This window comes from Ammodytes marinus (genome assembly GCF_949987685.1).
Source record: "Ammodytes marinus genome assembly, chromosome: 6".
Lineage (NCBI taxonomy): Eukaryota > Metazoa > Chordata > Actinopteri > Uranoscopiformes > Ammodytidae > Ammodytes > Ammodytes marinus.
In genome coordinates, this window is record NC_137235.1 from 33,975,891 (window position 1) to 34,047,979 (window position 72,089).

General features: G+C 41.5%; 2 protein-coding genes across 3 annotated transcripts; both read left to right on the plus strand.

Moving 5' to 3' along the window:
* The first annotated feature begins 3,252 nt into the window (after positions 1–3,252).
* On the plus strand, positions 3,253–39,153 carry colgalt1b (collagen beta(1-O)galactosyltransferase 1b). Of its 2 annotated transcripts, XM_080029452.1 has the most exons (13): positions 3,253–3,490; positions 15,662–15,772; positions 15,856–15,973; positions 20,724–20,858; positions 24,496–24,700; positions 24,818–24,937; positions 25,552–25,578; positions 25,823–25,899; positions 26,015–26,121; positions 26,665–26,797; positions 28,052–28,179; positions 37,939–38,145; positions 38,783–39,153. In XM_080029452.1, the coding sequence occupies exons 1-13, from the start codon at positions 3,273–3,275 to the stop codon at positions 39,051–39,053; spliced, it is 1,857 nt and encodes a 618-aa protein (XP_079885578.1). In that variant the 5' UTR covers positions 3,253–3,272; the 3' UTR covers positions 39,054–39,153. The 2 variants fall into 2 exon arrangements, with proteins under 2 accessions (XP_079885578.1, XP_079885579.1); XM_080029453.1 differs by lacking the exon at positions 25,552–25,578.
* Positions 39,154–63,649: 24,496 nt separating this feature from the next.
* nxnl1 (nucleoredoxin like 1) lies at positions 63,650–64,645 on the plus strand (the record flags this gene model as incomplete). The annotated part of the gene is made up of 3 exons (XM_080030167.1): positions 63,650–63,888; positions 63,978–64,067; positions 64,270–64,645. Exons 1-3 carry the CDS (start codon positions 63,653–63,655, stop codon positions 64,643–64,645), a joined length of 702 nt encoding a protein of 233 aa, XP_079886293.1. The 5' UTR covers positions 63,650–63,652.
* Between the last annotated feature and the right edge of the window lie 7,444 nt (positions 64,646–72,089).

Genomic DNA, 72,089 nt, shown 5'->3' on the forward strand with positions numbered 1-72,089 from the left:
ATGCGTTGCGTCCTAAAAATAGAAAAAAGTTTAACGAAGAATCGATTGATCCTCGAGGAATGCAAGCGATCACACGAGTAGCGAAAACACTCGTGCCCATCCCTAATAGCTACTATTGCACAAAATGGTAACACTTACGTACATTATGCAAATATGCAACTTGTTTGTTGAAATGTGGGAGCTTCCTCAAGCAGCCATCTCTTTCCCGACAATCCCCTCTGTGCACGAACTCTTACATATGGTAATTAAACATTATAACACCTGCGGCTTATTGTCCAGTGCGGCATATAGTACGGAAAGTACGGTAGATGCAACAAAACTGATTGGAAGATAATGATCCAAAAAAACTGCAAAAACAACAAAGGAGTTCATCAGGGGCAAGAAATGGAAGGTTTTAGACTGGCCAACTCAATCTCCAGACTTTAACCCTATAGAGCATGCATTTTACCTGCTAAAGAGGAGACTGAAGGGAGTAACCCCCCAAAACAAACAGCAACTGAATGAGGCTGCGGTGAAAGCCTGGAAAAGCATCACAAAAGAAGAATGCAAAAGTTTGGTGATGTCAATGGGTCACAGGCTTGATGCAGTTATTGCAAGCAAAGGATTTGTGACAAAATATTAAGTCTTATTAATTTTAATTTATTTTATGTCTATCTGTTCCAATACTTTTGCTCACCTAAAAATGTGGTATTCCTTTACAAAAAAAGCTATCTTCTCAGTTGTGAATCAGATTCAGATGTAAATACCTGGAATTGAAAGCTGAAATGTTGATCTATTGTCTCATATTCATATTTTGGTGTCAAACCCAAATGTTTCCAGTCTACAGCAAAAATAAAGGAATTGGCCTCACCGTTCCAATACTTTTGTAGGGGACTGTATATCTTATTTAATGGTACCTTTTTTTTATATAAAAGGTCATAAGATTCAGCTCACATCTGTTTCTCCCTGCGGTGAAGAGGTTCTACCTATCGGTGCCAGCTAGAGATTATCTGTGCCTGTGGCCGCAAATTGCTGTCTCCTGGCAACTGCAGAAGTCTTCTGCCAAACCTCTGAAGTCTCTACCTCACAACCTGAAACACTCACACAAAGCACCATGTCAAGCACGTCCGAGCCTACTACTTTTTTTCTTTTCTTTTTACATCATAGAGAAATTAATAAATTTTCATTTTGAACAGGCACAACTAAATAAATACTGTACTACTGTATGTGTTTGTAAATATAAAGTAAGCCTATTTAAATTAATATGATGTTTAATTGTAAGACCCATTGTCTTTCACAAAAGCTCACAGTAGCCTTATTGCATGCTTGGTTTGAGCTACATCGCTGTGTTTTAACAAACAGCTTTTACTATGTTATATACTATCTTTATATAGGCTAGGCTTGACATTTGTGTCACAAAATGATCAAAGGGACCCATCTTGCTGTTTTTTGCCTAGGTGTGTGAAGTAGGCCTACTGCAGACTTTAAACACCAGGGCCTCTAAAAAACTGAACACGAAACAACCTTCTAAGAATACAAAACATTTTTTTTGGTTGAACTGGGCAAAGCTCTCCAGTTTGTGAGTAACTTCAATAATCTGATATCAGGCTGCAAATTGAGGTATGTCAGGCCCAGGCCCCTGCAGCATGTTAAACATATATGCCGTATCCCATTCGAGGGGCCGCATCCTTCTAAGGACGCGGTCTATGAAGGCCATAGCCTGTGAAGGCCGATTCGAAGGCCGAACGAGCGTTGTTAATTGAGACGGTCTCCGCAGGTCTCGGTTTCAGGCCCCCAGGACTCTGCCTTCTCCGATAATCCAGCAGTGCCAGGTGGCCACGCCTGGTATTACACGCTATGACTGTCTGGAACGGGTCCGTAAAACAAAATGGAGATCATAAGAGCCCATCCCCATTCATTCCCAAACAAGAATGTATCTACGCAAACATTTTCTGGATTTCAATCAAAGGCTCATACTTTTCTTTAGACCATGTACTAATAGAATGGAAGTTTTCGCTTTTCAAAACGCCACCGAAAGGTTTATTTTCAGTTTTAGCCGTTAGGCGTGGAGCCGCTAAAAGGAGTCATAGTGAAACAACCGTTGCTTCGGCCGGCCCGGCCTCCGATGGCGGGAGGAATCTTCGTTTATTACAATATTACTTTACAACGACGGGGTGTAATTTAAAGATTACATATAAAAATCATCGGGGATTAGTAATTTATACTTCCATGGTCGATAAACAATGCAACTGTGCCCGTCCCGCTTAGCTTAATGCACGGACATATTATAACGTTACACTGCTCGAGAATGAGTAACGTCAGTGAAACGTACCCTGCGCGTCATGCTTTAGGGGCGTGCCAGGCTCCCATGAAAGCAGTATGGACGCTTCCTTGTTGCTTCTCTGCGCCAATGTGCAGCTTTCACAGGAATGAATGGGCGCCATGTTTCAATTCGGTGTCCATTTCTTTATATGTCCATGCTCGGTTTACGAGCATTTCCTTGCGTGACGACTCGCCGCTCCTGTGTTGCCTAGCAACCCTGATTGATGCCAATGGAAACAGCCTTGTCAACGGAGGAAAAAAGAAAAAGAAGTTGCCTACCAGACGAAAAGAAAAAAAAGTACAAGAAAAAAAGAAAGGAAGATAAAAGTTAAGAAGATGGAGCAACACGTTGCTGTTTTGTTATTTTTTAATTTTGTTTCATGCTATCTCTGAAAAAAACGCAATGAATCTTGGGATATGTTGGGCCGCGAAGGATACACCTGTTGGACCCTTCAAAACTGTGAAACGAAGGCTGCATTTCTCAGCCGCATATGAAGGAGCCTTCCAAATGGGACAAGCCTTTGCGCGCCGCTATGATGCAATCGGTCTTCAAATGCAGCCTTCGTAGGCTGCGGCCCCTCGAATGGGATACGGCTATAGACACGCGCATACTGCTGCAGAGGAGGACTACAGCTGGATCTGCCCTTAAAGGGGAGGGCAGCACATTAAAAAGGGACTTGGCCTTGTAAGATAAACGGACTATTTGTATTTGTAAAATAGGCTATAACCTAACCCCAAACCTGGCAGGATACGCTACGATATGATTTTTTTTTTTTTACAATTTACACCACAGGCATAGCGAGTTCAGTTTAACCAGTCCAGACATGCCCTTTAATTCAGCCAGCTCCTCCAACCTCCGCCATGTATTCACTGTCGGCATAACACAACAGCGGGACCCTCAGCTTCCACATCCTCTCGTGCCCTTCTCCTCTGTCCGCCTTATTACCACTAGCTAGTTTCTCTTCCCTGCCATGCCCCGTGTCGCCTCGCTGCTGTCTGCCCTGCTGTTCGTTCTCCTGCCGGGCCCGAGCCGGGGGTATTTCCCCGAGGAGCGCTGGAGCCCCGAGTCTCCTCTCCTCGCTCCCCGGGTCGTCATCGCGCTGGTCTGCCGCAACTCAGCGCACTCTCTGCCGCTGTTCCTCGGAGCTCTCGAGCGACTCGACTACCCGAAGGACCGCATTGCGCTGTGGTGAGTATTGTCGCTGTAAACTCTCAAACATAATAACTGTGACAGCCTGAGCCTACTATTCTTCCAGGCTATTAAAAATATCATGTCAGAACTTTATAAAGTAGCCTAGCCTTTATTTTAGTAGGCTAATATTTATTTAATTATAGCCTACGGCAAAGTGGGATTCTATTAGGCAATTTAATAGGGATGGTACCAGAGACACGTCAGGTTATGTAGACACAGCCTATTATAGAGGAAAACTCTGCGTGCGTTTGCGCGTGCGCTTGTGATTTCTGACCAGGTGGGGCCGCTGTGTTATTATCGAGATTTCTAGAAAAGAGGAGCACTTTCCTTCCTAACCTCCTAACGGCTCAAACGGCAATGTAGTGGAAGTGAAAGCACCCTTGGATGGGCAGTACAGGTGCCGGGGTATTGTAGGGAGTTGCTCCCGGCAGAGGAGCACGCAGGGTGCGCTAGCAAAGTCGTCCCCATTAAAAAGTTCCATTCAGTCACGGATCTTCTCTCTCATCGCCCCTCTGTGGTTTGTTTTTTTCCCCCTCTAGTAGCCTACCCCTCCCATTTTCCTCCCCCTCCCCTTTCCACCTCCACAGCTCCGTCTTGCAGGCTCCACTGGAAACAACACCACTGCTGCTGTAAATAAATATTTTACATTTGCATAGACGTCGATTACGGGGGGGATGGGGGGTACATGTACCCCCCACTTTTCGTCAAGACTCATTTTGTCCCCCCCACTTTTTAAGCCGGACATGGAGTGCGTCCAGCCGTATTAAAACACAGCGTTAAGGTCTCTCTCTCTCTCTCTCTCTCTCTCTCTCTCTCTCTCTCTCTATCTCTCTCTCTCTCTCTCTCTCTCTCTCTCACACACACACACACTAGTTTGCACACCAGAGAAAACATGCTCCGAAGTCTCCGCTAGTTTGCACACCAGAGAAGACTGATGCATTTCAATCAGCAGCAGAGAGACAATGGCGAGTGGCTTTAAGTGTCCCGTTGTGAAGTGTAAACTGTAGGGATTACCATCCTCTATGCCCACTAATGACTGTTAATGTAATGTAACAGCAGCTTGTGTCGCGGCACATGGATACTGACGATGTTGTTTACAGTGACGTGCGCGCCGTGTGCAAAAAAATTAAAATAAAATATTTTTTTTATTTAATAAACTTATATTTGTATTATTACTGTTACTGTTAATTATTTCGATCTTTACATGTAATCCGCGATTACTTTAAAAAAGTGTAGACGTTTTGATTCGAAACGTGGCAGTTAGTAAGTTATGCCAAAAAAATATTGTGCCTTTGCTGTTTCCCATTCATTGTGTACGGCAAAGAATCAGTGCCTTTGCGCCTATTCATTGTGGACGGCAAGAAAAAAAAAGTTTTCGCGCATGCGCACTTGATTCTGTATTATTTAACATGTACGCAAATAAGCATAATTCTTTGTGCCTTTTTTACGTAAATGGTATGCCACATAAGCCTTTACATTACATATCATTCATGGACCAATTAAAATCGAGATATTACTAGACATTTACGCAGCTTAGGCCAACGTCATTACGTTGGCTATGCTCATTCACGTCGCATTACCCCCGCGGATTTTTAAGTCAACATTGCAGCTGCCGTGTCCGTGCATGCAGATATTTCAGACTGGAGGAATTTTAACAAATTGGATTATAATTTAAAAAGGAACAGAATGAATAGCAAGAGAAAGGCCTGCGCCAGCCTTGGACGGTGTACAGCAGCAACAGGGACAAACAATGTTCGAGCATTTCAAACGGACAGGTAGCCTACATGAACGGAAGGATGCTAGCTAGCTGTGCTGTCAGTCAGACTGTCACTGGATTACTATCGTCTTGCTTATTTCTACAGCCAGGGAGTCAGATTGGTGAGTCAGAAACTGTTTTGGGGTTTATTTAATAATAAAGTTGGATGAATTGATACCGAGTGCAATCCATTCTGCATTTTATATTCAATTGAGCAGTTGTGTTTTCATTGTTACTGACGAACAAACCTAAGCTCTGCAATGTGGATAAATGGTTACATTCTGATGCTGGACAGGTCCATGGGGCATATGCTAGTGGTACTTTATCTATTAAGATAAAGTTTATGGAGTGGAGTTGCCATCAGTTATGCTGTAGTCCTACATAATGATGAATGCTGTCTTTTATTTTTAAGTTGAATAGAAGTAGTACCGGTAGTTTGAATCGGCGAAGGTTTGACTTGTTGCCTTACGTTTTTTCGGCCCTCGGTGTGAGGGACGGGTCCGTTAAGTCGATGGATGCGATGTTTAATCATTTAGACCAAACTACAGTAGGCTACGGGCAAACCTGAAGTCACCGTCGTGACATTTCATATACGTCCCGTCTGTGTGTGTGTGTGAGTGAGTGAGTGAGTGAGAGAGAGAGAGAAAGAAAGGGAGGAACTTATTTGAAATCGGCCGTGCGTGCCTGTTTGTTGTTTATTGTTTTTGATTTAACAATATATAGGTTTAGAGAAATCTGGCTTTCAGAACTCAGTGCCTACCCACTCACTGACCTCACCGCACGTCACTGGTTGTTTATCAAGAAGTAATTGAAGCTGATCATGGCTATGCTACTAGCTAGGTTGCCATGGAGACCGAGGCGGAGTAATATTGTTGTGCGACAGTCCAGCCGTGCTTCGGCTCGATGTGCTCAGTCGGAACTACCTTCCCAAGCTCCTTTTGTTTACGTCATGTTTGGTTGGGCTACAGGGAGCAGCTAGTGGCTCATATGTCCGCTGCTTTTTGAAAATGCTTTTTTCATCAAATGTGTCAGACATCAGTGTTTTGTATACATTTTATTCATTAGTGAGCGGGTATGCCGTCTTTCAGAACCGTTCATTACCTGCACTAAAGAGAAAAAAAGATGTTTCCTCATTGTCCCCCCCACTTTTGAAAATGCACTCCAGAATGCCTGTTTGTCCCCCCCACTTGTTTAGCCAAATCGACGTCCATGTACATTTGTGAACCGGAGATGTCAAAAACTTGCACAACCAACTTGCACTTTACACAACAACACAAAACGGTGCATACGCGAAAATATTTTCGCGGTTGCACTATATCATTTACATGAAAACAGCAAACGCAAGCATGAAACCCAAGTTTTTGAGATCTATGGAGGATTTTTTGGAAAACACAACCATTTTCCCTGGTAACGCTGACGTCACGGCTCCACTTCACGTATGCGTAGTCTGTAACATTTGCTGTCAAAATACCCACACGCGAGTTATAAAGTTAGAAGACAACATAACATGAAAGGTGTCTCCGCGGCACCATCACTGTGATCAGCGGAGAGTGTCGTGCAGGGCTCAAATATAACACTCGCCAATTTAGTCTAAGCGATTATTAAGTTATTGAGACCACCAGCCACTTTTTCTGGGGAAAGATTTGTGCTCTGCCGGTTTTTCTAGCAAAATAAACGTGTGTAGCTTCTATATGCCAGGGACACGGCTCTCTCTACATTAAAAAACACTATCCATAGTTCAGCGGTTAAGTTACTGTTCAGCAAAATGAGCATTAAGGCTACGGCTTCACAGTAAAAGCATTTCACTGGCTAAACATTAATAGCATTTCTCTGGACAAACGTGAGTCGACTTTTATTTTGAAGTACGCCTAGCAGGAAAAGTAGCCGCTCACAAAGCCCCTTCACTATCAGCATGTCTTCTGTTTTCACAAGTTCAATGCGGTGAAATAAGAGGACAGAAAGCTTGTAATTTACAATACTTGTAACCCCAAGCTTACACCAACCGCTTTATGAACGTTAATGGCATTAATTTTCGGTTACAGTAAGGTTTTATGCATCAAATTGGAAGAGGCTAAGTGTCACCACTGACTATTGGCTTGGCATGCCCACTACACTGCTATTACAGCGATCTCGTCCCGTTTCCTCTGAAAACACGTGTACGAGTGAAGATGTCTGATAAATTGTGTCTGAACAGGTTTTTTTTTTAAAACAAAAACCGGAAAACTGTCACGTTTTCACCTTGTAAAGTGCCCCCAACTGTGTCTGTGAAGATGTGTATTAAACGCCTCTGCAAGATTAAGCCCCCCCTTTAGCCTGTAGTTAGCCACCCAGCCCCTATACCTTCCTTCCAGACTATTCTCATCTCTGGCTCTGCTGCTCACTTCCTCTCTTCTCATTTTGATCCTCTGCCAATGCAGAGATGAAAAGATTGACTGAATCGTAAACAACAAATGTTGTTTACGATTCAGTCAATCTTTTCATCAGCTTTCAGACCAGACAGGTTAGATTATATTTCCTTTGGCAACCCAGTGGCTTAACAAAAAGACAAGTATGGGGCCCATAGCCTCCGGCAGATGAGTCATGTTTAATGAGACCGCGCGAGTTTTGATTCAGATTAAACATCACTCACTTCCTGTGAATTCATTGTTTAAATCCAACAGGATGTCGGTGCCGAGCGTTCCTCGTGTGGGACTGAATGTTAACTTGAACCTTCTTCACTGAGAGCTATAATGAAAGGGAGCGTTTAAAGGTGGAGTCAGCAATTCTGGAGAACGCTTTGTCAAATGATTGAATGTCTCCTCATGATCCTCTGTCTATACCATGTATCCCCCTAAACAAAATCTAGTATGTAAACAAAGGGGGCCAACTGTATAGCAAATGCCTTGTTTACAGAGCCTAGCTGTGTATTAACACTGGATTTTCTCTTTCAGCACATGCACAGTATGATTGTAAGGAGACATTCACTGATCTTGACAAAATCGTCTATGGAATCACTGACTCCACCTTTAAGTGTCTGCGTTTCTGGATGGTGAATGTTTTCTGCTATTATACTGTTCCCAGTCGTCTCTGAGTCTTAACTACGCCCATGTGGCAGGCTGCTGAGCACCGTTTCTCTGCACAGCTGCTTTGATCTACAACACGTTTTTTTCCTCAATGGCAGAACACATAAAAAGAGTTTTGAAAATGCAGCGTGAAAGACATAAACTGAGCTGCTACCGCGGCCACCTGTCGATACCTGCAGTTATGGGGCTGACAGGTTGAGGATGGAGTGCTTGGCAGGCGGCAGCACAGGCACACATGATGTGTTCAGACTGCCTCATTGTGTGTATGTTCTGCAGGGACATGCAGGATGGATTTTTATCAATCCATACATATCTTGCGTCTTGCTCTCTCTGCCTCTTTTCCTCAGCGCCCTCCTCTCCTTCAGGCTGGGCTCTATTGCTGGCATGCAAGCAATCCCCAAAAAGCTTTTCCCTGTATATTAAACCCCTTCTTTATTCACTTCCTCTGCTCATTTTAAACTTCACAGCAGCCAGAGAGGGAAAGTTAGGGGTATGGAGGGAGAGAGAGAGGATAACGTGAAAGCGCTAAGGCAGCACTGCAGTGCTAAAACGCCACAGACATATGGGAAACCAACACTTGCTGCACGCCGCCTGTCACTCACTACATGATGGGGCTTGGAGGAGTGAACCCGTTTCTCCCATATTTACACATTCTTTCCCTCGCTCGCTCGCTTTGTCCTTGTCTCTCTCGGCCCCCCTCGCTGACGAACACTGAGCTTTGTTATGATAACACAGACAGCAGACGAATACCGCCCCTTCCCTCCTCAGCGCGTAGTGTCTGTCTTTGTTCTTCTATTTTCAATGCTGGCCTGACATTAGGGACGTGCAACTCTGCTCCAATGACAACAAGACCCTCAGAGGATGACATGCCTAATGAAAGATAGATCAATATTAGAAATATAATTCAACGTTGTCTGCCTGGGATTCGGTTACATCCATATGTCTCTACATTGATCAGTATTTTTTTATAAAATAAATGGTTAATGACTGTTTCTAAGTAGGCAAATGTTTAACACAGTCTTAATTTATCACTTATAAGGTGATCATTTGTCAATATAGGGATTTCAACTCGTTGCGCTGCCCCCAAATACGGTCTCCAAATACTCTCTCCTGCCAGAAAACAAAAATAAAACTATTGCATCTGTAAGGCTGTGTGTTAGCTACAGTGTCTACGAGGAGCTTTCAGTTTTTGTTGATTTTAGCGTCACCTTTGGAGAAAAGTAGAGGTTTCACGACACCAGCATTCTTTCGGAAGTGAAAGAGAGACCGTAGGATGCATCATGATGAGGTTATGTTTTCATTTGTGACTGTGAGATTAATAATGGTAATTTACTAATGTGATGATGGTGAAGCAAAGTTAACTTGGATTCTAGTACAGTTCGGGAAACACAAGCGTTTCTGGTCTACTCGGCATAAATTGTTTTGTCTATATTCCCTGGAAATCAAACCCGAGCAAAGGCATAAATAATAACCATAAACAAATAGCGTTGTTTTCGCTGATGGGCTGGTTTGCTATTGCACGTCATGTATGAGCATGAGAGGAAAAATGAGAATATTTCATGAACATATAAACGTTCCTTGATGGAGGTTTAACTGTATCGTTTTCCGACCTAATTTAAAAACTGCATAGCCCAGTGCATGGGTCATGAGTAAATTGATTGGCCTCATTGTTTTTATGTGTAAGTTAACGTGAACATACAACTACTACGCAATCCAGGCCTTGACATTAAGCTTTTTCGGGGAAGTGGCTTTTATGTTTTCCTTGCCCAGTAATAAAACATACTTGCCCTAAATGGAAAATGAAGGCATATTAAAAAATAAATGAAACCAAGAGGTATTTCTTTAATGAGGGCATTAGCCTACTGCCTGGCAGCTAAAGTAGCCTACAGTGTTTGTGTATTTTTGCACTTCCCTTCCTTTATCTGCACGGGTCCGGGCCGGGGTCATGCCCCCCCAGAAAATGTTGTACCTTTTGAAGTTAAATGAAATAATCATGTATACTTTGAGAGGAAAATTACGATTTTTTTTCTCTATGTCTAATACAGGAGGTATTAGATTACTATTTCCTTGAATATTTTGGAAAGACTGGTTCACATGACCTGCAAGCTATTGTAGAAAAAACCTGGATTTTCAATTAAAAGAAATATCAAAATTAAATAGAACAAGGGCTAAAATCCATTTTAAAGAGGTGTGTCCTGTTTAGTACTATTTTCTGGAATCATTTGACACACATCACGTGGAAGCTATTGAACATTTTGACACAACAACATTTTGTTGTTCATCATTAAAGTATTTGTTAACATGTGTGAGAATCATAGAGAAGAACAACAAGGTTATCTTGACCTCCATGGAAAGACACATCAACTGTATTTAATCACTCAGGAGACCGTGAGAACTCTTGTTCGTGAGCTGTTTGTAATAATGCGTTTCACTGGTTTTACGCGCGACGGCGGAGAACAAACTCAAAACACACATAGAGACAATGCGGTCCGGCAAGACACAAACTTGTTAAACTAAAGACAGAATTAAAATAACTATCTCTGCATAGACAAAACATCATAGCCTACTTGGATCGCTTCAAGGTTTATTCTTGTTTAATGTGTATTTTCACATTTGTTTTTCACTTGCCCGAACGGGCAAATTCATGTCACATTTTGCTTGCCCGAACACAGAGTTCACCTGCCCAGGGAAAGCAGTCTCGACTTCCTTGCTGTTTCCACAACCAACCGACTCCAAAACATCTGCTGAAGTTGATTCAGTATCCGAATCTGAATCCCATCCTGAAGGAGTGAAGACCGACTCCTTTGTTCCATAGATTGAACATTTAGAAATGAGTTCATCCTGCAAGTAAACCATTTATTTCTATGAGTATTCCTGATGAAAAAACTGTTTATACGGACTGAAATAAATGATTACTATTACTACTCACTTTATAATCCTCCCCTGGATGAATAGAAGAGCCGTCGAGGGACACAGTTGCGTTGTTTCTTTCAATTTCCTTGCTGTTTCCACAACCAACCGACTCCAAAACTTCAGATTTTGTTGAATTCGGTTTTGAATCTGATTCAGAATCCGAATCAGAATCCCATCCTGAAGGAGTGTAGACCGACTCCTTGAGTCCACAGACTGAAGCTGTAGAAGTTATTTCACTCTCTTGGTTGTATAGCAATAGTTCTTCCTCAAAATCAAGTTCCTTCCTTGTTTTAGAATCCTGGAAGTAAACGTTTTTTCTATGAGTATTCCTGATGAAAAAACTGTTTATACGGACTGAAATAAATTATTACTACTCACTTTATCATCCTCCCCTGGGTGAATAGAAGAGCCGTCGAGGGACAAAGTTGCATCCACATTTTTGCAAACATTTTCGATTTCCTTGTCGTTTCCACAACCAACCGACTCCAAATCTTCTAATTTTGTTGAATTTGTTATTGAATCAGAATCTGAATCCCATCCTGAAGGAGTGTAGACCGACTCCTTTGTTCCATAGATTGAAAATGTAGAAATGAGTTCACCCTGGAAGTAAACCATTTATTTCTATGAGTATTCCTGATGAAAAAACTGTTTATACGGACTGAAATAAATGACTACTATTACTACTCACTTTATAATCCTCCCCTGGATAAATAGTAGAGCCGTCGAGGGACACAGTTGCGTCAATTTTTTCGATTTCCTTGCTGTTTCCACAACCAAACGACTCCAAAACTTCAGATTTTGTTGAATTCGGTTTTGAATCTGATTCAGAATCCGAATCCCATCCTGAAGGAGTGTAGACTGACTCCTTGAGTCCACAGATTGAAGCTGTAGACGTTATTTCACTCTCTTGGTTGTATAGCAATAGTTTTTCCTCAAAATCAAGTTCCGTCCCTGTTTTAGAATCCTGGAAGTAAATGTTTTTTATTCCTGATGAAAAAAACTGTTATACGGACTGAAATAAATCACGACTATTACCACTCACTTTATCATCCTCCCCTGGGTGAATAGAAGAGCCGTCGAGGGACAAAGTTGTGAGAACTTTTTCGGGAACTAATTCAATTTCCTCATCTTTACCACACATAACCGACTCCAAAATTTCGGCTTTGGTTGGAACCTTACTGATCCTCACTGAAACATCTGGGGACATCTCTGCAACACACGGAGAGACAAATATCGACAAAGTTTGGACCCAATGTTGTCCTACCTTTTCTCTCCGCTTGATATGAGCCTGGGCCGGTGTGTGTGCGACCCTGGGCATGACGCTGATCACAAGGGCCTTTGAGTCATTCCAGATAGAAGCGGTGACCGACTTCTTTGTTCCACAGCTTGCGGGTCTAGAGGTTAATTCACTCTCTTGATAGTAGAGAGAAAGTTCTTTCTCAAAATCAAGTTCCCCTGCTGTCTTAGAACCCTGGAAGTAAGCAATTTATTAAGATAAGATCAACTTTACAACATCACTACACTCCTGTGTGCTTGTTGGGACTTGTGTATTTACCACGTTGTTGCGATCTATATTTTTTGCACTGCAGATTTTTTTAAAATGGTCATTTGTTTTTGTCAGTAAACTCAATTTGTGAGAAATAACTAATAACCGTAGCTCTAAAATCAATGTAATGCAATAAAAACTACAATATTTCCCTCTTTCCCCTATTACTGTATTTTCCGCACTATAAGCCGCACTGGACTATAAACCGCAGGTGTTATAATGTTTAATTACCATATGTAAGAGTTTGTGCACAGAGGGGATTGTCGGGAAAGAGATGGCTGCTTGAAGAAGCTCCCATTTATTGACATTTCAACAAACAAGTTGCATATTTGCGTAACATAGCAAATATGTGCAAACAAGTGTTACCATTTAGTGCCATAGTAGCTACTAGGGATGGGCACGAGTGTTTTCGCTACTCGTGTGATTGCTTGCATTCCTAGAGGATCAATCGATTCCTCGTTAAACTTTTTTCTATTTTTAGAACGCAACGCATCTGTCTGCAGAACAACGATTCACCGCAATAAAGCGCTCAATGCTTATTGTCAAACAGTCACAGTTGCCATATGATATTAAGGATTTTTTTCCACAAGTTTAAAACACATTTTCCTCACTGAAAGTAATTAAATAGACGGGCCACAATTTAAACCGATCGAGTAGGTCTGCGGTGGGGAGAAAAAATGCATGGGCTGTAGTTGTAACAAAAAAAAATAGCCTAAGTCACCATTTAAAATAAGAAGGGCAGCAAATAATATAAAATGAGTGTCCTACAATTTAAATACATATAAATAACTCACCAAAGCAGATAGTTGTAGGCCTATATCCAACCGCGTAATGCTCACTCCGTGTCCGTGAATAATTACCGCGACTAATTTCTCGTTACACCGGTCGGTTTTTGAATCTTATCCCCATATTCCCTATTGAAGGCTTCTTAACTGTTGTTGGCTCGGAGCGAATGTGCCTGAAGTAAGCCTTGCTTCTTCTTTTCTTTCCAAGCGGAGAGCACCTTGCATGCTCACCTGGAGTCTACTCATTACTAACTGAGAGTAACAGGTGTCATCTCCCCTTTTTATAAACGTAACTTTATCATCTGCTTTGAAATAATTTGACAGTTATATTCCTGAAAATGTTCTGGAGAAAGGAGAGACCGTGTTCAGCTGCGCGGTGCCGTGGAGAACACAGGCTGCGCTGCTGTGGCACGGAGGTGGCAGTTATTTGCAGTTGCTGTTTGACACAACGCTCAGTTTATTGCACTTGCATCAAAATATTAAATTTTGTTAAACTTTATTTTATCCGTTTTGTGCCGTTTTGTACACGTATATAACATTTTTAAATGGGGGCGGCCCTCCCGGCCTAAAGGCTACAGACACTAAAAATAATAAAAAATTATTTTCCTCATCCACCAATTGAGTTAATTTGAAACGAGGAGTACTCAAGTACTCGATTACTAACGCCCATCCCTAGTAGCTACAGAACATATACTGTGCTGTGTAATAACAGGGTCGAAAAATGGGGAAAAAGTCGTGGCTTATAGTCCGAAAATTATGGTAAGTGGTCTAAAATGTATATATTGTAAATAGTCAATGTAAATATTCAAGTACAAGAACACAAATTTGTGAATACAGATTCCCCAATATTTTTAAATTAGTTTGAAACTATGAAAGAGTAATTAAGTTAAATAGGCTATATAGAATATAACTATATTGTCAGTCACATAATTTTCATTGCAGCCATTCAACATCGCTGTCTAAATGTTTGTCTAATCTTGAATCTTGATGTATTTTCTTTGTTTTTACTATCTCTTTAATGCAATGTTTAATGTCTAATCTTTATGTATTGTATGCCCCTGTAAAGCACTTTGAAGGCATTGTGTCTGAATTGTGCTATAGAAATAAACTTGCCATGCCTTGCGTTAAGTACAGCACTTGACACTAGTAAGTAAGTGTAGTTAGTAAGTTGAATAATACTGTACCTCCTGTGAGTTGAGACATCATCACCGGGTTATAGTTCTTCTTCAATATCTGTCTTTTTAATGACATATTTGTCTTCAGATATTCTGATATGTTTGGGAGCTAATATTTTCTTCTGCTCACCAGTTGACTGTCAAGTACTGAAATTACCTTTCTCCTCAAAATGATGACACCACAGAGTTCTACTTTTTAATCTCATGTTCTCTTTCATGTGTGGTCTTCTAGAATATTATGATGTAGATTTAGTTATGTTTTAAAATGGCTGTTCTCTTGAACAGCCATTCTAAATAAACATCTCTAAACAAACAAACACTCTAAACAAACATGGCTTCTTGTGAGGACCTTCATTACACATATAGCACCCCCTATAGCCCCTTCAATAAAGTACCTATCCCTTCTCTCTCTAATTGTGAGCATTTTTACTGCAGCAACGCAGGACCAGAAAACAGTGGATCTGCCTCTGTTTGAGTGACAGAATAATATTTGCTTGCTAGGTATGAATAAATAAGGCATAATCATGTAAATCGATCGCTGTGGTGGTGCTCAGAAGTCACTCAGTGTCTCAGTGCCGCTGAATAAAGGAGGAATCGCTGAATTTTAAACACAGATCCGAGGAACTGTTTTTATGATTCTCACCTTATTAAGGTTTAGAATCTGTACCAATATGCTTCCAGAATACCAGATTGGTGCATCCCTTATATATCAATTCCGCCATATGTGGTGTGACGTATAGTGATGAAAAATTGTGTCCATAAATCTACCCCCTAAGCCAAAGTAACACCAAGTCATCAAGAAGAATATCTTCCACGGTCGCTGGTTCTGCTGTTGATCAAGGTGAAACACATTCTCAAGGTCTCTCCCTCTCTCTTTCTCCCTCTCTCTCTTTCTCCCTCTCTCCCCCTCCCTCCTCCCCCTCTCTCACAGGGTGGCGACAGATCACAACGTAGATAACACTACAGCCATCCTCAGAGAATGGCTCGTCAATGTGGAGAATTATTACCACTATGTGGAGTGGAGACCTGAAGATGAACCCAGGTAATGTGTGTGTGTGTGTGTGTGTGAAAGAGAGTGAGTGTGATGAGCACATTACTTAATGGGTCCGTCTGTCCATGTCTCAGTGCCTTTGAAGACGAGGTGGGGCCAAAGCACTGGAATAATCTGCGTTATGAGCATATAATGAAACTCCGCCAGGCAGCACTGGAGACGGCCCGCGAGGTCTGGGCCGACTACCTGCTGGTATGTTATTGTCCACTCAACAGCTTCATCATCCTCTGCTTATCATGCACTCTCAATGACGCCGCTGACTCTGGGTCAGATGTGTGTGGAGATTATATTAAAGTAATTGTGCTGATTCATGGTGCTACTGTATGCACCCATCGTTTACACCTGCTCATACCTATGGGGGGTAACAGGGTGAAAATTAAAACAAATTTACATGAGAAAAGTAAATTATTTCACCTGATAAAAAACAAACAAACTTTAGGCTGCTTTGGTGACTAATTGACAATTTAAATCACTACTCACTTATGAACGTGTATTGAACTTAAGTATTTATTCAGTTTGAAAATCCACTGCGGAAACAGAAAGTGTTTTTTTGTAGGTAACAGCGATGGCACACTCCCAGAGTTTATCTCATGCCGTCACATGTAGAAAAGAAGGCGAAGAATTGCATATGCACTCATTTTGGGATTGTCAATATATTTTCCTCGAGCCTTGAAAAATATTTGGGCTGAAACATTCTCAATGGAAATGATAAGAAATACAAGATTTTGTGGGTATTAATTAATGATTAATTAGTAATATATTAATTCATTTATAAACATCTGATGATATACAGTGGAGGAAATAAGGATTTGATCCCTCAATGATTTTGTAAGTTTGCCCACTTACAATGAAATGAACGGTCTATCATTGTAATGCTAGGTTTATTTTAACAGTGATAGACAAAATATCAAAAGGAAAATCCAGAAAATCACATTAAAAAAGATAAAAATAATTTTGCATTTCATTGAGTGAAATAAGTATGTGATCCCCTATCAAAACATTGCTTAGTACTTGGTGGAGAAACCCTTGTTGGCGAGTACAGAGGTCAGACGTGTCTTGTAGTTGATGACCAGGTTTGCACACATCTCAGGAGGATATTTGGACCACTCCTCTTTGCAGATCCTCTCCTAATCTTCAAGGTTTCGAGGCTGTCGCTTGAGCGTCAGTTCCCTCCACAGATCTATTGGATTAAGGTCCGGAGACTGGCTATGCCACTCCATGACCTTAATGTGCGTCTTCTTGAGCCACTCCTTTGTTGCCTTTGCTGTATTTTTAGGGTCATTGGCGTGCTGGAAGACCCATCCACAACCCATGTTTACGGACCTGGCTGAGAGAAAGAGGTTGTCACCCAGTATTTCATGGTACATGGGGGCCATGTTTTATTGTCCCCTTAAGGCCAGGACACACCGGTCCGACTACCCGAAAATGGAGTCTGCCGTTTCAGGCAGCTCCAGTCTGCCCGTCGCGGCCAAAAATGTGCCATGAACACACCGAGCCGACTACTGACTTTCTGTACGCTCTGCGCTTGCGCAGGACGTAATGTCTCCATAACAGCAGGCGGCGCTAATCTGTATTGTGGCCCAAAAAAATACGGAATCCGGAAATGATGGGACAGCTGTCTAGTCCATAAACATAGATATAAATACGTATTTATATCTCTGGACCATAAAGAGCACCATTTTTAGCAGAGAGTGTCGAGCATGGTGTCGAGCAGTCAACAAGGGTTGATGCATGTGAGTACTCGCTGAACGAAACAAACAAACACATTAAAACAATGGGTAGCGATGCGATACTGTTGTTAGCCGTTTGTGCTACCCGCCTCACTTCCGGGCTTCACTGATTCGCTAGCCCTCCACCAATCAAATTGCTCCAACTGAAAGACTGCCCGCCGCCGATTGAACATGTTCGGCAATTATCGGCCTGGTGTGTCCTGGCCTTTAGAAGAGAAACACCCCCAAAGCATAATGCTTCAACCTCCATGCTTGACTGTGGGGATGGTGTTCTTGGGGTCATAGTCAGAATTCCTCTTCCTCCAAGCATGGCGAGTGACTATGATACCAAAGAACTTGATTTTGTTCTAATCTGACCACATCACCTTCTCCAAAGCATTCTCTGAGTCGTTCAGGTGTTCATTGGCAAACTTCAGACAGTTCTGTACATGTCCCTTCCTGAGCAGGGGGACCTCACGGGCACTACAGGATTTCAATCCATTACGGCATAGTGTGTTACCAATGGTTTTCTTGGTGACTGTGGTCCCAGCTGCCTTGGGATCATAAACAAGCTCCTCCTGTGTAGATCTGAGCTGATCTCTCACCTTTCTCATGATCATTGAGACCCCACAAGGTGAGATCTTGCATGGAGCCCCAGACTGAGGGAGATTGATGGTCATTTTGTGTTTCTTTAATTTTCGAATAATGGCACCAACAGTTGTCTCCTTCTCACCCAGCTTCTCGACAATGGTCTTGTAGTCTATTCCGGCCTTGTAGCCCATTCCGGCCTTGTGCAGGTCTACAATCTTGTCCCTGATGTCCTTAGATGGAGATGTTGGAGTTTGATGTATTGACTCTGTGGACAGGTGTATTTTATACAGGTAACAAGTTGAGACAGGTGTGTTTTATACAGAAAACTAGTTGAGATTAGGAATACTTTTTTAAAGCACGAGGACTAATCTGTGGGAGCCAGAATTCTTTATGGTTGGTAGGGGATCAAATACTTGTTTCACTCAATGAAGTGCAAAATAATTTGTATCTTTTTTTTAATGTGATTTTCTGGATTTTCTTTTTGATATTCTGTCTATCACTGTTAAAATAAACCTAGCTTTAAAATTATAGACTGCTCATTTCTTTGTAAGTGGGCAAACTTACAACATCGGTGAGGGATCAAATACTTATTTCCTTCACTGTAGTGCCTTTTTCTTAACAATCATAGCTATTCTAACCAAGACTATTTTATAAAGAGGCCAAAAGTTTCAGGATGTACAAGGAACGGTTAATTTTACAGTTCAAAAATACATTTGTCAGAGCTCACTGGTGACCAAATATCCAATGACGAAACTGTTTTTAAACTTTGTCATTTTTACATACTTAGTGCTCATAAAGTTCTCTGTACTTATTGGCCGACATAAAAGCAATATTGATGTATCTTGGATAAACTACTATCAGCTGATATATCAACCCAGCTATTTATTTTATTTTTTTTAATCTGATTTTATATCGGAGCTTTCAGTCCGATATCTGATCCGTAGATTTTGGCCATATCAGACCCGATACCGATACTGGATTGGATCGGCCCCATCCCTAGTTTTCAGAGGTGTGTGTGATTAGAGATCAACATAACGTTGGCTTCCTGGCACAAATGAACAGTTCCCTAGGACGTGGTCGTGCGTACAAACAAACAAACAAACAAACACACACCGCGGACTGTAATCAAGTTGTATTCAAGAATGCACAACCTATAAATTTGCCAAATAAATGCCATTATATAGCGTATATTTGCCCAAAGACATAGTAAAGAGACAGACCAATTGAATAATGGTGAGGTAGGTATATATTTTAGTTTGATTTAAATTTATTTTCAGTATTAAAACCATCATTTGGATTTTCAATTAATAAAAATACTAATTTTAAATGTACATATCCACCTTCTGTCATTTATGTTTCTGTTCATACAACAATATACAGAGAAAATTTGAATTTTTCGGGCATATTTCGAATGGTAAAATTAATCGTGATTAATCCACAGAATCCTGTGATTAATCTGATTAAAAATGTTAATCGTTTGACAGCCCTAATTTAAAAACATTGGCGAAGGACAATTTTAAAATGTCCATTTGAGAATGACCTCAGCTTTGGTAGTGCTAGTTCAAAAATGATGGGGTTTGTGAGGAGATGGGTCAGGAGGGTGTACTCTGTGATAAACCATTTTGCTGTGGCTCTATCAATCATTTAGTGGCGGCAGGCAGAGCCGGCCCGAGGCATAAGCGAAGTAAGCGGCCGCTTAGGGCCCCCGAATGCCTGGGGGGCCCCCTCCAAAAAAAAAAAAAAAAAAAAGTTTTTTTTTTTTTTTTAGTTTGTGTGTTTGATATTAACATCATATTACGCAAATGTGAGTTATACAAAAAAATAAATAAAATGTTTTGGTCTAGATAATTAATAGCCTAAAAATGTAATCAGTTCATCTGGGAGGAAATACAAAATTATCTGATCATGTCACGTTCACATCCATGCACAGTGTGTATTGAGTTTATTTAAAAACAATTGGAAATGGGGCTGCCCTCAGTTGCCCATGCACTGTGTATAGTCTATGGCCTATTTCAGCCTTGTCTGTGGAAAAAAAGATACAGTAGCTGGACAACAGAGTTCTTCTGCTTAGTTCCTCACACTGCATTTAAATGCATTCACTATGTTACAGAGAAATATGTCCCGTAAAAGAAAAAGAGCTCCAAGCCCAACCCAGAGGACCCTCCATAATATTTTATTTTATATTAATATTTTTATGGAAAATCCATGTGTCCTTCTTCAATAGCTTCTAATTCATCTGACCCAGTGTCTCCAAATAATTTGTTCACACAAAATTCCTCAGATTTAGCCTCTTAATTTTCCTCAAAGTGCACCAGATTCATGCATTTCACTTTAAAAAGGTTAAAAAAATCTCGCGGGGGGGCCCCCCTAGGAGGGTCTGAATCTCGGCTGTATAATATTTTCGCACAGCCGCACAGTGGAGGCACTAGCGGAAAACACTGGGTGTGTGAATGATATTTAACAAAGAACTATAGTTTCAGCAGCGCTAACATTGGAGAGGGGCCCCCTAATCATATTTCGCTTAGGGCCCCCTGAAGGCTTGGGCCGGCTCTGGCGGCAGGTGACATTTTGCGCTTGCTTGCAACGTGTGTGTGTGTGTGTGCAACAGTTGTCAATATTGTGCCTTTTCCTCCCACCTGCAGCTGGCTGACTGTGACAACCTGCTCACCAATCCCAACGTGTTGTGGAAACTGATGAGAGAGAACAAGACTATCGTAGCGCCCATGCTGGAGTCCAGAGCTGCGTACTCTAACTTCTGGTGCGGCATGACGTCACAGGTACTGCAGATGTTTAGTTTCCTCATGCCGATATTCACTCACACATGTATAACAGCTTAAGGTGCACCCCAGGGTCCTTCCTAGGGTTGCAAAGGGGTGGAAAGTTTCCGGTAAATTACCAGAAAGTTTCCAGAAACTTTCCACGGGAACTTTCGCTCGGGAATTTTGGGAATATTCAAAATTGGAAATTATAGGAATTAACAAAATGGCGGTAATTTAAATGATTTTTTTTCATATCCAAACATTAATCTAAACTTTTAAACACTATGTTTGGTCATAGGCAGACATCCATGCAAAATAATACAATCAAAAAACATTACATTTGAACAGATTTATTTGTAAGAAGAACTTTATCAAGTTTTGATTATTTTATGAACAATCAATAATTTCACTGAACAACAAAAAGATGAATGTTGAGTAAAATATAACTCATCTGTCTGACCCCACCCATTCAATAAATAAAGTCAAATGCCCCCCCACCATGTGATGGAGGAATGCACAGTGCATGTAGGCTGCAGTACCCCTGCAGTAGGATGTGTGCTATGTGCAATTTGCCAAGTGTACTTGCATAAAATCTGGTTGTTTTAGTCAAGATTATGCTAAAATATATTGTCCCCAACTATATTTAAAATCAAAGCTTAAGCCTCTGTAAACCTGGTCTAGTAAAAATCAATTTATGATATCAAGTTGGGTGTCTCAATAAACTTTAAAAAAAAATCTGATTTGAAATTAAACGTTCATAAATATATTAAAACTTAGTTGAAAAAACTGCTTTTTGCAGTCTAGAACGTTTGCCTGGACTGAAATAACATAGTTAGGAGAATTTAGTGCATTTGGTTTGCTTTAAATTGAGTAAATTCCCGTTTATTCCCGTTAATTCCCAAAATTCCCGTTAATTCCCATAAATTCCCGTTAATTCCCATGGAAAGTTTCCAACTTTGAAAATTCCCGGAATTTTGCAACCCTAGTCCTTCCACATCCTTTGCATCTGATTAGTGGTACGTTTGACCAATATACATTCAAACGTAATTCTTCAACTAGGTCCATTTTGGTGTCCTTGTCAGACAGCAAGAAAACAAAAGCTATTTTTTTTATTTTAAAATGTCTCACTTAATTTACACTAAAATTACTTTATAAGAAATAAATGGTAGATCAGGCAATATTTTTATCATATAAAAAGTTGCGTTTTATATGAAAAAACCTAAGGGCCACAGTGTTTTAGCGGAAAATTTTATTTGACGATGACATGCAGAGCGAGTGACTGAGAGATCGGCTTTATGAAACGTGCACACTATATAAGTGATCACTGTATGAATAAAGAGCGATTTAACACTTATATTAACATAAATAAATCGCTTACTTCAATTTTAAGGATGAACTGAATAGATTTTGGAGGTCAAGGTCACTGTGACCTCATGCCTCATGAACGAAATACTTCAAGAATGCTTTTCTGCAAATTTGGCACAAACACCATTGTGCCCAAACCTCCATTTTAGGGGTCAAATGTCAAGGTCACTGTGACATTGCCTATTGTGAACAAAATATCTCAAGCATACTTGAACTGATAGTATTTTGGAGGTCAAAGGTAACTGCAACCTTACATATTGTCAGTTGGCAGTGACCTTGTACCATATTGTAGCTACATAGGAGCTTGATTCACCGTTTGGAAATGGTATGCCTTGTGTAGACATACCGCTCCGGAAAAAAATAAGAGACCACTCCAAATGTTCAGTGTCTATTGTTTTACTCTTTAGAGGCATATGTTTGAGTAAAATGAACATTTTGATTGTATAATATAAACTGCTACGACATTTCTACCAAATTCACAATAAAGATATTGTCATTTAGAGCATTTTCAATAAGTAATGTAGAGATAAGGATTTAAGAAAAATCCAGACAGGTCTCTTAATTTTTTCCGGGGCTGTATAACCGCCAGGCGATTGTTCTAGTTATGTCATGAGGTAACAAGTTGGACATGTAGCACTGTAAATCCTTACAAGTAAGGGCTAGATTCTAGGTTCTAAGGAGCAGTATGTGACTGTTAACTAGTAATGACACACCAAGACTGAGAGGTAAGTTTGAACTTCAGTTCAGTTATGTAGCAAGAAAATGGTAAATCCATACGTCAATCAAAAATACACATTTCGGCATAACCATGAAACCAGAATAAATCAATGTCAAAAAAAAAAAAAAAAGTATTCCCCTTATTAGTTCGGGTTTTATTTAGACCTATTTAGGTAAATAAAATATTTCCAACTTGCACCTTTAAGTTGCTATTTGGTTTACTATTGTCTCTTTTAGTTCTTTGTTTCCTATTTAATTTCCTAATTTTAAGCTGTCATTTTATCTTATTGGTGCTTAGTTGAGATTTTTGTACTATTTTCTATTTACTTTAAACACCAAATATTCACATTTCACAAAAGTAAAACCCAATAAACAAAAATAAATGCAAATAAAATAAAGCACAGCTCAGTGCATCAAGTAAAAAAAGAAACTTCACCAGCATTATCTGGGATCAATATACACTTGAATTTCGAATCAGTCCTTTTGTTAAATCCTTTCCTTGAGTTGAAGCTTCACTGCATGTTGCAGCAACTTTTGGAAAGTTATTTTGTCCTACAAACTCAGTGTCCTTTATCCAAGAAACAGTAGCGTTGTCCTGCAGCGGGAAGTGCTACAGCTTGTAATATATCATCTTCCTAAGGGTAGCTCGCCATCTTCTTTCTTCGGTTCAGTTCCACCAAACGATCTCCTCCTCATAAGAAACCCGGCCTGTATTATAACAGGCAATATAAAAAAAATTCCTTTAGTTCACATGCATTATACCGAAATTAAGAACTGTGTAAAACATACATATTCAATACAAGTTACTCTGTAAACCACGGCGGCCCGCACTTAAAATGGCGGCGCCGTTAACTTTCATTTAACTTGACCATGCTTAGCCTCGTGTTGCTTACTGTAAACTAAAACACTCAGTAGCCTCTACAAATGAAAAGAATTACATTCCCATTGTTTAGCTAACAAGTACATAAATCATTAACACACTGGTATATCATTTTACACGGTTTAACTCACCGAGTCCTCCAACGAATAACAACACAAGAGTCCCGTGGCATAGAAAAAAAGTAACAGAATCCTCCAAAAGAACGATAAAAAAAAGAAATCCAAAATACTCCAAAAAGAAAGTGAAAAGTGAGGCTTAATTCTCTTAAAACCTTACTTTGTTTCGCTTTTATCTATTCTCTTTTAACTCTAATTTCTCCTCTTTTACTCCGTTTTCTGTCTATGTCTCGCTAGTATTTTTTCCGTAGCAACTGACTCGTTCTCTCTTCCGCTCACTCGCTCACTCACTAGTGACGCTACACTGTTCTGATTGGTTGTTCACGGCTGCACTCGCTAAAGGAGTATTACACCAATTATATTATCACAAAAGTATAACAATAAAGGTTTTTTACATTATAGTCATGTTTTTAGTTTTTAAATTGTATTTAACTTAATACGACTAAGCTATATTAGATTCACACAATACAGTTATTATTGTGTTTAACCTTTTATTTGTTTAGGTCAGTTAACCTGGGTTACAGACACATAAAAGAAAGTGTGCAGCCGTTGAATGTTTGTTTGCACTGCCCCACAGGGTTACTACAAGCGCACGCCGGCCTACATGCCCATCCGTAAGGGGGAGCGCCGTGGCTGTTTCCCCGTACCGATGGTCCACTCTACCTTCCTCTTGGACCTACAGAAAGAGGCCTCCCGTCAGCTGGCCTTTTATCCACCACACCCAGAGTACAGCTGGGCCCTGGATGATGTCATCGTCTTTGCCTACTCAGCACGCATGGCAGGTGAGACCAATGCAACAGAGGTAGAATTGTTACCTGAAGGGCTGGTTAAATGGCTTTCAAGGCATGTTTATAAATCCATTGGTAAGCATTGTGTATCTTCTCTTTTTGCCTTCTCAGAGGTGCAGATGTACGTGTGCAACAAAGAAATGTACGGGTATTTGCCAGTTCCCTTGCGATCCCATGCTACCTTGCAGGACGAGGAGGAGAGCTTCTTGCATACTCATCTTGAGGTCATGGGTAAGTCAAGAGGTCAAAGAGTGTTTTAGAAAGACCAGAAGGATTTCTTTGTGTCCCACAATCTTAGCATAAGGGTGTGAGTTTGCCTGTGATGATGTATTAGAACAGACACTAGGCTGTGACTAATACCTGATCATGTCTTTGTACATGGACATTTGTTGCTTTTTAAATGGACTGATCTGTTGTTACTCCAACTTTATCTTTCAATTGTGATGTCATGTTGTTCTAGTCTGCAGATGTAGCATCTAATGGATTTTGTAACATGTGTTACGCCAAACTGGATTTTTTTTTTTTTTTTGCTGTACCCATAATGCAACAGAAAGAGTTATATTTAGTTACAGAGCTTTTGCCATAGCAACGCAATATAGTGTATGCCTCTGCTTAACATGATTAATAGGACATTGACTCTGTTCCTCAGCCAGTTTGTAGTGTTTAAGACGTTGGCAGGAAACAGAATGCAAAAAAAATCAATTGCTGTTCATATCAAGGCCACTTAAAATAGAATACGTGGGATCAGAATGAAGGGAGCGTCCCACTGAGAATGTCATCTGTTTTAATATCACTAATCACACATATCACAATATTCTACTGTATATTCTATACTTTCTGTACAGCAAAGGCGAGGAAACACCAATATGATGGTATGTGAAACATACCGAATGAATGCTACTAATAATAGTATAGTAATTGTGTTTACTCATACGTTAGCCGTCTTGCTGAAATCCAAGCTCAAGCTAAACTATGGTTCAATTTATGGAGCTTCCTGGAAATCTCTTGAGGACCCCTGTGCATCCCATTGCGAATTTTTGGAAAAGCCCTGCTCCAACACATTACACATTCTCTTTGTAACCTCCCTCTCCCTTTATTTCATTTTCCATTTGAAAGTGAGAAATCCTCCATTGGAGCCCTCCAGCTTCCTGTCTCTTACTCCCAAGCAGCCAAACAAGATAGGCTTTGATGAGGTACACACACACACACACACACACACACACACACACACACACACACACACACAACAAAATACACACAATAAACTAAGCATGCCTGTGTGAACATTTTGCTTTTGTGTGCACCCAGATGTTTATGATTAATCTGGTGCGGAGAACTGACCGCCGTGATCGAATGCTAAGAGCTTTGTACGAGCAGGATCTCAGCTGTAAGGTTATGGCTGCCGTGGATGGCAAGTACGTTTCTCATCTTCTTCCTGATGCCAGATTGTAGCCCGGGGGCTAATTTCCATCTGTAGTCCATTAGGCAGGTTGATGTTACAATAAAAATGACAAAGATATACAATAGAAACATTTGCTGTAAACAAATACGGAGAAACAAAAAGAAAGAAAAGTAAAACAGGATAATTCAATAGTAGGATTAGTAGGTTAAACAAATATACAATTAATACACAACTAATAAGGTACAGCATATATTTAGAGGTGGTTGCACCTTTACTTGGCTCTTAAAGGTGGCCAGAGTGGGACGTTCCCTTATAGTTGGGGGTAGTGTGTTCCATAATGCACTACCTTTAATAGATGCATTTTGGCTGTAGAGTTGTAGCTCCTCTGTGGGGGAAAATGTATAAGTGTTGTGCTATGTTGTTACATATTTGTTTGCTTTTACTATAACCTGAAATTAAAATAATACGGTACATTAATAAAATAGAATGAATCTTCTGACACACATCAGATCCTTATAATTGCTTGTGTTTTTCACTTCCTTTCTCTTCCTCTCAGAGCTATGAACAAGACTGATATAGAGGCGATGGGCATTAAGATGCTGCCGGGATACAAAGACCCTTATCATGGCCGACCCCTCACCAAGGGTGAACTGGGTTGTTTCCTGTCTCATTTCAACATCTGGAAAGAGGTGAGACTCTCAGACAGGCCTCAAGGTGCGAACACACTAGGCACTTTACACGCGTACAGACGCGTATAAAATCGTCCGTTTTTCCATAGGGAACCATTGGTTTACTCGCGTACATGGCGCGTAGGTGCGCCACTCGCGCTAAAGCAACATTTTAGCCGCGTATATACGCACCTACGCAGCTACGCGAGGAGTTCAAAAAATTTAACTTTTTACGCTCCTACGCGTGACGATTAGCCGCGTTGGCCAATCAGCGTTGGGCTTGACCCGACGTCACATACATTGGCACGGTGGGAGAACAGTGTACTGTACACAGAGGCTGATGAGAGACACAGAGGAGGAAAATGTATTGCGGGCGGCCGGTGCTGTATGAAGCCGCTCGGGGTTAGAAGACGTGGGGAAAGTAAACCAGGAGAATGGACTTCCTGGTTAATTCAGTGAATATGTGTTAGTGCTTTAGCCGATAAAACAAGTTAGCGCCGTATAGCATTAGTTAACTCACCCGGTTGTGTGCGGGCGGCTAGCGCCTCATATTATGAACCCAAACATGACGACTATATCCGCGGGACTTTCACGACAAGTAGAGCGAAGCACCGGTGTTGATCTACGCCAGCCACGGTCCCCTGTCACAGCCAGCTAGGGTAATTTTGACTACTTGCCTTTATGTTGTGCCGCCGTGCACCGATGCTGCTGTAACTGTGTTTGTTATTTAGCGTATAACCATTTTTGACACAAAATGATCAAGCAACATTTTAGCTGCGTTACGCACGTAAATCTTACGCGTGTAAAGTGTCTAGTGTGTTCGCACCTTCAGACTTCAAGGGCGCATGCACAGAAGATTACACTTAGTACCGAAAAACAGAGTAACTGGGTGTAAAATTAGTCAAGAGATGGTTTCATCTACATTTATACAGTATGTATATCCTATATCTCTAATTTCAATGTAAGAGTATTTGTGAAATATTGTAATAATAATAATAATAATAATAATAATAATAATAATAATAATAATAATAATAAAAATAATAATAATAGTAATAGTATGTTTCTTGTTATAATAACAAAGGGCTACCTGTTATAATCTCAGTAAAGAAATTTAAGAAATCTTCCTCACAATAATGCTTCCACAGTGATTCTTATTACTGCTAAACATCATTCCAGCAGCATTGTATTGTAGTACACTACGTGTGTGTGTGTGTGTGTGTGTGTGTGTGTGTGTGTGTGTGTGTGTGTGTGTGTGTGTGTACATTTGTATAGATTGTGGATCGTGGTCTGCACACCTCCCTGGTCATAGAGGACGACCTCCGCTTTGAGGTGTTCTTCAGACGGCGTGTCATGGCGCTGCTGCAGGAGGTCACCACACACAAGCTGAACTGGGATCTAATGTGAGTGACGCTCCCATCAACCACCAAGAAAAGCTCCATGTAGGGAACAGAGAGGATTATCGCCCCGCTACAGTGAAACCCATGCATCTAACACTTGATATCACACACCGATCTGATGTAGAAAACAGGTATATACACTCACCGGCCACTTTATTAGGTACAACGGTTCAATGGCTTAAAAAAACAAATAGCTACTCAGCCAATCACATGGCAGCAACTCAATGCATTTAGGCATCTCAAACCAGTCTGCCCATCTTCCTCTGACCTCTGACATCAACAAGGCATTTTTTGCCTAAACAACTGCAGCTCACTGGATATTTTTCTTTTTCGGATCATTCTCTGTAAGCCCTAGAGATGGTTGGGAGCAGTTTCTGAAATACTCAGAACGGCCCTTCTGGCATCATCAACATTGCCGTGTTCGAAGTCACTTAAACCCCCTCTCTTCCCCATTCTGTTGCTCGGTTTGAACTTCTTTCCAAAGGTTTTTTTATTAAATCACAAAGTAGTATCAAGCAGCTGCAATACAATGGATTATTATTTTTTTCCCCTTTTTTCCCTCCCGAACATACCCCACCCATATCCCACCCAATCACAAACAGTCCTGCATTAAGAAATCAACACACAAAGCAATACACAACGTCAAAAAAAAGCAGAAATGAAACAGAAACACAACAAGAAACAAAAACAAACCAATATGAAAAAAAAAAAAACTCAAAGAAATAAAATTAAATCAAATAAAAGAGGGGAGGGGGTAGCTACTCCTCAACCATTGTGGTCGGTTTCTCATAATAGTCCAGGAAGGGGCGCCACATTCTATAAAATTTAGTCTCAGATCCATGGGCAGTGCAACGAATTTTCTCCAGATTCATACATGACATAATGTCTCTAATCCAATGTGAGTGGGAGGGAGGAGCAGGATCTTTCCATTTGAGCAAGATAGCCCTACGAGCAAGCAAAGAGGTGAAGGCCAATACCTTTAGCTTCACCTTAGGCAAGCCTGAATTGGGAGCGATGCCAAAAATTGCAGTGAAAGGGTTCGGCTCGATTTGATGCTGAAGTACTTCAGAAATTGTTTGAAAAACTGATGTCCAGAACCCAGTCAAGGTGGGACATAGCTAGTACATGTGAAAGAGTGATGCCGGTGCACTCTTACAGCTATCACAGGTCGGGTCTACATCGGGGAACATACACTCAACAAAAATATAAACGCAACACTTTTGTTTTTGCTCCCATTTTTCATGAGATGGACTTAAAGATCTAAAATTCATTCCAGATACACAATTGTACCATTTCTCTCAAACATTGTTCACAAATCTGTCTAAATGTGTGATAGTGAGCACTTCTGCTTTGCTGAGATAATCCATCCCACCTCACAGGTGTGCCACATCAAGATGCTGATCTGACATCATGATTAGTGCACAGGTGTGCCTTAGACTGTCCACAATAAAAGGCCACTCTGAAATGTGCAGTTTTGTCTCACAGCAAAATGCCACAGATGCCACAAGCATTGAGGGAGCGTAGAATGTATCTGATCCGGGACTGAATCCCACATGTGAAGGCAGAACCAAGGTCCTGCTCCCACAGCGTTCTTATAGCTGCTAATGAGGGGCTATGCAACTTCGAAATAAGGTTGAAAAACACAGAAATTGAGCCTTTTAATGTGGGGTTTACAGAAAAAATCGACATGATTGGCTAGCGGTTTGTGAGGGAATTGGGGAATTAACTTCTGTGTAAAATTCCTGATTTGCAGATATCGGAAAAAATTAGTCTTTTCTATACCAAAATTTTTTGTCAATTGAGAAAAACTAACAAATAGATCATTAATAAATAAATCACCGATGCATTTTAAGCCTTTTTTATGCCAGATCTTGAATGCACCATCCACAGTCGAGGGAGTAAACAAATGATTAGCTGCAATTGGACTGAAAAGTGAAAAATTCTGCATTCCAAAATTCTTCCTAAATTGGGTCCAAATTCGAAGGGAGTGCTTAATCACGGGACTACTGTTGGGAATCGCCGAAGAGAGTGGAAGTGCGGCGCTTAAGAGGGCAGAAAGAGACAATGGGCTAATAGCGCTGGACTCCATTGTTACCCAGACTGGGGCTGAGTCGTCAAGGTGAAAATGCACCCAATACATTAAAGAACGGGTATTAGCCGCCCAGTAATAGTATTGGAAATTAGGGAGGGCCATTCCACCTGTTTGTTTGGGTCTTTGAAGAAAAGCTTTCCGTAACCGAGGGTGTTTAACATTCCAAATATATTTTATCATTAAAGAGTCAAGGGCCTGAAAAAAGGATTTGGGGAGAAAGATGGGGAGACATTGGAATAGATATAGGAACTTTGGGAGTAATGTCATTTTAATTGAATGTATTCTACCTATGAGAGAGAAAGCCAGAGGAGACCACTTCGATAATATTTGCTTCGCCTGATCCAATAATTTGAGGAAGTTAGATTTAAATAGGGTTTTAAAATTTCTGGTAAAACATACCCCAAGGTAACTCAGATGGTCTGTCACCACTTTGAATGGGAGAGCTGTATAATCAAGTTTAAGAGCTTCTTTATTAATCGGAAAGAGTTCGCTCTTACTCAAGTTAAGTTTATAGCCAGAAAACTGACTAAAGACCTCCAACACAGAAAGTGCCTCCGGTAAAGAGGAGGCTGGCTTGGCGACAAACAAAAGTAAGTCATCGGCGTATAATGATACCTTATGTTCAATTCCTCCTCTCCATATCCCCTGAATCTGTTTGTTACCACGAATGGCAATAGCAAGTGGTTCGATTGCAATAGCAAAAAGGAGCGGGCTCAAAGGACAACCCTGCCGGGTCCCACGGTGCAGATCAAAACTACTTGAGTAACGGCTGTTTGTTAATACTAAGGCAGAAGGGCATGCGTATAATAATTTAACCCAAGAAGTAAAAACAGGACCCAAACCGAATTTTTCAAGGGTGAAAAACAAATAATTCCATTCTACTCTATCAAATGCTTTTTCAGCATCCATAGAAGCGAGGCATTCTGATTCAATATTACTGGGGGAATATAAAATGTTCATTAGCCGGCGGGTATTATAAAATGATTGGCGTCACTTTATAAACCCAGTTTGGTCGGGGGATATGATAGAGGGGAGAACATCCTCCAATCTATGGGCAAGAATTTTAGCAAGTATCTTCACGTCCGTATTTAATAGTGAAATTGGTCGGTATGATGCACAATCTAGAGGATCTTTATCCTTTTTTAACAACAGGGAAATACAGGCCTGGTAGAACGAAGGCGGGAGTTTACCTGAGTCTAATAAGTCTGAGAATACTAAACATAAAAAAAGCGATAATTCGGCTGAGAATTTCTTAAAAAAGTCAGGTGGAAGTCCGTCTGGACCAGGAGATTTGCCTGATTGCATAGATGTTATTGCTGCAAAAATTTCTTTCTGAGTAATAGGTGCCTCAAGGCTATATCTCAGGTCCTGAGAAAGGGAAGGCATGTTCAGGCCACTAAAAAAGGTTTCCATCACCGTTGCGTCTACTGTACAATCAGAACTATACAAATTTGAATAGAATGTTTTGAACTTTTCGTTTATCAATTTCTGATCTGATGTTGTACACCCACTATCTGTCCGAATTCCAGGGATGAGTTGCTTCGCTCTAAATCCGCGCAGTTGATTGGCCAAGAGTTTGCCAATCTTGTCACCATGTTCGTAAAAAGTACTTCTGCTCCTAAGCAACTGGTCAGCAACTTGACGAGAGGAAAGAAGGTTGAATTCTGTCTGAAGTTTTAATCGTTCTTTGTAAAGTTCAGATGAAGGTGAGTTAGCATATTGTCTGTCTATGTTCAGAATCTGATCAGCTATTTCAGTTTGTTTCTGTTTTGTACACTTATTTTTGCATGCTGCAAATGATATAATTTCACCTCTCAAATAGGCTTTCAGAGCTTCCCAAATTGTTGCATTAGACACATCTGGTGTTTTATTTATAGGGGAAGGTGGGGTGATTTGTGCATTTTGGAAGTTGCAAAACCCCTTGTTTCTAGAAAACCGTGGAAGAAATTGGAAATGTGACCACATATTTAAGAAGAGCCATCCATTTGACTCATCCTGTAAAGAAGGAAGACACAAGGAATAAGATATAAGCACATTTAAGCTCAAAAAACTGTGTTTTGCCTTTCAAAGTAAAATTTCCATGATCAAGGTTTTTTGATTATTGTGTCTGAACAATTATAGACACGTTTGAAAACATTTGACACATGTTTTAGTGCTTTGGTGTGCTACACTTTGAGTCTATATAGTTAGCACAATGTCAACCCTAAATTGCTGCATCATGCCTATTATCCAAAATTCTGGGGATGGGGTGATTTGTGCGCAAGGGCCTGGGTGAGTTATAAGTAAGTAAGTAAGTAAAATGTATTTATAAAAGCACATTTATGACAGTTTGCACTGCCCAAAGTGCTGTACATAGTGCATTCAGTAGGTAAACAATGAAGGTAAAATAACAATAACCAAAATAAAAGACGTAAAGCCCATACATCCACATAAACACAGATAGTAGTGCAGAGGTAAGTAAGTAGTGCAGAGGTTAATGGGGAGGAAACACCAGGGTGTACATATGGGTTTTGAGCCTTGATTTAAAGGCAGAAATGTAGGTGGAATCACATTTGTCAGGTGGCAGTTGGTTCCACAAGCACGGAGCAACTAGTGCAAAGTACATTTCTGAGAGTTGTGCCAGTGGCATGGCTGTATACGCTGGTCACCAAAAGAAAGTGATTGTCTACAGTAGCTCAGAAGAGAGTGACATCTCAATTCCACTTAACGACACCACTGATGAGAGTTCAGATGGCCAGAAAGATGATGATGGTGACTTTGTCATTGTGACACAATGACGCACAAATCACCCCACGTAGTGGACAAGACAACTTTTTTTCCGAAAGCTATATTTCTTAAACAGTTTATTCCAGATCCAAAGTTTTTATTGCCAGGGATGCACAACATCCTGAAATATATGTACATATTTGAGTTGGAGACATAACTGTCAAGGCCTCACTTTAAAATCACTTTGAGTAAAAAGTTGCACAAATCACCCCACCTTCCCCTACTCAGAAATATTTTAATATGTGTAGAGATGTGTGAAAGAAAACTCTCATCTGTGAGCAACAATGGATCCAGTCTCCACTGCCTTCTTGTATACTCCACGTCAGAAAAAGCCAGTTGAAGGAGCAGAGGAGCGTGATCTGAAATCACAATACTTTCATAACTACATGACTTTAGGTCTGACATCAATGAATTATCAACAAAAAAATAATCAATTCGGGTGTAAGTGTGGTGGACATGTGAAAACAATGAATATTCTCTTCCTGTGGGGTATACAAACCTGTATGGATCAGAGAGGCTATAATCAGCAAGAAATGATTTGATATAACCTGCAGATCTGCTAAGAGAGGCAGGTTTGGGGGAAGAGCGATCTAAGACTGGGTCTATATAACAATTAAAATCCCCACCAAGAATAAGAGAATGAGAATTGAGATCGGGGAGTTGAGAAAAAAATCTCTCAAAGAATTCTACATCATCGACGTTAGGCGCGTAGACGTTGGCCAAGATGATTGACTTATTATAAAGTTTGCCTGAAACAATAATAAAACGTCCATTTTTATCTGATATAACGTTTGAGGACTCAAAAGGAATATTACTATCAATAAGGATAGCTGTGCCCCTGGCCTTACCCCTGAAATTAGAGTGAAAAAATTGTCCACGCCAGCATTCACTTAATCGCCCGTGGTCAGAGTCATGTAAGTGGGTTTCTTGAAGGAAAACTATTCCAGCCCTGAGCCGTTTTAGGTGGGTTAAGACCTTACCCCTTTTCACTTGGTGATTTAGACCCTTGACATTCCAGCTAATTAAATTAAGATTGCCCTTCATCTAGCTCAGTTATAGTGAGAATAGAGAGAATTACTCCGATAAGAAAAAGAGTAGCAAAATACAGAGAAGAAAAACACACAGAAAAAAAAGAAAAACACAAATAACTAAAAACACAGCAGGTGATAACTTATCAGCTAAACCCCCAGTTAACACCACCCCATCCCACCCAGAACCCACCCCATATATTGCTCTAAACAGCAAACCCCACGAGACCCTTACTAGTCTCACAACAGACATTCCAAGCCTTAACTTTCTGACTTGTACTAGCTTCCCACATAAGTCTTGTACAATTCACCCCATAACAGCTAGTAACACTATGAACAATCCAGCAACCTGTCAAAATGACAACACACTCAACAAACAAGCCGTGCTCACCCAACAAATTCGAAATACAAAAAAGAAAGAACAAAGCGTGATTTAGGCAAGCTGTCCAAATGACAAAAAAAAAAAAAGTAAAAATAAATAAATAAATAAAATAAAATAAAATAAAAATAAAGAACAGACACGCTTATCTAGCCGTTTTAAAATAGAGATACAAACAAAAAAGAAATAGAAAAAAAAAGCGAGTGATCTATACAATACGTCAAAATGACAAGCAACAAAAATATCACGTTCACCCAGCCAATTTACTCATTTTAAGAAAAGGGGAAAAAAATGTGTATAGTACCGTCAGTCTGAGAGTTTGGCTGGGGATATGAAAAGAGCATTTGTCCAAATTATATACTCACGGCAGGCAATCGTATTCGAAAAAAAAAAAAAAAAAAAAAACGTGAGTTAGGCAAGCTGTCCAAACAGCAAAAAAATAAATAAAATAAAATAAAATAAAGAACAGACACACTTATCTAGCCATTTAAAAATAGAGATACAATAAAAAAGAGAAAGAAAAAAAAAAGCGAGTGATCTAGACAATACGTCAAAATGACAAGCAACAAAAATATCACGTTCACCCAGCCAATTTACTCATTTTAAAAAAAGGGAGAAAAAATTTGTGTGGTACCGTCAGTCTAAGAGTTTGGCTGGGGGTATGAAAAGAGCATTTGTCCAAATTGTATACTCACAGCAGGCAATCGTGTTTACTACGGACTCACACCCAATGTAGATATGTAGATAGATGCTTCAGAGACAGATCTCAACCACTTTGTCTCGCCGCTCTGGAGAGTAATACGGAGCCTCGCAGGGAAGAGAAGAGAGGGACGGAGGCCGCGCTGATACAGCTCTGTCATGACCCCCCTGTATTCAGCCCGCTGCTTCACGACCTCCGCGCTGTAGTCCTCATAGAACCGGATCTTGTGGCCATGATATTCCATCTCGCCCTGTTTACGTGCCTCTCTCATGATTAGGTCTTTAATCTGGTATCGGTGAAGGAGTAAGATGACAGGGAGAATTTTATCACCAAAAACCTCAAAGAGGAGCTCGGAAAAAAAGGCGGTGGGGCGCGCACCCTCAAGCGACTCCGGCAAGCCCACAACACGAACGTTCTGTCTCCTGCTTCTCCCCTCCAAATCTGATAGTTTAGCTCTCAGCAACTTGTTATCTTCCTGCAGTGAGGAGCACGTAGCCTCAATTTGCTCCAGGCGTCCGCAAACAGCTGCCGCATTCTCCTCGAGATCAGTTATACGTTTCCCCTGGCCTGAGACCACGACCTGGATGTTGTCCAGCTTAGTGTCCATGCTGGCAAACGATGATCTAAACTCAACGGCAATGGATTTAATCTCAGCGGCTATCTCGGCGGCTATGGCTGCTCTATTCCGCTCGAGCAGATCCGGAATGGAAGCCACTGAGTTAGCACCAACGTCTATGCTAACCACGCTGTCCGGTGACATATCTGCCTCTGTCTCTGCCGAATCTTTTTTTGCTCGTCTCCTGCCTCTAGGCATTTCTTCGAAACAGTAGCAGTGTTACCTAGCCTGGAAATCCAGACCCTGATATCTTGAACGATAGAGGGTCTGGCCACGATCAATAGTAATTTCCAACTCAAGGGGCGGCTCCTACTCGTGCATTTCAAATGCCACTGCACGCAGTTGGATAGCACTACAACCAATCAGAGCGATGCACGAGGTGCGATGCACAGCTGTTCGTTTAGCGAACAGCTGTTAAACTGTTAAATTAAACGTTTGCCGTTGTCGGTCGGCAAAACAGAACATTCCACTTACTTGCTAATGAAAGATTTGAGTGCCGTCTTCCAAATCGTTAAGGGTCGAGGCCAAAGCAGTCTCAAACTCACACAACATATCCGCAGCCATCTTTGATGTTTACTATCACGGCTTCGACGTCGCATGCACGTCACTGTCGTCATCCGGTTACGTCCTCCCCAGAGTACCATATAAAGGGCACTATCGGGGCGGCAGTGGCGAAGTGGGTAGGGAGCTCGCCTCTGGTGTGCAGGGTCGGAGGTTCGATCCCCCGTCTCCCCGCCACATGTCGAAGTGTCCCTGGGCAAGACACTGAACCCCAAATTGCTCCCGATAGTTAGCTTAGTTAGCTTAGCACCGTAGTGCTAAAGCCTACCCTGCGTGGTAGCTGCTGCTATCGGTGTATGAATGTGTGTGTGACTGGGTGAATGTGTACAAAAAAACAATGTGTAAAGCGCTCTGAGTCTGTGAATAACGGAGATATAGCGCTATACAAGTCCATTTACCATTACTCTGGCTCGCCCATATTAGATAGAACCAATTGAAACCATAGCCAGATTTCTGGTTTTCTTGATAAAGCTTCAATGGAGCGTGTCCAGACCAACACGCGCAGCAAATTTAATTTGCCAGCGCCTAGTGGCAGGTCTGGGAATGCCAGGCTAAGTGTTACCGGCAACACAAGCACAAAAAAAAACGATGAAAATAGGGTTTAATCAGTTAGGTCTGAAATATACGGTGGGAGCTATGAGCTGTCGCATCTACCCCATGCTCTGTAACCCGGAAGTTAGCTCGGTTTGAACTTCAATAAGTTGTCCTTTCCAGGTCTACATGCCAAAATGCATTGAGTTGCTGCCATGTGATTGGCTGATAAGTTATATGTGTTAACAAGAAAATGAACCGCTGTACCTAATAAAGTGACCGGTGAGTGTACATTGTGGGTATAAGATATCTTAGCGTCACGCTGCTAGGCTGCTCCAGCATTTTCACATCCACAGAGATTGATCATAGAAGAACAAACTGGGATGAGATATTTCCGCAAGTAAAAGTAGCCTACCATTCTTTAGCTGCATAGACAATACCTTGTCCGACATCTTTTCTAGCCATTGACACTAACGGTTGCCCGCTTGCCCGGGGCAAGTGAAAATAATGTTCGGGCAAGTTGAGATTGCTTTTTGGTTGCCCGGACGGGCAAGTGGATATTAAAGGGGTTGTCAGTAGTCTAGGCTATTTATTCATGTGTTTTAGAGTCCGCAAAACAATTTTTTTCCCGATAACCCACACAAAATATAATAAAAATATATTTGCAATTGAGCAGCTGCGCGCGGCAGCGTCACGCTCGCTCTTTCGCACTCTATCTCTCTATCTATCTCTCTCTCTCACACACACACACATAAGCCTGTGTGCGTGCAGTTTCGCTGTCTACGTTCCGAAAACCGGCTCTATTAGGCTATACGGACTTGGTTCCGCTATATTCAAACCCAGAAATCAATAGGCCTAACGTTTGAGCTTATCGATACCACTATGGAGTCCAGTAGGTCACATGATGTAATTTTAAATATCGAGTAGAGTCGGGTCATCTTCAACTAAAGTGTTGTACCTTCGACTGTGTTGAAGAAACTCCTTCAACCCGCTTCGACTCCGTCTCCAAAAAAAAAAAAAAAAACCTGTCCGCTGAGCCGGCTCCATGTTTAGTGCTTGGGATATTTATTGTCTCTCTTATCTGAACAGTTACATCGGGCGGAAACGAATGCAGGTGGACCACCCAGAGGTGTCTGTACCACTCATCCACAATCTGGTGGAGGCAGACTATTCCTACTGGACGCTAGGCTACATGCTATCACTACAAGGGGCCCAGAAGCTCCTCAGGGCAGAACCTCTGACAAAGATGCTTCCTGTGGATGAGTTCCTCCCCGTCATGTACGACAAGCATCCAGTGTGAGTACAACCCATCTCCTCTCCTCTCTGTTACCCTTATCCAATCCGTCTTTTTGATTCTGTTCTGTAGCGCTCGTGTTAAAGCTGCAGTGTGTAATATGGTGGTATGGTGATATGGTGAAAAGTTCTACATTATAACGCTCCCTTGCTAACCCCCTCCCATTCAAGTTAATTCCAGAAGTTGGAAGTGGCCAACCAAGGACAAGAAGCTAGTTATGAAAGATGGCATCGTCCACCACTGCCTCAAGTCTCTCCACAATATCTAGTAATAGAGGAATAGATATGTAGTTATTAAAGGTGAAGTAAGCGATTTATTTATGTTAATATAAGTGTTAAATTGCTCTTTATTCATAATTCATTCAAAATGTTGTGACGTGGGGACGAGGGAAGGGACTGCTAACTGCAGTCACTGACAGGAAGTTAGCTAAACTGAACATTCCGCTTACTGAACCTTTAATTTATTGTATAGTACCTGGAAATAAAACAACTTTTATTGTCAAGAGATTATACACTAACCAAAACATACTTATCAATATATCTAAATTTCTACCAAGTCTGTTCTGAAAAATGTCAATACATTCTACACACTGCACCTTTAATCTAACCCCCCCTCTTACCTGCTCCTCTCACTCACCAGTTCAGAGTACATGGACCACTTTGAGAGGCGGGACCTTCGTGCATTTTCTGCCGAGCCGCTCCTGGTGTATCCGACCCATTACACAGGAGATGCGGGCTACATCAGTGACACGGAGACATCGGTGGTCTGGGACAACGAGACCGTCAAAACGGACTGGGACCGAGCCAAGTCCAGGAAGACCCAGGAGCAAGGGGAGCTGAGCTTTGAAGCCCAAAACAATGACGTACTGCAGTCAGACCTAGAGAACTTTAGCGCTCGGGATGAGCTGTGATGAAGACGAGAGAGAGAGAGAGAGAGAGAGAGAGAGAGAGAGAGAGAGAGAGAGAGAGAGAGAGAGAGAGAGAGAGAGAGAGAGAGAGAGAGAGAGAGAGAGAGAGAGAGAGAGAGAGAGAGAGAGAGAGAGAGAGAGAGAGAGAGAGAGAGAGAGAGAGAGAGAGAGAGAGAGAGAGAGAGAGAGAGAGAGAGAGAGAGAGAGGTCGGACAGAGTGAAGGATGAGGGTCAGTGAACAAAGCTATGATAGGGCCCGGTAAAAAGAAAAGGAGCTTTTCCTTACACTTTTCTCTCTCCATTTTGTTATTTTTTTTCTCATGAGAAGAGGAGGTTAGAGAAGTTAACTCTTGAAGAGTCAGGCTAGCAGCTTCTGTTTTTATCTATTGCATCTGCTCCTAGAAAAGTGCCATGTTTTTAAATAAAATGTCACCCAGACTTATCCCATATCGCATAATACATAAATCAGTGATTCTTGAGAAGTAGGACAAAACAGGGTGCAATGTTATAAAAATACAAACCCTATGTTTAGGCAAATTAAATTACATGTAATGTACGTTGCCTACGTCGCCGTGCGCGTTTAGGATTTGGAGCGTAGTCTACTTGTAGGCTATACGACTGTTTGTGAATATTTTCATCCGGCCAAATTTGCATCATATATTCCACTTCCACATTAGAGCAACGAGAATCCTTAAGCTATTGTTTTTTTTTAAATGTAGCCTTGACGTAATAGGTCGCGGTGGACAGTCTCATATTTGTGCAGCACGCTGTTTATTATTAATATAACGGCCCGTCATCAGACCATACGTACCGGATGGTTTTATACATCGATCGCTCCATCAAGTAATCCAAGTCAGAACTTTTTGTATGGGCAGAGATCGTTTTTTTAAACGCTTTGCTTTCTGCGCTCACCTATTTAGCTCTCTCCCTCTTTTATTAGCCCACACCTAGGCCTACACACACGTTAATTCTCACACATTTTATGTAAGTCCAAGTGGTGGGCAATTCTGGTGCCGACAAGTAAGACAGCGGACGTTAACGGACTATGCAGCCTTAATAAATTCACGTCAGGAACGCCGCCTGTGCGCTTGCTTGTGCGCGTGTCATCTCATTAGCATCTGTACTTTGGCCACGGCACACCTCTCCCAAGTGTGCCATGGCCAAGGGGCTGTTCCGTGCTGGAATACGGATGGCGTGGTCACACTGGCTAAACGTTCTAGACTTTAGTATGCAAATGAGCTCTGGCACGGGGGCCGCGGCCCTAGTGTGAGTGGCCCCTAAAACTACAGAGGGAGGCTGAAACAATTACTACTTGTTCATTCATAACATTACCTTTGACAGGGCGCAGGCTGAATCCTACGTTAGCTGTCATCTGGCTGCGCTACACTCTGCTCAAGTCGCCAGTTAATAAAAAAATAAATAAAAAAAAAAAGTCGCCAGTTCATTGTAGAGCAACGGTTCCTACAGTTGCTATAACTGAACGTTACTACTACAGTGACTATGTGTTTACACATATTAGCCTAGGCTACTGTCTGACAGTGCTCCAGTAGCCTATGCGCCCATTCAGAGGCTGCATTGAATTGTATTATTACGCATTCAACTTCTACTCGGTAATTATGAGCATCTGACGATGGTCAGTTACATTCAGGGCCGTCAGACTGCGGACAGGCTTGGTGGGTCCAAGGCAGAGAGGGGCTGCACCCAAAAAAAAAATAAAACATTTTTTTGTTTTGTTTTTTGTTACTGGCTCAATATAGGCCCCTGATCTTTGAAGGCCCCGAAAAATGTTATTTAGAAAAAAATATATATATATCAAGGGCCTTTCATTCGTCAGCACATTTTTGTTATTTTTTAAATAACATTGTTCGGGGCTACGAAGATCAGGGACCTATATTGGGCCATTAAAAAATGCAAACAAAGGGAAAAAATTCCCGAAGCTGACTGGATTTTTTAAACATGTACATTTCTTCTTTCTGCTTTTTGGTCATTCTGTGTCTATAAATTATTCCAGAAAATAGTACTAAATAGCTTATATAGGAAACAGTTGATTTAGCCTTAGTTTTCTTCTCAAAGTGCACCAGATTGATGAATTTTACTTTAACATTTAAAAAAAAATCTTCCGAGGGAGCAAAATCTTCCTGGACCCCCCTAGGAGGTCCAGGGTCCACGACACAGTCTCCCAAATCCCTGTGAGAAACACTGTGTGTGTGCATGGTTATTAAGGGTGTATTCACACTGGGAAAGTCCGCTAGTGCACTTGCTTTGGTCCAGACCAAATAGAGTTTTGATTTTTTTTGTTTGGTGTGGTCCACTTTCATATTGCCCCTTTTGCAAGTGAACCAGCATTACGAAGCAAAACCACACGTGATCTGAGGTCATTCATTCATTGGACAGACATTCTGGGGTGGAGAGAAACAGGAAGCACGAAGTTTAAACTGCGAAATATATATCATTGATATAATATGGGGCTAAAAATAATAAAAGGGCCTACATCTAACCTATAAATAAAGAGGAAAAACATCAAATTATTGTTGTTTCATATGGACATAATGTGTAGCCTTATGTCAATGCCACGTTATGTGGCTTGTAGCCTACGATGTGAAACATCATTTTTACTGTATTTTTGGTGCTGGATGCGCGTCACGCGAGAAGAATAGGCTCAAGCTGACACTCAGCTGATTAAGCTGTGTATCAGCTGGGTCGGCGCAGTTCAGCTCCAAACTGACACGGGGATAGTATTGACGGTCCCGTACATGGGAAGCAAAATAAAAACACACACTTCTTGCGCAGCGTGAACCTGTTGGCACTGTGCGAGAGACGCTCCCCTCTCCTTCATCTGATCGCTGAACACATTCAGCATTTATATTGTTCTGGGCTCCCGGTCAAACCACAACTAATCTTCCTAATAATGGTGACAACAACACTTTCCCATAATGTGAAGCTGACGGCTATTTATTAAAAAAGAAAAGAAAGAAAAGGCACAGTGCCTCCTGCATTTGGGTCGGATCGAGTCCGAACAAATTCACACCACAAACGAACTGCAGCAGAGTGCGTTTGGAAACGCATCGAGACTACCTCTTCAGCTGGGTCTCGGAGCGTTTGTTTGGTCCGCACCCGAGTGCGATTGCTGTATTCACACCTGCCTGAAAGATGCGCACCGAAGGCAGAAGTGCATCTGAGTTCGTTTCAACCGAACTAAACACGGCATGTGTGAATACACCCTAAGAGTCATTAGACCAGGGGTTGTGTTCAAGTTTTCGTAATGATTTGGTCATTCATCAATAGAAACGTTGTGTTGTTATCTGGCTCAGAGAGGGACCAGTCACTCATACGTTTTGGACTATAGACAAACATAGCTTTTACATGTTTGTATTGTAAGACTGCCTCTCAGAGGGCCCATCAGGACTTCCTGTATAGGGGCCCAGAATTTGGTGCAACGCCCATGCTGACAGGTGCCACACACTCTTCAGTTGAACTGTGTAATAGAATTTTTACTTTAAAATTAACAGCAATCAAGATGCGTTTCAAATTTCAAAGCACATTCTGATGTAGTCATTTTAACCATCAATAATCAATAACAGTGATTTTATAACAGCATACTATTGGTTGAGCGTTAATTCAAGATTCACATGACAGTCTTTCAATCAGACTTGCTCTAACAGACTCGCAACAAATCGCCTCATTTTGTATATCATCCTGTACTTTTTTAAGAATCATCCATGACAAAAGAAGATTGTGAGAGTTTCCATAAATACAGTATTAGAAACAATAAACCCTATTTTTATATTTAATATAATTATAATAACTTGAAAACCACCCAAATATGATGCCTTCACATTGAATGTCAACTCCGTCATTGGACTGTCACCAACTTCAGACAGGAAATCTGACGGAGTTGACATCTGACGGTGTTGACACATTTAACGTTTCTTAAACAAAACAAATGGAGTTTATCTAGTAGCCATTTGGTTTTTCTGTTGATGATTGGTGCTAGTATGAACTACTTCAGGAAAATAAAATTATCAAAACATTTCAAATAACTTCTTCATAAATTGTAAGTCGGTGTTGACGTATCATGGTTGTGACGCAGGACTTTCAATATTTAGAATGTAAAATATTCTAAAACTACAAGACTAATCAGAGCCTGTCTGACTCTAATGCAGTGTTGGGAATAACGCCGTTTAAAATAACGGCGTTAGGTAACGCCGTTCTTTTTTCAGTAACGGGGTAATCTAACTAATTACTTTTTCCGTCGTTACAACGCCGTTATCGTTACTGAACGTTAAATGCGGTGCGTTACTATGAATTGATTGAATAAACTGTGTAATCCGAACGCACCCCTGGCTCCATACTACACAAACTGCTAGTGAGGAGACCGGTGTGTTTTATTCAGTGTGGATGACATTATAACTGTCAGTTAGCGCCGTCACGTCAGTCAGCCGGAGCGCCTGTTAAGTGAAGTTTCTTTTTCTTTCTCTCTCTGTTGTGTGAGCTTGCACGTTGCCGCACTAACCACCTATCAATCCACGGTTGAAACGTGCTCTCCCTGAGTTTGTTTGCATCGCCCTTGTGAGTAAGTGCATGTAGTTTCCCGATCTCTATAAATTGTAATTTATGCACGTTATTAAACGGCCGCGATTCGCCGGTTGCATCAGCTGTTTAGCGTGTCATCACGAGCCGAATATTGCTATTGTTCTTTTCCTGGGATCTGTATGCTGCTGTGCATGTTAAAGAAGGAAATAAACAGGATAAATCCTCTCCTCCTCTCATCGTCTCATGCTTCATAGTCTGACGTTTTTGGCTGTTTTAGCCGACACCCCTGAAGTGAATCCAGTGATATTAGCAGATCAGCACGGTACATCCAGCAGTTTCCTCTACTACTTTTGTTGAGAACAAAATAGGCTAGGCCTACTTGAAGTGCAGGATAGGCCTAAACCTCTTGCTGTCTGTTGATGTGCAATAAATATTGAAGGTTATGTAGCCTACAAGTAGGCCTACCTGTCTGTTCTACTCATTTCAACTGACTTGTGAAAACTGCTCAGAAAAATCCAAATTGACAACTTTTTTTTTTTTTTTTTTTTACACTAGGCTAACGCAAATAGTTACTTTCCCTGGTAACTAATTACTTCTATTGTAAAGTAATTCAGTTACTAACTCAGTTACTTTTTGGAACAAGTAGTGAGTAACTATAACTAATTACTTTTTCAAAGTAACGTTCCCAACACTGCTCTAATGTACTCTGCAGAGGTAGAATGTGACAAGAGCTCCTTCATAGTGACAGCTGCCCCTTATTTTGCCTGATTTTATTATATTTTAATGGATTGTCTGACGGTGGTGACAAAAAGTGTCACACCACTTAGAAATCTTATACAACATGAATGTGTTGTAGGAAAACTGTTTTTATTGATATGAGAGATTATTTAGTGTTGCTTTTGATGAAAAAAGCTATTTTTAATAATTAAAGTACATTTTTAATAGGTTTTATTCAATAAACTGTTTTGGACATCGTGAGAAGATAACAAGTGTCATATATTTGACATTAAAATTATCAAATTCAATTTAAGGGGATAATTGTGCTCCAGACATTCTATTCTTAATCCCTAATAACATCTACAATTTTAAATATTTTTACTTTCAAACATAACAGCAGTTAATATTGGAAGACTAATATTGTCCCGTTTCTCAAGAATCACTGAAATGTGTGTACCATTTTACAGAATTGGTTAAGAAGATTTTGAGTCCAATTCTAAAATGTCTCTAAGCAATGTCTCATAATTTTTTTATTATAATTTATTTTACTTTCCTCATCTTTCACATTGCCTTACCTCCTTGGTACCTGTTTTCTAAATTCTAAACACCGTTGCTGTTTAGTTTAGCGAGTCTTCAGTGTGTAAATTAAATCGGTTCATAGGGTTGTAACTTGAGCACCTTGTGTATTTTTTCACTTGTGAATGTATCTGTTTTCTCTCATGACAGCATTGTGTTGCTTTACTGTTTCACCACATATTGCCGTTTTAACCCAGACTTGCAGCACTTGTTGCATTCTGTTCGTTGAAGATCAGAAAAGCAAATGAGTTTATATTTTTAGTAACTTTTGATGTTTTGTTTCTCCTCTGTTTTCCTTTTTTCTTCGTCTTCGTCTTCGTCTTTTTTTTTTTTTTTTTTACCAAAGATTGAATAAAACCTTTTTTTAATGAAAGGCTCGTTTGGTTGGTCTCTACTGAATATAGCACAGACAGCTTGGACTAAGAGGATATAATAGAGCGTTGGCCCCTCTGAGCCCGGTTAAAAGTACATGGTAGCACCAGGATAGCACTGAGATTGCACACATTGTAGGTTCATTTAAGGCTTAAACATAAAAAATAATATATATATAGGGGAGAACGGGGTAATCTGAGCCACTTTTTACATTTGCTCCCCTCTAAGGGAGCTTAAATGATTTATCACTCAAATTTACACATTTCCCATTAATTCAGGATGTTTCCTAGAAATGGGCATTAGCAGAATTTTTTCAAGACAAAGGGCAGTGAAAATATGATTGTTTTAAAAAAAGTTGTCATGTGGCTCACTTTACCCCAGCTGTGGGGTAAACTGATCCACTTACTTTTTCCACTCTGAAACTACCATAACAACACATATTGTAACAGTAAGAATCCTGAAAGCTAGCCACACATTCCAGAACTAATGTCGGACTAGTAAAAGAATGATGGGGTTTGGTCAATTAAGCAAAGCAAATTTTCTAAACACTTGAAAGTAACTGAACAAAATCAAATACAACATATTATAATTCAAAAGGTTTTAATAAGATTCAAATGAAAGATAGAACCAGTTAGATTAGAACACAGTCTGGGGGTCAGAACACAGGACTGGGGGTCAGAACACAGGACCCTTAGAGCCAGCTAGTGTCTGGGGGTCAAAGCATAGGAAAATCAGAACCAGCGAGAACAGCCTGGGACTCAGAACACAGGAGAAGACCCAACTGGATTATAACATCAGCCTGTCATACTCTACAACTAGGGCTGTGTTCGGAAAGCCATACTAGCGTTCTACATCCTACATACTCACCATCTATATACTGCATACTGTCTACTCAAAGATCGATTGTGTATGCGAGGTGCGTCGAAACGTTTTCAGTTGAAGTATACTCAAGCGATGAAGAATTTCTTCTTCTTCTTATAAGATTCAGGCAGTTTAGACGCTGTTAAGCGCATAACCGCCCTCTACAGGTTAGATATTGAACTAGATGTATACAGTCCTGTGTTCATCATCTGTGTTTTAGACCTCTTGTTTTATAATTAGGCCTATGTTTTGAGGCGGAGGATCCCTCTGACGCTCTCTGTCCGGCTCATCACAGCACTCAGCTGTCAGTCAGTTGAGCTTGAGCTGGACAAGCCGTGGTGTGTGAAACAGTGATCTGTTCTGATCTCTCTCCACTATCAGACTCACATCACTCATTTCACTTAGTAACTCTAATGTTGTTAGGTATTTATCTTCATCTCTTATCTATTGTAAGAGTTTATGAATGACTGCACGTAGCCTACAGTTGTCAGAAGTTAGTACTCATCCGGGAATTTCTCGCATACCCAAACTCGCATACCCAACCGTCACATACTCAAATTGAAGTCAAAATTAGTATGAGTAGGACGTTAGTGTGGCTTTCCGAACACAGCCTAGGCCTACTCTACATTCCAGCCCTGAAGGTTACAGGGAAAGATGAGAAGGTGCTCTTTCCTTGTGGTTTCCCCAGGTCGTCTTCCTGGTGTATTTCCTTGGCATGATGGCTTTTCTACATTGTGTATGCCATTAAAATAAAACATATGTAATGTAATATTACATTAAAATATGTTTAAGACTAAACTTAACTTGTGCCTCATGGTGGGGGAAAGTGAGACAGTGGCTCACTTTCCCCCACAGCATTTGGCTCACTTTCCCCCACCACCACAATTTGAGAAAAAACTACCTCTCTTAGCATTTCAGGCTAATATTCAGTTATCAGCATCACATGGTTTCATATGTTGGTAGTTCATCAACACGTATGATAGAAGTTTTTCTACGTGAATACATTTCCTTTGGCACAACAGTTGATTAAGTTGACTGCAAGAAAATTTACTTTTACATGCAAAATACCTATTTTGGTGAAAAAAACATGCTTACCACAGCACCATGTGGTCCTCTCTTTCAGGGCCATGGGGAAATGAGAGGGGCTTGAAAACATATATCTCACATGACCACAAATGTTTTCCGTTGCTTAGATACAGGGGGTGGCTCACATTACCCGATGCCTCAGATTCCCCCGTTCTCCCCTATATATTTTTGGACACAGCAGTTTCATTTCAGCACAGACTTGAACATCCAACAGCCCAGTGAGACGTTTCTTTTAATTAGTGCCTGCTGGTGTTTGCCCGCCCTGCCAGTACATAATGGTCAGTTTGAGCTGCAGCAGTCCACCATTACTCCTCCTCTCTCACTGTGTTTACTCTAATAATCCCTCATTTAGTGTTAACCTGCGGAGCTGGATTTTGCTACACTGACTACTGTTAGTTTCATGATGCTTTCACCTAACACAGAGATCAAATCATTGAATAAAAGGAAAAATATTAAACATATTATATACAGACATATCATTTATTATTAGTTTAACAAGTTATTCTTCAAATAACTTTATTCAGAACATAGCTGGTGTGCATGTTTATCCTCTACGCAGGATGGACTATGTGTAAAATCATTTTGTAAATGTTTATTTTTAACAACAATGTTGCATGTCGGTGGAGGCGCACAAAACAAGACCCTGCACTCACTGAAGCTGAACAGATGAAATGCTAACATCTGCACACTAACATGCAAACGAGCAGGGGACAATTTCAACCAGGTTTACCATTCTAGTTTAGTGTGCTAGCACGCTGACATTTGCTATTTAGCACCCATCACAGTTCAGCTAAGGATGATGGGAGTGCCACTATATTTGCAGGTATTTGATCATACATTTTGATCTGATGACAGCAATAGAAGTGAAAGTTACTGTTAAAGGATTTTCATTCTTGAGACTAGTTATTATCAATTAATATGACTAATGGCCTGTCTTATATGTCTGTAAATAGCTCTGCTGTTTGAAGACACTGAGGTCTCTTCTCACTAGAAACCAAGGTCATAGTGTTTAGTACAGTTAAGCTCAGACCCAAAACAAGATAAGCCTGGCACCCAAAGTTGGAGCCCCTAAAAGATTTGCAGTGTGTGTGTGTGTGTGCTGAGCACAGACAACGTGATTAAGGTACACTCAAAAAAAAAATCATTGGATCTATTTGATTTTATCACGACACCTAAATTCCACGTAAACAAATCATGTTATGTCAACTAACCTTTATCATGTTATTTGAACACATCATACATGTGTGGGTTGAACATAATATTATTTAATATATTCATTCAACTCATTTGCATCTAGTTGAATTTAAATGTTTGTACTTCATTGGACCAACATGATTTTATCACCTAAATTCCACATAAACAAATCATGTTGGACCAACATGATTTTATCACCTACATTCCACATAAACAAATCATGTTATTAGAACATAATGATAATACATGCGTTCAACTAATTTGCATCTTGTTGAATTTAAATGTTTGTACTTCATTGTACCAATGTAATTTTATCACGACACCTAAATTCCACGTAAACAAATCATGTTATTAGAACATAATGATAATACATGCATTCAACTCATTTGCTTCTTTTTGAATTTAAATGTTTGTTCTTAGTTCCTTTGGTTCAATCATTTTAAATGACCCTACGTGCATAAAGAATGACAACATGCAATTTCATTTTACATTTTATTCAAGCTTTATAAAAACATTTGCCTATATTACCCACAATGCAACTTTGCTACAGAGTAACATTACAAGAAACAATTTACCAGATTACATTAACACAATGTTTTCACATAAGCAGTGGCGTTTCCCCATTTAAGGTTAAAGCTCAATACCCATTTCCCCCCCAAATGCATCCAAAACATATTCTGACCAAAACATTTGCAACTAGTAAAGGTAAATTAAAATGATCATACAATCTTACTGAAACGGCAAACCCTTTGTTCGCCCTCTTAGTTTTGAGGCAGAGATAGTCTGACACACGTCCTTTGGATAAGCACGCACGGAGAGATGTTTACGTTGGTGTAGAATGATTTATTTTAAACAATAACTCCGGTTGACTTTCCTAAAAATAATAAACAGAAAAACTCCAAAAAATGCCATCGATTTGCGGCCAAAACAGGGTTCTTAATATACACAAAAAACAATACTTTTCAATGTGAAATAGTGTGTTAAACGCTCGAGAGCTCGCTGTCAAAAAACTGTAGGCTCTCTGCCTTGCCAACCTGAATGCCAGGCATTCTCCTCCCTTAAATGAGGTAACACCCCTCACTCCCCAGGTGACACCAATACCTAATCACCACCAAGTGCATAAATAAACATATGAATAAACATTTGACATTACACTTAGTAATTAGTAAATCATAATTTAAACCATGAACAAAAAATGTATTTACTTAAATCTATTAAACATAAAACACCTCTAAATGGCTCCAACACTTACAATATTTGCAAGTTCGTATGGTCTAAGTGCAAAATGTAATAAAAAAAAATATATAAATTAATTAATTAAATAAGAGACACTGTAACCTACAAAATATTCTTGGCCCATAGGAAAAACAGGTAAGATATCACCCAGCAAGATCTGTACATGACTGGAATATGTGCAATATGTGCATGTGCATTTAATCACAGTTTTAACAGAGAAGTATGGAAGAGTATTAGGTCCATGGGAGATAGAGAGAAAACTAGCACCTCAAGTCGATAAAAGTCGAAATGTTGACAAAAGAAAATACAATGACGATAAAAAAGCCGAAATACAATGTTCTGAACTTCTGGTATCAATAACTCTTAAGTAAAACGTTATTTAAACCCAAACGTTTTCATCTTTGCAATGGTCATAAGGCAAACAATTCATTTTTATTTCGACTTTGTGCATAATGAAAGACAAAATAATCCTTATGCAAATGTTTTCCCCCCTCTTGGCCCTAATACTACCGTAGAGATGCCAGTCTGCCCAACAAAGAAATGTCAACCTGACCAACATTCTCGGTCCTTCGGAACATTTGTATGAATTAGCATTTTAAACTTAAAAGCACAAACTAATAAAACCATACATTGTAGAGCAAATTTACTCAATGAGCTTATTTTTTTAGGAATTGTACCTCTGCCCATCCAGATTCAGAAGAATCTTCTGCATCCCTCCAAAAGTTAATTTGCGCTCTGGTGGATAGCTCATGTTAAAGCCCAATATTGCCCAAATGAATGAGGACTCACACATTCAAACAGGACGCCGCTGTCCTCTGGTCTGGGTCATCTCCAGGCTCCACACCCTCCTTCTGTAAGACACTCCCAGCAGTTTGCACCATGGAAGCACTGGCCTCTGTGTCTGTGTCCTGTGGGATAAAATACATAACATTTTCATTTATATGTGCTTGAATTCATGACTTCTGCCCAGCACTGAACAAAATATATTCAAATAGTCAATATTATTAAGGATGTTTAAAACTGAACACTAAATAGATCAACCCTTTTCAATACACACCTTGTAAATATGCACCATTTCTCCAGCTGCTCCACCTTTACATAGAGATATCTCCATCAGGCGCGGGGAGATCTGGTCGAGAGCAGCAAAGAATGTAGAAACTAGAGGACCGGTTGATATGTGGTGGAACTCCTTATCAATCTGGAACACATTAATGCACATGTCACTATCCCTATCCCTATCAGAACATCAAAGTATAAGAAGAATGAACAATGAATTATAAAGGTGTTAAATAACTATCAATTGAGAGAAAGGAACTGGTCAAAACTATTATATTTGATTTATCAACATCTTGTTCTTCTGTATGTGCACTCAGTAAACAGAACTGGCCATCTGTTTAGAAGTCTGAAACCAAAGGCTCTCCTGTCTAAGCACTTTACTGTAACACATCCTCAAAGCTAGATACGTTTGCATGGGCACTGGGACAATCAGGTGTGACATCTCAAATCATGTTCAGATCTGTAGGGATAACAGGTGCATCTACAAATATTAGAAAAGCACGGAAAAGTCCATTCAAAAGTGAGTTCCAGATTCATTACTCAAAGTGAAATATGTCAGACCTTTCTTTTGTTTTAATTTTGATTATAGCTTAAACCTCATGGAATAAGGATTTTGGTAGATGCACCTGAATGTCCATTGAATTGCTAAAGCACTTATTTTGGTATTATGAAAAAGGTGATGATGAGTGGTGTGTATAAACAGTACAATGCAATATCAAACATTAAGCAGAGAAAATTGGTGGAAATCAGCTAACAAGGCTTCATATACAAAAAATTACCACATAATATGACTAAAACATTTTAATACTGCATTCAAGCTAAATAACTAATCCTCAATGTTTCTATGTGTGTACTTTTGACACTAGATCAACCAAATTAAATTAACTTACCATGTATTGCAGGGACACATGTCATCTCAGAGGATGGGGACTGCAGCTAGAGTTCAGTTGTATTTCTGGTTCAATAAAAGAAGATAAGCAGTTTTAAAATGTTAAAAACATGAGCAATATTTATATTTTAAGTAAGCATAGTAACACACACACACACACACACACACCTCTCATAGTCCCAGACAGGCCCTTAGTTCCTCCATGGTTAGCCCCCTGTCTTCGTCCCGGTCATACTGGCTGAACTTCTTGGCACATCGTCGCGGCTTGAGCCTGCGACGCAGAAACCTCCGTAGCGGCCGCCGCGCCTCTCGCTCGCTCAGCTGCCCACTGAGGTCCACGTCCAGCTGGGTGAAGTGCCACCGCAGCACCTGCTCCAGGCACAGAGTTACTCAACTTAATGTAGATGAACATGTGTTTGATAAATTCAACAAAAAAATAAAAATAAGAAACTGCTTCAAATATTGCATGATATGAACCTAAATACATATAGTAGATTCGTAATTTATAGAGGCAGATAAATCACATGCTATATTTTAAGCTATGCATCTATCTTTGCTCTAACTTGCTTGTAATTACCTTGCCAGAACATGCTGCGACAGACCTGCTGTTTGATTAACCCACTTCTCATTGGATTAACATGCACGTGTATAGTTGATCAGAATGTTCTTCTAATCAGGTATTATGGACAAGAATGAATCATGTAATGAAGAAAAACACGATTGATTCATGTCAAGTCAACTACAGTTAACCTTGTTTAGCCAGGCCCCTAACTGAAAATCTCGAAGCTCACATCACGCGGCTAGAGAAGCACGATAAAGCCTGATTTATACTTGTGCGGTACCGCGTGCGCAGAGCCTCCGCAGAGCCGCAGAGAGCCTGTGCGGTGGCCTCAGACCCCCGCAGAGCCCCGCCGCGTACCAACTGAAAATTGTGACTATGCGCCGGACGCCGCAGACGGCGCAGAGGTTTGATTGGACGACAGAGCAGTGGCGAGGACGTCAGAGTAGCGAGAATAACAACAATAACATACAACCGTTTTAAACCGTTACCTCATACAACCGTTTTAAACCAAACAAACCGTTAACAAACACTACATTACAATGGAGCAATTTGATGAGATGTTCGCTTGAGTAACCATAGTTACTTGTGTATGGTTTCATCTAGAAAGTACAGACATAGGCCTACTTATAATATAACCTTATTTGGACATGCCGTTATGCTTTCAGGCTGTAAATTGTGTGTGTGGCATTATGATGTTATGGGACACTTCATAGGAAGTGAATTGAATGAAATGACACTGTTTCACTGGTGCTTCTATAATGTTTCTTCCCAGCCAGGTTGCAATAAATACTTATGCTTAAGGCATTTTGGTCTCCTGAAACTTCCATACTCACGAGTAACTGGCTAAAATGACCTCCATAACAGCTACTACTACATTTTATCTCCTGTGGGCGACATGAATGCCTGTAACGGAATCAATGGCAATTGGTCCAACAGTTATTGAGCCTATTCAGTAGGTCACATGACAAGATGTGTCTTGTGTATGTGTTTTTTCCCCATGCGTGTTCATGTTTATAATGCCACACAAGGGCCTGTGTGTGTGTGTGAGTGCGTGTGTGTGTCTGTGTGTGCAATGCATCCATGTGTGGTGGCACACGCCTGTGTGGCTCAGACTAATCCTATTGGATCTCCCTCTCTTTCTCTCTCTCTCTCTAGCTCTATATTTACCTCAGCCTTATCTGAGATTAGCCTGCAGATCAATAACCACTTTCTACTGTAGCTGCTGGGGGTTTACTATAACCCGGCTTGACTCAAACTATCGCCTGTCTCAACTCATTTCCTTGACACTCTGCATCCAGGCTGTCTGGCCTTAATAACTTGATGCAAACCAAACATGATTCTCAAGGAGTAATGATAAACCTAGCAGCATTTGGCTTCGGGCTTAGGAGGAATGGCTTGACGCTTATATGTGCCTTCTTTTTACTTTGTTTGTGGTCTGTCTGCCTTTCCACTGTTTAACCCACATGTCAATCTTATCTTTGCAATCCACTTTGTCCTATTTCTTCATCCTTCCTTTCCTCCCTCCCTCCCCCCCAAACCTTTTTTTCTCTTTAAGTAATACAATTTCTGCTGCTGATCTGGACTTTCAGGCCCCTCAGTCCTCAAGCAGACAGAAACACACATGCACACACACACACACACACACACACACACACACACACACACACACACACACACAGCACTGCCACACCTCCAGCTATCTGTAATCTCCCTCAGTGAACCACAGAGTGCCGTGTAAAGGAATTACAGATAGAGGAGTGAAGAGGCAGTGAAAGGTTTCACTAAAATAACAAACGCTGCAGGATTTAAAGGCAGAGAAGAAGAAGAAAATCAAAGAAACAATACAATGGCTGAAAGAGAGGAGGAACTGGATATATTTCTTTCCTCATAGGAGTCGAGGAGTTTCAAGGTGAGCTAAATTACTTTTGGTATATGCAGCTGCCACTGCAGGTGGAAGGATTGATGGCTTTTTTTAAAATGTTCTACTAACAAAGCAAGGCAGTGTCTAGCATGTGTCAGTTACGATAGACCGGACGACTGTGAGATACCTTTTTCCAAATATAGGATATAGACACTGACCTCTCAGAGTCTTTCAGTGAACCCCCCCCCCCCCCTACCTTCCTACCCCAGGTAAGTTGCAATGTCGCTCCATTTCAAACATATATATTTCTTCTACATCAGCCTTGGAAGAAGCCAGTCCAGAGTTGTAGTCTCAAATGGATCTGCCACGGCTCAGAGCCAGGAAAGCCAAATCTAATTTGTGAGGCTATCGCTGTCAATTCACAGCCCACTGCCCACAGCGCCTGCTGCGCCAGTGAAATACAGGCTGGTTGAAAGAGATTTAAAAAAAAGATACTATTTATTTTGCCTGAACTGTATTTCTTTATATCTGAAATATATTTTCTTGTATGTTTTGTGGTTCTCAGGCAGCCATACTGTAAGTCTGCTCTTGGAGAACAGTTTTCCATATGAGGCTGAGTGTTTGCTGAAGCCTGGCTGGCCTGTTGTGTTAATGTAGTCAACATAATTTACAATGACTGTTGACTACATTAACTGAAGCTTGGAGACTGGATGTCCTTGGCGCCACACAAAAATGTACGGTCAATGAGTAGCAGCTACCCAAAACTGTTGTGACCTTTTTAAAATACAGAGGTGGTGGTTAGATTCCCAAGCCTATATATTTTCAGTGTTTCTCCTTTTGCAACACATAACTCAGTCAATCAAGCAATAACCATGACTCTTCATCCAGATAATTCGGGATAACAGTGCAGACCTGCATCTGCACTGGAATTGAACTCCAATAAAAGAAGAGGTTTACTAATACATTTCTAGAGTCTCTATTTGGTGCTAATATGATGTAAGCACAGAGCACAGATAATGTGTTTATTCAAGTTTACAGTAGATATAGTGTTCTTGTTCATGTACACAACCTTGCTCAACCCTGCTTTGAAGGCTTGATTTGGTACAGTCAGATGGCTGGGAGGAATGATTCTCTATTTCTTTGAGATGTCTTTCGGGCTTTTGAGAGTACTCTTTACAAACAGATATGTTGTGTGAAGGAGGAAAGTCGCTCAACCAGAATGCCAATTGAAAGTGCAGAAAGAGACATAGAACACATGGGTAACACTTTACAATAAGGGTACACCAATGAACGCTTAGTTAATGCATACTAAACATTAAATCATCATTAACTAACCAAAATGCTTAGGAAATGCTTAATAAGCCTTAACTATTAACTAACCATTATGCTTAATTAATGCTTAACCAAGCATTAGTTAACTAAGCATAGGTGATGCCTAACCAAACATTAAAGGTAACATATTATGCACTTTGCTGTCAATTTTATATGGTCTAAGTAGTCCCTAATACTTATTTTTTTAGATGTTTGCTGAAAAACCCGTTCAGATCATTTATTGTAGCAAGCCTCTATACCAGTGGTTCTCCACCTTTTTTGAGCAAACGCCCCCCTAACCTTACCGAGATACTCTAGCGCCCCCCCCCCTCCCTGCCCCCCCCAAAAAAAAAAAAAAACACAAACACACACACACACAATTAAGAATATGTTTTGGCTACATCCTCTATCAACAATAAAACATATTTTCTGTGCTGTTTTGGTTTCTTATAAGAATTATTTAAAAAAAATCCCAATATGAGCCTGTTCTATGATAGGCAGATTTAACCCACTGTCAGGTGGCTGGTTGCATAAAAAGAAAAAACACTATCAGCATTGGTTGTAATCTATTTTTTCTTTTTAATCAATAGAAACATTGAACGTAGGTAACAACATGTCATTTTATAATGGAAAAACACAGGTGCACATCACGTGAACAGCATGCACATTGTATTAATTATGAGGTGAATAACCGTTAACTGTTCAACCAATCACGAAACAGAACGTGCACGAGGCCTAACTAGCGCTCATGACGTAGCTGTGCTTTGCTGCTGTTATAGGGCTGCTGTACAGGGCTTCAGTGAGCCTCTCGCGGTGCACAGCCTTTAGTATATCGTCCCTCTCCAACATATGAGGGTTGTGTCTTTAACATGGTTCTGCTTGTGTGTTAGTTAACTCCATGCTTTGGCTGATTACTCTGTGTTTTCTCCACCTCAGAGACAATAGTTAGTTTAAGTTTGAATCTCGCTGCGCTAGCATTAGCATTAGCAATATCAGTAAACGTCATTATACTAGTCTGTGATTGGCTGATTCCTCTGCCGCTAAGGCTTTGATTGGCTGGTTGTTCTGACTCAAAGACCTCTGATTGGCTGTCTGCAGAGCCTTCTCTTTTCTAAGGCTGTGACAGTCAGCAGACCGCAGAACATTGGAGAGAATAGTTAAAAAGAGGTCAAGGGGTTAGAAACATGAAAAGTTAAAATAGGCTGTTTATTTCAGGTAACCTATTTTTGCAGTCAAAAGATTTATAAGATTTTTAAGAAAGTTTAAAATATATTTATAAAAAAAAAAAAAGCTCTCGTGTCCCAGCCTGGTCCCAGCGCCCCCCTAGGTTGTACGAACGCCCCCCAGGGGGCGGTACCGCCCCCGTTGAGAAACCCTGCTCTATACCCTGATTGTCTTCTGGTCTCAGGATGACCTATATTTGTGCGATCTGGCTGGCCCCTCCCACCTCTCTGCCGGGCTTTCTTTATATGGCCATGGGGCTCTCCCACCGTCTCTGCCGTGCTCTCGCGATACTAGAGAGACACTACGTGAGTCGTGACTGCGAACACAGTGGCTCCGGGCCGGAGCTAAGCTAATAGAACAGTTTGACATGACCTGACATGATTAAAACCAGTGAAAACAGTAGCTTCAAAGTTTGATATCTTCACATCCTTTGTCATGTTAAAAACGAGTCATTTTCAGACTGCTGTGGGGAGTATAAACAGCGTGTTATGAGCAAAACTTGGTGCTACAACAGAAGCTACATGGGCGCTAATGCTAAAAATAAGACTCAGACGATAAAATAAACTAAAAGTACCACACAAATGAGTGAAAAAAAATATCTTCAAAATTGACTTCCACACTATTAAGTTACAATCCTTTGTCCTGTTAAAAACGAGGCATTTCCAGACTGGTGTGGGTAAAAGAATTATGTTTTTATGACCAAAATCTCAGTGCTTGTCTCGAAGCTAGCCTGTGAGCTACCGGCTAAAAATACCACACAAATGAGTGAAAAAAATATCTTCAAAATTGACTTCCACACTATTAAGTTACAATCCTTTGTCCTGTTAAAAACGAGGCATTTCCAGACTGGTGTGGGTAATAGAATTATGTTTTGATGAGCAAAAGCTGAATGCTTGTCCCAAAGCTAAATAGCTATACACCAGTCAGGCAAAAATACCAATAAAAACATTTCTTTCAGTTTCACTGTTTGCAAAAACCCACAAGTAGCTTCCTATCCGTTGTAGGCATAGACTGCTGTGGTTAAAGAGGATCTATTATACTACTTTTCTGGTCTTAATTTCTTGTTTTACACTGCTATAGAGCAACCTGACACGAATCACATCACAAAAAACTATGTAGATTTTCGGGAAGCTCTTTCTCTTATTTTGGCGATCCAGCACGTCCTGTCAACACTTGAGTGTGTGTGCTTCGGCAATCTCCGCTCCCTCCGCCTGTGATCGGCCATCTCCGCTCCCCTCCCCCCCCCCCCTCCTGCAAACCCCACTCCGTTGTGATTGGTTACCTTTCTTCCGGAACACTTTCAGTGGCGGGAAGCGCGAGCATGGACCTATAAGGGCGCGAGGCAGACGCGAACAGGGAAGTGACAGCATTACCATACATGGAAACATCCGCGTGGTGACTTCACAAAGTTACATGCGACGTCACAAAGTTACGGAAGGGTAGACCGCTTTGAACACGTGACTTCTCGACTGGCTAGAATAGTGTTTAGTGCTCTGCACAGACACCCCAGACGGTCAGCAGGGAATACGTCGAAATGCATGTAAGTCATTATTTGATAATTTAGTATGGTTAAGCATGACTATGAATCATCATAACAACGTTTATAGGTCATAAAAGTCAAAAAGCATCATAGGTCCGCTTTAAGATAAATTAGTGGAGTATGAGCAAAAGCATTCTGTGTTGGTGTATGTAACATTCAGGCTGTAGGCTATGGGCATCTTGTCGCTTAGCGGGGAAAGCAACATGGCTGTCCCTCGGAAAATTTTCAAGACGATCTCATGGGATCTCGGGCACGGGATCTCGGGGCCGTGGACCAATAAGAAATGGGGGGGTGGGGTTATCATAGACCACTGCACGGTGGAAATTTCTGGTTACTAATGTGGGGGGGAAGCATCGGAAGCATGGACATATAAAGAAAATATGGGGATGTGGCTGTGCCGACTATTACGTAATAGTCGGCGAGAATTCTGACTGGAGTATATTGGGGGGGAGGGGTGGGGGTTTCAGAAAGGGGGACAGTGAGAAAAGGAGAGATTGTTATTTTTTTGATATTTTGGCAGTCTCTCGGCACACCTTGGCCCCATGGATATGTTAGAACACATTTAAAAAGTGCATTTAGCATAATATGTGACCTTTAACTAATCATTAGTAACTAAGCATTAAGCAGTTTGTTAAAGCTTAATAAGCATGAACTAACCGTTAATATCATTAACTAAGCATTACTTACAGTTAATTAATGTAACCTTATTGTTAAGTGATACCGAAACATGAGTTTTGTCACAACTTCAGCCAGTATTTATTTTGTTTTCATATGTCTGTTTTCCTGGTTTCCTTTCTAACTCATGTCATTTCAGACCCGGCCACTCCCTGCTCTGCACTCCCTGTTAATTACATTCACCTGGTCTGCCCCACACTCACCTGCTCCTCATCAGTTAATCAGCCCCAGTATATATCTCAGTTCAGTTCCCTCAGTCAGTTGCCAGATTGTCAGATGTCTTTGTGTGTTCACCCAGCTTTCGGATTTCATCCTGTGTTCCGATCCTGCTTGCCTGTTCGTGTTCCGACCTGTTGTTGGACTTTCCCTTTTGCCTGCCCCAACTGGACTTTTTTTTCCACGCTGTCTTACTACCTGGTTTGTCATCCACTTAATAAAAATCTATTTTTGAATCTGAACTGTTTCCTGTGTCCTGCAATTGGGTTCTTGTCTGTCTTTTCCCTGAAACCCTGACAGTACAATCTGACCAAAAATGAACCCAGCAGACACACACTTTGCACTGGAGTTGAGGGAGGTGACGTATATTCTCACCTACCTGAAAAATGACTTTAAGTATGCGGTGGACTGTGTGGAGAGAGCGGAGGTCCTTTTGTCAGCCCGCAAGGAGGTTGGTTCTAGACCTTGGCTGCGTAAATTGCTGCCTGACTGGGCAGAGGAATTTATTAGCACACCATCCCAAACCTCCAGCAACAAGCTCCAGTTCCATTCTCCGGCCTCCAGCAGCAAGCTCCAGTTCCATTCTCCGGCCTCCAGTAGCAAGCTCCAGCCACCGGCCTCCAGCAACAAGCTCCGGTGTCCTGCTTCCAGCAACAAGCTCCAGTCACCGGCCCCCAGCAACAAACTCCGGTGTCCTGCTTCCAGCAACAAGCTCCAGTCACCGGCCTCCAGCAACAAACTCCGGTGTCCTGCTTCCAGCAACAAGCTCCAGCCTCCAGCCTCCAGCAGCAAGTTCCAGTCTCCGGCTTCCAGCAGCAAGTTCCAGTCACCGGCCTCCAGCAGCAAGCTCCAGCCCCAGGCTTCCAGCAACAAGCTCCAGTCACCGGCCTCCAGCAACAAACTCCGGTGTCCTGCTTCCAGCAACAAGCTCCAGCCTCCAGCCTCCAGCAGCAAGTTCCAGTCTCCGGCTTCCAGCAGCAAGTTCCAGTCACCGGCCTCCAGCAGCAAGCTCCAGCCCCAGGCTTCCAGCAACAAGCTCCAGCCCCAGGCTTCAAGCAACAAGCTTCAGGTCCCGGGCCCCAGCAACCAGCACGCTAGCTACAAGCTCCAGAAGGCGCCCAACCAACCGCAGGAGTCCCAGCATGCTAGCTACCTGCCCCAGAAGGTGCCCCAGTCCCCTGTTGCCTCCCGAGGGGCCCAGTCCCCTGTTGCCGCCCGAGGGGCCCAGCCCCCTGTCCCTGCCCGAGGGGTCTTGCCCCCTGCCCCTGCCCGAGGGGGACCGCCCTTAGCTCCTGCCAGAGGGCGACCGCCCTTCGCTCCTGCCTGAGGGGGACCGCCCTCTGCCTCGCCTCCCTCCGAAAGGGGTCCGCCCCCGTCACTAGGGATGGGGATCAAAACCCGGTTCTATCAAGGACCCGGTTCCACTTTTTTCAAAACCCAAAAATCAATAACGTTTGGGCTTATCAATACCACTATCGAGTCTAGTCGTTTTTTTTTCTCCCATAGGTCCTGTAACGCATTTGTGTGTCCCTCGAGTCGCGTCACGGCATTTAAATCAAATCAAACCAATCACTGCTGAATGAAATGCAAACAGGTATTAAAAGTAAAACAAGTGAAGTCTGGCAGTTAACTTCGCTCGCGAGGATGGCTGAACGGGCGAAAAGGTCTATGGTTTGGTTTTATTTTACCAAGCTCGAAGATAAAGCAGAAGCGACATGCAACTTATGTTGCAAAATCATTTCTTGTAAAGGGGGGAATACAACCTCAATGGCCAAGCACCTCAGCATTGTGCATCAAATAAAGGCCAAATGCAGGACCTTTGACTGTCTCCGGATTGAAAAGACTGGAGCAACAAGCTCCAGTCACCGGCCTCCAGCAACAAACTCCGGTGTCCTGCTTCCAGCAACAAGCTCCAGCCTCCAGCCTCCAGCAGCAAGTTCCAGTCTCCGGCTTCCAGCAGCAAGTTCCAGTCACCGGCCTCCAGCAGCAAGCTCCAGCCCCAGGCTTCCAGCAACAAGCTCCAGCCCCAGGCTTCAAGCAACAAGCTTCAGGTCCCGGGCCCCAGCAACCAGCACGCTAGCTACAAGCTCCAGAAGGCGCCCAACCAACCGCAGGAGTCCCAGCATGCTAGCTACCTGCCCCAGAAGGTGCCCCAGTCCCCTGTTGCCTCCCGAGGGGCCCAGTCCCCTGTTGCCGCCCGAGGGGCCCAGCCCCCTGTCCCTGCCCGAGGGGTCTTGCCCCCTGCCCCTGCCCGAGGGGGACCGCCCTTAGCTCCTGCCAGAGGGCGACCGCCCTTCGCTCCTGCCTGAGGGGGACCGCCCTCTGCCTCGCCTCCCTCCGAAAGGGGTCCGCCCCCGTCACTAGGGATGGGGATCAAAACCCGGTTCTATCAAGGACCCGGTTCCACTTTTTTCAAAACCCAAAAATCAATAACGTTTGGGCTTATCAATACCACTATCGAGTCTAGTCGTTTTTTTTTCTCCCATAGGTCCTGTAACGCATTTGTGTGTCCCTCGAGTCGCGTCACGGCATTTAAATCAAATCAAACCAATCACTGCTGAATGAAATGCAAACAGGTATTAAAAGTAAAACAAGTGAAGTCTGGCAGTTAACTTCGCTCGCGAGGATGGCTGAACGGGCGAAAAGGTCTATGGTTTGGTTTTATTTTACCAAGCTCGAAGATAAAGCAGAAGCGACATGCAACTTATGTTGCAAAATCATTTCTTGTAAAGGGGGGAATACAACCTCAATGGCCAAGCACCTCAGCATTGTGCATCAAATAAAGGCCAAATGCAGGACCTTTGACTGTCTCCGGATTGAAAAGACTCTGTCTCCTCCTCCTCCTGCTTCTGCTGCTGCTGCCGCTGCACCACAAACGGGCCCGTCTTCATCATCCACAAAGTACCAGCGGTAAACGCACACACACAGACTGTGTAGCTTCTTGTCCCGTCGGTTAAAAATAGTAATCCAATTGTGAAATCAGTGTTGTAGTCGGCAGCATACAAGCTAGTTAGCTTAAAAAGTAAACAAAGTTTTCAGACGTGCTGCGTGATGATGTGTTCAGGATGGCTCAGTAAAACGACTATTAGGTTATCATGATGCGTTCAAGTGTAACGTAAAGGAATGGGAAATTGAGTTTTTGGCGAGAAACATGAGTAATACAGTTGTATAGTGCTCTCATCATTTTAAAATATATAATTAAACTACTGATGCCAATATTTATTAAAAATGTAACTGAATTTAAAATACAATTATTTATTTCCTAAATATTTTCCTAATCACTAAAACATGATGAAAAGTGACAGTAGACAATACATTAACCAACAAGTGCGGACATTTATATATTTGTTTCATAGATAGTATACACTTGATTTTTTTTAAAACCAAAAATAAAATGTTCTTCAAAATATATATAATAATAATAATAATAGAAAAGTATCGATAAAGACCCGGATCGATAAGGCGTATCGATAAAGGTATCGATATCAATAAATATTAACGATCCCCATCCCTACCCGTCACGGTGGCCGCTGGCGTCCTTGGGGGTTCCGCCTAGGCCGTTCTGCAGAGGGGGTCTGCCCTCGCCGTGGCCGGCCGCCTGAGTGGTTCTGCCTTCGCCGGTCTCCTGCGGGGGTCCGTCCTCGTCGATGCCGGCTACCTGTGGGCCTTCACCTTCGCCGGCCTCCAGAAGGGTGCCTTCGTCTTCGCCGGCCTCCAGAAGGGTTCCCTCATCTTCATCTTCGCCGCCACCGGCCTCCTGCAGGGGTTCGTCTTCGCCGATGCCGGCTACCTGTGGGTCGTCACCGCTGCCTGCCTCCAGCAGGGTGCCTTTGTCTTTGTCGCCGCCGACCTCCAGAAGGGGTTTATCGTCAGTGAGGAATTCACACTATTGCCCTCAGGGCGGCGCTATCACTTAGTCAAGGCAAGAACAGTGAGGTACTCACACTCTTTTATCCCTGCAACCATCAGGTTACTGAATGATCACAAGGGTCAGGAGTAGGTGGAGAGCACACCAGTATAGCTGGGTGGTTGTTACTGACAGGTTGAGTTTAAATGAATGTGAGTTGAATTTGTGTGTTGGACTGCTGTTGATTTGTTATTTTCTACCTCGTACTGCTTTTTATAGTTTTTATTTAAATGATTTTTTTTACTGCAAGACTGGAACTGTGAACTAAATTGCCCTTCTTGGGATAAATAAAGTTTTTTCTGATTCTGAAATAGGAAATCATTAGTTACTGTAAAGTTAAAACTGCACAGATCTCAGATGACCTCGCCTTAATGATATCCAACATTTAAAAAAATTGCATCTTTGCATCCGGGCGTGAGCCATGAGGATCACACATCTACAGCCGTGGAAAAAATTAAGAGACCACTCCAAATGTTCAGTGTCTCTTGTTTGACTATTTATAGGCATATGTTTGAGTAGAATAAGCATCTTTGAGTGACCTCCAAAAAAGCGCTATATAAATCCTATCAATTATTATTATTATTAGAATGAACATTTTGGTTTTATTTTATCAACTGCTGACACATTTCTACCAAATTCACAACAAAAATATTGTCATTAAGAGCATTTCCATGAAGTAATGTAGAGATGAAGATTGAAGAAAAATCCAGACTAGTCTCTTCATTTTTTCCACGGCTGTATGTTGTAACCCTCCCTTCTCCACAGAGGGCATCCCATTCTTTCATCATGGTGGACCTGTTCCTAAACCGAGTTCTAGTGGAGAACAACTGGGACCAGGATGAACTCAACACGGAGCGGGAGATCGTGGGGATGCTGGAGAACCGCATCCTGCTGCTGTTCTTTGGGTCCGCTGGCTGTGACCGGAGCATGGAGTTCCTGCCTGTTCTCAATGACTTCTTCAAGAGACTGAAAGACCCGGCGTACATCGACTACCCCAAGCTGCTGGTGCTCATCTACGTCAGGTCTCCTTGTCTCTCCTTGTCTGTCAAGTCAACGCTTGCACCGTTTTATATAATTCACAAGATATCCATTTCCATCTCCTCTCTTCCAGCCTGGACCAATCAGAAGAGCAGCAGGAGAGAGTCCTCAAAGAGCTGAACAAACGGGTTCTGTTTCTGGCTTTTGACGACCCATACCGGAAGTAGGTGGATGGAGAGGAAAAGAGAGTCTATACATTTTGATGCTTTTTGTAAATGGATGTGTATATTTGACCTGTATTTGTGTGAGTTTCTGAATCTTTATGAGGATATTCTTTTAAGCACAAATCCAATTTGAATCAAACTTTGCATTACAATAGGAATAATTTGTGTTTGTGTGTGTGTTTGTTTTCCTTTTTTCTTCAGAGAGCTTCAGGCCATGTTCAAGGTGAGGGAGGTGCCAACAGTTGTGGTCCTCCGTCCTGACGGCTCCGTCCTGTCCCAGAATGCAACGCAGGACATCTGTGTCTCGGGTCCAGACTGTTTCAGAAACTGGCAGGAGTCGGCGGAGCTCATCGAGAGGAGCTTCATGCTCAACCAGGACTTTGAGAACCTGAACATGCGCACCGCCAGCGACCCTGTGAGGAGACTCAAGTACAAGACGGAGGATGACAAGAGGAAGAAGAGGTGGTGGAAAGTGTGGGTGAAGGGCAAGGATGGACACGGAGAGGAGGAAGATAAAGGTGAAGTGTGGGATACCAAGAGAAAAGAGGGAGATAAAGGAACATGGAGGAAAAGATAGGGAAGAAAGCAAAACAACAGTATTTTGTGTTAATTATTTTTATTTACAGTGCTTCCTCAACTACAGCCTCATAAGTACTTCATTGTTGGATACTGGTACTGCAGCCCCTTTTATAGACTCAAGAAATATGTTCAATGGCATGCATAGACGTCGATTACGGGGGGGATGGGGGGTACATGTACCCCCCACTTTTCGTCAAGACTCATTTTGTCCCCCCCACTTTTTAAGCCGGACATGGAGTGCGTCCAGCCGTATTAAAACACAGCGTTAAGGTCTCTCTCTCTCTCTCTCTCTCTCTCTCTCTCTCTCTATCTCTCTCTCTCTCTCTCTCTCTCTCTCTCACACACACACACACTAGTTTGCACACCAGAGAAAACATGCTCCGAAGTCTCCGCTAGTTTGCACACCAGAGAAGACTGATGCATTTCAATCAGCAGCAGAGAGACAATGGCGAGTGGCTTTAAGTGTCCCGTTGTGAAGTGTAAACTGTAGGGATTACCATCCTCTATGCCCACTAATGACTGTTAATGTAATGTAACAGCAGCTTGTGTCGCGGCACATGGATACTGACGATGTTGTTTACAGTGACGTGCGCGCCGTGTGCAAAAAAATTAAAATAAAATATTTTTTTTATTTAATAAACTTATATTTGTATTATTACTGTTACTGTTAATTATTTCGATCTTTACATGTAATCCGCGATTACTTTAAAAAAGTGTAGACGTTTTGATTCGAAACGTGGCAGTTAGTAAGTTATGCCAAAAAAATATTGTGCCTTTGCTGTTTCCCATTCATTGTGTACGGCAAAGAATCAGTGCCTTTGCGCCTATTCATTGTGGACGGCAAGAAAAAAAAAGTTTTCGCGCATGCGCACTTGATTCTGTATTATTTAACATGTACGCAAATAAGCATAATTCTTTGTGCCTTTTTTACGTAAATGGTATGCCACATAAGCCTTTACATTACATATCATTCATGGACCAATTAAAATCGAGATATTACTAGACATTTACGCAGCTTAGGCCAACGTCATTACGTTGGCTATGCTCATTCACGTCGCATTACCCCCGCGGATTTTTAAGTCAACATTGCAGCTGCCGTGTCCGTGCATGCAGATATTTCAGACTGGAGGAATTTTAACAAATTGGATTATAATTTAAAAAGGAACAGAATGAATAGCAAGAGAAAGGCCTGCGCCAGCCTTGGACGGTGTACAGCAGCAACAGGGACAAACAATGTTCGAGCATTTCAAACGGACAGGTAGCCTACATGAACGGAAGGATGCTAGCTAGCTGTGCTGTCAGTCAGACTGTCACTGGATTACTATCGTCTTGCTTATTTCTACAGCCAGGGAGTCAGATTGGTGAGTCAGAAACTGTTTTGGGGTTTATTTAATAATAAAGTTGGATGAATTGATACCGAGTGCAATCCATTCTGCATTTTATATTCAATTGAGCAGTTGTGTTTTCATTGTTACTGACGAACAAACCTAAGCTCTGCAATGTGGATAAATGGTTACATTCTGATGCTGGACAGGTCCATGGGGCATATGCTAGTGGTACTTTATCTATTAAGATAAAGTTTATGGAGTGGAGTTGCCATCAGTTATGCTGTAGTCCTACATAATGATGAATGCTGTCTTTTATTTTTAAGTTGAATAGAAGTAGTACCGGTAGTTTGAATCGGCGAAGGTTTGACTTGTTGCCTTACGTTTTTTCGGCCCTCGGTGTGAGGGACGGGTCCGTTAAGTCGATGGATGCGATGTTTAATCATTTAGACCAAACTACAGTAGGCTACGGGCAAACCTGAAGTCACCGTCGTGACATTTCATATACGTCCCGTCTGTGTGTGTGTGTGAGTGAGTGAGTGAGTGAGAGAGAGAGAGAAAGAAAGGGAGGAACTTATTTGAAATCGGCCGTGCGTGCCTGTTTGTTGTTTATTGTTTTTGATTTAACAATATATAGGTTTAGAGAAATCTGGCTTTCAGAACTCAGTGCCTACCCACTCACTGACCTCACCGCACGTCACTGGTTGTTTATCAAGAAGTAATTGAAGCTGATCATGGCTATGCTACTAGCTAGGTTGCCATGGAGACCGAGGCGGAGTAATATTGTTGTGCGACAGTCCAGCCGTGCTTCGGCTCGATGTGCTCAGTCGGAACTACCTTCCCAAGCTCCTTTTGTTTACGTCATGTTTGGTTGGGCTACAGGGAGCAGCTAGTGGCTCATATGTCCGCTGCTTTTTGAAAATGCTTTTTTCATCAAATGTGTCAGACATCAGTGTTTTGTATACATTTTATTCATTAGTGAGCGGGTATGCCGTCTTTCAGAACCGTTCATTACCTGCACTAAAGAGAAAAAAAGATGTTTCCTCATTGTCCCCCCCACTTTTGAAAATGCACTCCAGAATGCCTGTTTGTCCCCCCCACTTGTTTAGCCAAATCGACGTCCATGATGGCATGTATGTACATGTAGTAATTTCTCACATGGGGGGCAACCTTTATTTCTGGTTACAAGTCATTCAGATTAATTTTGCTATTAGAAATTATCTGAAGATTAATAATACTTTAATCATTTATTAAAGTTAAAGGGGGGACACCAGCGCTCCACTTAGGAGTGCAAAATAGCAAAAATGTCTCGTTTTATCAATGGTTTAAAATTAATGTTGATTAAGTCTAGTGATCAGTTAAAATAAATCAATATTAATCAAACCTAGTTTAATTATCACTATATAAAATCTAATAATAAATCAATTATTATTGAGTTTACAAAACTGATAATATATCCACAGTACTGAAGGTTAATGAATCCTTGACGTATTAGAGGCTGACATCTCACAAAATATTCACACAAATGACTGACGGACACTTCTAGTTACAATAAAAGGGCAAGTTTATTTTAACAACAATGAACTTAAGGTAACATCATCCAAAAATATACTAGCAGAGAAACAAACTATCACAAGTAATAAAAAGAAGAAACGTCTAGAAAATTGTGTGTGTGTGTGTGTGTGTGTGTGTGTGTGTGTGTGTGTGTGTGTGTGTGTGTGTGTGTGTGTGTGTGTGTGTGTGTGTGTGTGTGTGTGTGTGTGTGTGTGTGTGTGTGTGTGTGTGCGTGCGTGCGTGAGTGACACTACAAGGCGGGAGTTTTAGAAAACTACCAAAATGGCAGACAATCTCGTGAAACAATAAATCATAAAACCAAAGTGCGGGAAGCTTGAATTCCACGCGATCTTTAACTTTACAATTACAGTCAACACTTGTGTATACGTTAACACTACGGGAGTGGAATCAAACGTAACGTAAGAGTGTGTGAGAAAAAGATAGTGTGCGCATTAGCGCACAGCGGGAGGGAGAGAGGCGCGGAGGAGTGTTACACAAAGGCACCAACAGTAGCCTATTCCCAGCAAGGGGAACAATGAACCCAAAAAGCACTTTTCCGTTGAGGAAAAGGAAGCATAAAAAGCACAGTATCAAACATTCAAAATCAAACAGTTTAGTGATCACTTTAAAAAGCACGTCTATCTAAACCTACTGCCCAGATAATTAAAGCCATTCTCTTACTCGGAGCCGCTCCAGCGACTCAGATCTCGTCCTTTTATGATTCCCGGTGGGCGATTCCGCTATCAGGAACAAAGAAAAAAGATGAATTAAAGTCCAGTTGGTCTCGGTGCTTTGCCAGCTAAAGAGACACTTCTGAGTCCGCGATCTCGGCTGGATCGGGGTGAATCAGAAGTCGACGTTTTGAGGAAAAGAAAGCGTGGGTCGCCTGCTCTCCGGTACCGGTGTTTCTCGCTTTGCTTCAATGAAGCCTTTTAACAAAGTCAGTCAATCAGATTTTTACCGCGGCCAGCTGATAAATAAGAAAAACATCCTTTGGTTAACAAAGGAGGGAGAGTCCTTTGTAGCTCCAAAAACAGAGCATCCTCGATGTGTTGTCACACAAACTGAATAACGCTGTAAATGGCTTATTTATACGTCTCCGAAAAGGTTAAGGTCACTGGAGACCGAAGGCACAGGAATGTCTCCCACTGGAGACCGAAGGACGGGATGCCTCTTTCTGCTAGAATAGCCTTAAGGACTTCTCTTAAACTATCTTTAAGGCGTGTATCACCGCTGGCAATCTCAACGTCATAATGACTGGCAAGGCTAAGGAGCTGTTCTTTAGAAAGCTGACAAAGCAACTCCTCTGAGGGTGCGCTAATAAAGTCACCTAGACCTGTGGGTGCTGCCATACTAGATAACTTTACTAACCAAAAAACAAAACAAAATACACCAATGGCTTTTACACAAGGTTTCAAATTAAACCAGTATGCACAGTGCACACAACACAGTATCCAATACCACAAGCTGCATGAAAAAGAAACTAAGTTAGGATCCTGGACACGTTACCACAACTGTCCCCATAAAGCAATCACTAACTCAGCTAACATTACAAATCAATCACTGCTGAGCACAGTGAGCAAGCCTCCGAGTGCAAATGATCATAAAAGCAAGCCCCCTGGTACCTGCCTACCTTTAAACTAAACCTAACTGGCTTCTGAGGCGTACCGGGCTCGAGGCTTCTTTAAAGCGAAGCTCAGTTAACCTCAGCCCTGTGGCCAAGGCCCTGATACGCTCGCCCCCACCAGAGACAAGTCTCCACCCAGGATATCCTCGAAAATAAAAAAGGCAAAATAACAAATAGTGCACTGATGGAAGGACAGATTGCTCTGCCCAGCTGGCACACTCCCTAACTAACCAGGGAGATCACTCACAACTTTAAATCAAAAGCACTCAGATACTACAGGTGAAACTCGAAAAATTAGAATATCGTGCAAAAGTTCATTTATTTCAGTAATTCAACCTAAATGGTGAAACTAATATATTATATAGACTCATTACATTCAAAGTGAGATATGTCAAGCCTTTATTTGTTATAATTGTGATTATTATGGCTTACAGCTTATGAAAACCCCAAATTCAAAATCTCAGAAAATTAGAATATTACATAAAATCAATAAAAAAAGGATTTTAAATACAGAAATGTCGGCCCTCTAGAAAGTATAATCATGCATATGTACTAAGTACTTGGTTTGGGCCCCTTTTACACAAATTATTGCCTAAATGCGGCGTGGCATGGATGCTATCAGTCTGTGACACTGCTGAGGTGTTATGGAAGCCCAGGTTGCTTTGATAGTGGCCTTCAGCTCGTCTGTATTGTTGGGTCTGGTGTGTATCATCTTCCTCTTGACAATAGTCCGTAGTTTCTCTATTGGGTTCAGGTCAGGAGAGTTGTCTGGCCAATCAACACAGTAATACCATGGTCAGTCAACCAGTTACTTGTGGTTTTGGCACTGTGGACAGGTGTCAAGTCTTGCTGGAAAAAGTAATTCAGCATCTCCATAAAGCTTGTCAACAGACAGGAGCATTAAGTGCTCTAAAATCTCCTGGTAGACAGCTGTGGTGACTTTGGACTTGATAACACAGTGGACCAACACCATCAGATGACATGGTGCCTAAGATCATCACTGACTGTTGAAACTTGACAGTGGTCTTCAAGCCCATTGGATTTTGTGCCCCTCCACTCTTCCTCTAGACTCTGGGACCTTGATTTCCAAATGAAACGCAACATTTAATTTGGATCAGTGATGATTTGAGGTATCATGTCATCTGCTGCTGTTAGTCCACTGTGTTATCAAGTCCAAAGTCACCACAGCCATCTACCAGAAGATTTTCGAGCACTTCATGCTTCTGTCTGTTGACAAGCTTTATGGAGATGACAATTTCCATTTCCAGCTAGACTTGGCACATGCCCACAGTACCATAAGCCACTGGTAACTGGTTGACTGACCATGGTATTACTGTGCATGAATGGCCAGACAACTCTCCTGACCTGAACCCCATAGAGAAACTATGGACTATTGTCAAGAGGAAGATGATACACACCAGACCCAACAATACAGATGAGCTGAAGGCCACATCAAAGCAACCTGGGCTTCCATAACACCTCAGCAGTGCCACAGGCTGATAGCATCCATGCCACGCCGCATTTAGGCAATAATTCATGCAAAAGGGGCCCAAACCAAGTACTTAGTACATATGCATGATTATACTTTCTAGAGGGCCGACATTTCTGTATTTAAAATCCTTTTTTTATTGATTTTATGTAATATTCTAATTTTCTGAGATTTTGAATTTGGGGTTTTCATAAGCTGTAAGCCATAATAATCACAATTGTAAAAGTTAAAGGCTTCACATATCTCACTTTGCATGTAATGAGTCTGTATAAGATATTATTTTCACCTATAAAGTTGAATTACTGAAATAAATGAACTTTTGCACGATATTCTAATTTTTCGAGTTTCACCTGTATACTCACCAACCTCACCATGAAAAGAGCTGCTCACAGCCACACTGCCAAACACCACCAAAGCATACAAAGAAAAAGAGAAACAAATTAACTCAACAAAACTCATCCAGATTGATCCCGGACGAGCCCCCAATATGTTACAACCCGGCTCGTAGTGATGTTAGGTCCGACACGAAAGCCCAGAAGCCTGTGTCGCGCAAAGGGGGCGTGTCCAGATGAAGCCTGTCTCGAGGCCTTTATCGTTTGTCACAGTACCACGTGACTAAAGACAAACAAAGTCCCGTTTTCTGAAATCATGCGACTGCCTCACTTTATACACTATCTATGCTCGCTACGTGAAATAAGAGAGCCACTACCGTAACATACCAGCAGATGTCAGTATTCCTAAATGAGCTGTTAAATGGGGCTTTGTTGATCAGGCTTTTTGGTGAAGCATTTGGCCAGAAAGATTCGACACATTCACGGGGCTTCATCTCACCATCACTACCGGCTCGGGGAAGCAACATAAAGTAGTCAAACCAAAGGTAAAGGTGTAAGAAAATGGTGTTTATTGTAACAAAGGTTTAACAAAAGGGTGACTGTTGGCCATGCGGTCTTCCCTGGCTGGAGAGCGGGAGTCAATTAAGCCTCCAGGCTTAAATAGGCAGCACAGGTGGCAGTTAACGAGGTGAGGTAGGGGCTTCAGGAGAGGCTTCAGGAGCTCTGCAAAACAAGGCACAGATCTGGCACATAACAACATACAGTAGAGAGACAAAAAGCACAATGGAAAGAGCTCCTTTGTTATGTTGCCGGAGGTTAAGTGTATACAACAGGTCCAACTGTGAAAGGATTGAAATAAGATTGAGTAGTTTAAAAACAAATATACAGTATCTCACAAAAGTGAGTACACCCCTCACATTTCTTCAAATTTTTCTTTATATCTTTCCATGGGACAACACTGAATAAATGACACTTTTATACAATATAAAGTAGTCAGTGTACAGCTTGTATAACAGTGTAAATTTACTGTCCCCTCAAAATAACTCGACACAGCCATTCATGTCTAAACTGCTGGCAACAAAAGTGAGTACACCCCTTAGAAAAAATTTACAAAT

Bases quoted from the DNA above. Each gene is read 5' to 3' on its own strand.
- colgalt1b (XM_080029452.1), top strand. From the start codon at position 3,273: ATGCCCCGTGTCGCCTCGCTGCTGTCTGCCCTGCTGTTCGTTCTCCTG. The intron at 20,859-24,495 runs GTACTGCAGATG...ACTGCCCCACAG, and splicing joins GGTGCGGCATGACGTCACAG to GGTTACTACAAGCGCACGCC. The intron at 38,146-38,782 runs GTGAGTACAACC...CTCACTCACCAG, and splicing joins ATGTACGACAAGCATCCAGT to TTCAGAGTACATGGACCACT.